At 46.2% G+C, this 71,755-nt stretch overlaps 3 protein-coding genes across 4 annotated transcripts; 1 reads left to right on the top strand and 2 right to left on the bottom strand.

Annotated features, from left to right (window-relative positions):
• Positions 1-23,395: 23,395 nt before the first annotated feature.
• LOC125521500 (CBL-interacting protein kinase 28-like) lies at positions 23,396-27,341 on the top strand. Of its 2 annotated transcripts, XM_048686561.1 has the most exons (3): positions 23,738-23,967; positions 24,142-24,166; positions 24,415-27,341. In XM_048686561.1, the coding sequence occupies exons 1-3, from the start codon at positions 23,917-23,919 to the stop codon at positions 25,830-25,832; spliced, it is 1,494 nt and encodes a 497-aa protein (XP_048542518.1). In that variant the 5' UTR covers positions 23,738-23,916; the 3' UTR covers positions 25,833-27,341. The 2 variants fall into 2 exon arrangements, with proteins under 2 accessions (XP_048542512.1, XP_048542518.1); XM_048686555.1 differs by lacking the exon at positions 23,738-23,967 and adding an exon at positions 23,396-23,705 and having other exon boundaries at positions 24,142-27,341.
• A 292-nt stretch (positions 27,342-27,633) lies between these two features.
• Positions 27,634-33,201, bottom strand: LOC125521491 (DNA replication licensing factor MCM3). Its single transcript, XM_048686546.1, has 16 exons — positions 33,015-33,201; positions 32,807-32,919; positions 32,507-32,715; positions 31,804-31,934; positions 31,476-31,714; positions 31,151-31,387; positions 30,914-31,068; positions 30,633-30,841; positions 30,380-30,542; positions 30,080-30,285; positions 29,499-29,558; positions 29,334-29,426; positions 28,936-29,129; positions 28,260-28,331; positions 28,018-28,159; positions 27,634-27,922 (listed from the first exon to the last, which is right to left on the bottom strand). Exons 1-16 carry the CDS (start codon positions 33,078-33,080, stop codon positions 27,866-27,868), a joined length of 2,346 nt encoding a protein of 781 aa, XP_048542503.1. The 5' UTR covers positions 33,081-33,201; the 3' UTR covers positions 27,634-27,865.
• Positions 33,202-34,985: 1,784 nt separating this feature from the next.
• Positions 34,986-38,269, bottom strand: LOC125521484 (WEB family protein At2g38370-like). Its single transcript, XM_048686536.1, has 2 exons — positions 37,942-38,269; positions 34,986-36,635 (listed from the first exon to the last, which is right to left on the bottom strand). Exons 1-2 carry the CDS (start codon positions 38,110-38,112, stop codon positions 35,154-35,156), a joined length of 1,653 nt encoding a protein of 550 aa, XP_048542493.1. The 5' UTR covers positions 38,113-38,269; the 3' UTR covers positions 34,986-35,153.
• Between the last annotated feature and the right edge of the window lie 33,486 nt (positions 38,270-71,755).

The following is a 71,755-nucleotide window of genomic DNA, read 5'->3' as shown; positions in this document are numbered from 1 at the left end:
CAGGTGTTCTTAAAGAGCAAACAAGATCAGCTAGCTTATCTGATTCAGGCAACTCTGAGGATTGAGAAGGGCTTGACCACCCTGACTCAGAATCAGGAGAGCTTGGAGAGGATTATTGAGACCAAGTTTTATGATCTTGATCTGAAAGTAACTGAGATACAGACAGTTGTTGAGCAGCTCCAGGAGGAAGCAGAGGAGGAGAAAGGAAAGGCTACCATAGATGCTTTTCAGTGAGTGCCAAGAGGTCAGAGGTCAGCTGTAGTGCCAGTGCCAGATACAAGAGCGACTACTTCTGCACCAGTAGCAACAGCTTCAGTGCCAGCTCCAGCACCTACTCCACCAGCTCCAACAACATTTACCGATGCCTTCGTCCTTGGAGTTCTCACTACACCACCTCCCGAAGACCAAGCCTGAGAGACGCATAGCACTATGCATTTTTGAACTTCTTGGTAACTTGTTGCCAAAGGGGGATAAATGTATAGATCATAGCTAGGCTTCGAGCGAGAGTGTTGCTGTTTTTGTCTCTCTTGCTATTTTGGTCGAACTTTTGTGTGTGCTCGTTTGATACTTTATGTCTATGTGTGATACTTGTATGATCATGTGTTTTATCATATCATACTTTAATGTTTGCTTGGGTAATATTATCTCTTATATCCCTATATGATCATTCACTTTGCTTGGTGATGAGTGCATGTTTTAATTTCTATCATTTTGAGCGCTCCACCAAGATGTATGTGACATGGAAGAGTAACCCATGATCCTAATCGATTGTGCATTTGCATTCAAAAGCAAATTTTAAATAATGCACAAATTTAGGGGGAGCTCCTGCTCATCACATACTTCTCAAAGCGGCGATGTACTTTAGATCTTATTATCATTTGTCGAAGCTTTGATCTATATGTTGTCATCAATTACCAAAAAGGGGGGAGATTGAAAGTGCAACTATCCCTGGGTGGTTTTGGTAATTACTAACAACATATAGCTCATTGAACTAGTGCTATTTCAAGATGATCGTTTTAGAAAGTTCAATGATTGGCATGGCATGGATTATGAATGTGGACCCCTCAAAATGCTAAGGACACATATTGGCTCAAGCTCAAGACTCTACATTTTCATTTTAGTGATCCAAGATCACATTGAGTCCATAGGAAAAGCCAATACTATTAAAAGAGGATGAGGTGTTGCTTAATGGCTTGCTTGCTCAAAATGCTTAGTGATATGCTCCAAAAACCCTCAACCACTTTCTCATATCCACATATGTCCCAAACCAAAAGTCAAACTCGGCCCCACCGAAATGTTCTATCCGGCGCCACCGAGTTCACTTGACATAGCCACTGCCAGAAACCCTAGTCACTTTGGTCTCACCGATAGGGATCTCGGTCTCACCGAGATGGGATTGCAAACCCTCTGTTTCCCTTCGTAACGTTTTGGTCCAACCGAGATGAGCGATCGGTCCCACCGAGTTCGCAATGCAAACTCTCTGTTTCCCTTTCGTAACAATTCGGTCTCACCGAAATGAGCAAATCGGTCCCACCGAGTTTGCCTGACCAACTCTCTGATTAGCTTATTGCCAAAGTCGGTCCTACCGAGTTTGTGTAATCAGTCTCACCGAGATTACGTTATGCCCTAACCCTAATGAAATTGGTTTCACCGAGTTGACATGTCAGTCCCACCGAAAAGCCTAACGATCACATTTTGAACTGAATTGGTCTAACCGAGTTTGGTAAATTGTGTGTAACAGTTAGATTTTGTGTGGAGGCTATATATACCCCTCCACCCACTCTTCATTCGTGAAGGGATCCATCAGAACGTGCCTACACTTCCAGTATACATTTTCTGAGAGATAACCACCTACTTATGTGTTGAGACCAAGATATTCCATTCCAACCATATGAATCTTGATCTCTAGCCTTCCCCAAGTTGCTTTCCACTCAAATCATCTTTCCACCAAATCCAAATCCATGAGAGAGAGTTGAGTGTTGGGGAGACTATCATTTAAAGCACAAGAGCAAGGAGTTCATCATCATCACACCATCTATTACCTTTTGGAGAGTGGTGTCTCCTAGATTGGTTAGGTGTCACTTGGGAGCCTCCGTCAAGATTGTGGAGTTGAACCAAGGAGTTTGTACGGGCAAGGAGATCGCCTACTTCATGAAGATCTACCCTAGTGAGGCAAGTCCTTCGTGGGCGATGGCCATGGTGGGATAGACAAGGTTGCTTCTTTGTGGACCCTTCGTGGGTGGAGCCCTCCGTGGACTCCCACAACCGTTACCCTTCGTGGGTTGAAGTCTCCATTAACGTGGTTGTACGATAGCACCACCTATCGGAACCATGCCAAAAATCTCCATGTCTACATTGTGTTTGCTCCCTCCAAAGTCCTCCCTTTACCTTCATGTGCAATGTTTTACATTTCGCTACTATACTCTTAAACTTGCATGTGTAGGTTGATTGCTTGACTTGTGCTAAGTTGCTAAAATCTGCCAAGACTTAAAATTGGGAAAAGGCTAGATTTTTATTTGGTCAACTAGTCTAATCACCCCTCCCCCTCTATACATACTTTCGATCCTACAAGTCATGATGCACCCAACATTAGCTACACGCAATGCATCAACATGACAACAGTGCTCTCAGGTTCTAGCGCTTATTTTAGAAGGTGATGACACAACATAAAAGTAAATAGATAGTCCCTTCGCAGAGGGAAGCGGTGATTTGCAGAGGTGCCGGAGATCAAGTTTTAAAACAGAGGTAAATGATATTTTGAGAAATGCACCCTTCTTGTTTACTTCACGACTATCATTTATCAATATCTTCCATGCTAAACACGCTAGTGGCGATTCCCAAGCGATAAAGTAAAGGTTTTGACTCCGTAGGAGTTTTTGTTTGATTATTTGAAAGATCAATTCTTTTTGCAGTTTGGGACTAGGCATCCCTATTACCGCCCTTTTCTCGTGCAATGGTGAGTGAATAAACACTCATCCTGAGAATAACCCACTTAGCATGGAAGATACCGACTACCTCTTATCGTTCCATGAACAATCCAGGCACACAAAAAGGATATTTATTTGAAGTTTTTTTAGAGATGGCACATGCGAATTTATTCAGGACGGCAGGGTAATACCGCATATAGGTAGGTATGGTGGACTCATCTGGAATAACTTGGGTTTCAGGTTTTGGATGTACAAGCGGAGTTCCCACTTAGTACATGCGAAGGCTAGCAAATAGATTGAGAAGCGGCCATCTAGAGAGCAACAACGGTCATGAACATGCATTATGCATAAGTAACATTGGACACTAGCATGAGTAGGATATGAACACCATGAACATAAATATCATAGAGGCTATGTTGGTTTTGATTTAACTACATGCATGAACATGTGCCAAGTCAAGCCACTCGAACATTCGGAGGAGGATACCATATCATCATACTACATCACAATCATTTTAATGCAATGTTGACATCCAAGATAAATCATTATCCACTCCTAGCTACTTATGCATGGCATGAGAAACTATAATCTCTAATTGTCATTGCAAACATGTTTAATCATAATGAGCTGAATCATGGATACTGGGTTAAACATATTTACAAAAACAGAACAAGTCGAGTTCATACCCGTTTCTCTCTGCCACAGCCAGTTCATCAAATGTCGTCATTATTTCCTTTCACTTGCACGACCGAACGATGTGAAAATAATAATATTGCAAGAGTGTCGTGGACTAAGCTGGAATCTGCAAACATTTTATTCAGCAGGAGAAGACAAGGTAATATGGGCTCTTTGTTAGATCAACAATTATGCATATGAGAGCCACTCAACATTTTCAGCGTGGCCTTCTCCTCGATATGACTCAATAAAAAAAGAAATTCAGAGAAACACACTGAAATATTTTTTTGAGTTTTTGGTTTTCTTGAACAAGCAAATAAAACGGGAAAAGCAAAAAAATGAGAAAAACTATTTACACAAGAAAGCTCCCAACAAGCAAAAGAAGAACAAGGAAATCTTTTTGGGGTTTTCTTTTTAGTGCTACAGCTAACTATTCTAGAAAGAAAAAACAAAAAGAAGCAGGAAATATTTTTGTATTTTCTCAAAGTTTTTCAAACACATAAGAAGAAAACAAGAAAATAATTTAAGCATGGATAATACAATGAAAAAGTGTGAACACCGACAAATGGAATGAAATGTGTGAAAATGAATGTAATGTCGGTGAGAAACAAGTACTCCCCCAAGCTTAGGCTTCTGGCCTAACTTGGTAATCAGTCAGTAGTCGGAGAAACCATGGGGTCCCATGTCGAACTGTTGAGGAGCGGGCACCTGTGGATACCACTGTTGAGGCTCCTCCTCTACTGCAGCATGGTTGTTCCGGTAGGCGATGATATCCGCAGGCATAATCCTGTACCCACACCTGGCAATAGGATCAAACAAAGCAGGTGCATACAATAGAATAATATCATGAGTTCTCACACTAAAACCCAGGTTATACGGAATAGGAATGTTAGGATAACCGACAGTAGTAAACTGGTGGTAATCCATGGCCGTGCATTCTAGGTAAACCTTGGGCAAAGGATAATCATGCAGGCGTATTTGAACATTAAAGCGGGCCGCCAAACGAGTGGCGTAAATACCTCCATGTATTTTACCCTTGGACTTATTAATGTGGAGGCCATGTGCCACAGTAGCTCCCAAGCTATAAGTGTTTTCGCCCTCTAGTGCACGACGTAAAACAGCAAGGTTTGGGGAACTGAGTGCACCCACCTTCTCTCTAGCAAGCAAGCATTTTGCAATGAAAAGAGTAAAATAATGAACAGCGGGAAAATGCAAGCCAGCAGCGGTGATACTCGACACCCCCCTCTCATCACCTACTATTAGAGATGATAAAAGCTTTCAAACTCTGCGGGCCTAGGCTCTACCAAACTACCATCAGAAGGAAGCAAGCATATTTCACCAAATCCAGTAAGCGGTATCTGATGGGGTTCAGCATATAGATTAAAATGCACCTCAGGGGGATTATTCCTAGGAAGAAAATTAAAAATTTGCACAAAGGAATTTTTGAGGAGATGATACTGTTCGCATTCAGCTGTGATGAAGTCGGTGAGGCCGGCATTAGCAGCATATTGTGCAAACTCTTGAAGGATTCCGACCCCTTCCATGAACGGGGTATGCGGCCATTCGCACGGTCGTAGTTCCACCAATCTCCGGGTGTGGAGATCACTATCAGATGACTCCCCAATCACTCCCTTGGAGTTCTTCTTGGAAGCAAACTCCCTAAAGATACTCATGTTTTTCCTATGAACAAAAATTCTGAAATTTTTAGTCCACAAAATTTTCTCAACAAAACTTTACAATATTGGTAGCAACTACTCATAGGGATACATAGAGGCCATAGCAAGCATTCAAACTACTTAGAACTCTAAGAATTCAACATGCAAGCTCATCTATAGCAGCACCAAGAGTAGCTAATTATTTAAAATATAAACCACTAAAACAAAAACTAATTAGACAAATGGAGGAGTAACATACCAAGCAACAATCCCCCAAAATAGTTTCGAAAATGGAGCTTCGAGCAAAGAGATCGAAATCCGCGGGTTTGAGAGCAAGAACACGAGAGAAAGAGAGAGAGGGAGAGAGAGAGAGAGAGCAATGGTGATTTTTTCTGGAGGTAGGTGATGAAGTGGTATGAAGAGATAAGTGAGGGGGGCCACATGGGGACCACAACCCACCAGGGCGCGCCTGGGGGTCCTGGCGCGCCCAGGTGGGTTGTGCCCACCTGGTGCACCTCTCTCTGATGTTATTTGCACCAAAAATTCTTAAATAATCAGGAAAAAACGTATTAAATATTCAGAGCATTCTGAGAACTTTTATTTTTAGGTCATTTTTTATTCCACAGGAAATTCAGAAAACAGGCAACACATGGCATTTATTTTATTTAATAATAAAACAAAAAACGAAAGGTAGGGACAAAAGGTAGTGCTCACTAAATTCATCAACTTCATACCTCTCAGAAATGATCCATTAATAAGGTTGATCAAGTCTTATTAACAACCACTTTTGATTAGCATGAAACCGAAGAACTTTCATAAATCACTAAGTTACCTCAATGGGGATATGCATTTCATATTTCTTTTTGACAATAGGTAGAGGTATTTGAAAACTTCCAATAGTGATTGTCGGAGATTTTTCAATAACATTAATACCATTCACTTGGAATTGTTTCTTTGGAAAGTGCACCATATGCTCATTACCGTTGATATAAAAAGTGAGCTTGCTTTTATTGCAATCAATAACAGCCCATGTAGTATTCAAGAAGGGTCTACCAAGGATAATTGACATGTTGTCGTCCTCGGGCATCTCAAGTATAACAAAGTCAGACAAAATAGTAACATTAGCAACAACAACGGGCGCATCCTCACAAATACCGATATGTATGGCAGTTGATTTATCAGCCATTTGCAAACATATTTTAGTAGGTGTGAGTTTATTCAAATCAAGTCTTTTATATAAAGAGAAAGGCATAACACTAACACCAGCTCCCAAATCACACAAAGCAGTTTTCACATAATTTCTTTTTATGGAGCAAGGTATAGTTGGTATTCCTAGATCTCCAAGTTTTTAGGTACTCCATCTTTAAAAGTATAATTAGCAAGCATGGTGGAGATTTCAGCTTCGGGTATTTTCCTCTTATTGGTGATGATGTCTTTCATATACTTTGCATAAGGAGGCATTTTAAAGATACCAGTCAAGCGAGTACGCAAAAAAGACTGGCCTCGGCATTTCAGCAAAGCGTTCAAATTCTTCATCATCTTTCTTTTTAGTTGACTTAGGAGGAAAGGGCATTGGTTTTTGAACCCACGGTTCTCTTTCTTTACCATGTTTTCTAGCAATAAAGTCTCTTTTATCATATCGTGTATTATTGGGTTGTGGGTTATCAAGATCAACTGATGGTTCTATCTCAACACCATTCTTTGGTTCTTTATTATTCGGTTTAGTGTCTTCATGAACCTCATCATTATCTTTTTCATTATTAGAAGGTGAGTGCTCACTACCAGGTTGTGTTTCAACATCAGAGATAGAGACTTCATTATCATTACGAGGAGGTTTTTCTACTTCAGGTTCACTAGAGGCAAGCATAGTCCTATCATTTTTCTTCTTCTTTTTCTTTTTAGAAGGACTACGTGCTTCAGTGTTAGCTCTTTAAGAGTCTTGTTCAATTATTTTTGGGTGTCCCTCAGGATAAAGTGGTTCCTGAGTCATTTTACCTCCTTTGGTTGCTACTCTAACAACAAAGTCATGTATGTTATTGTTCATTTCATCTAGCAACTCTCTTTGAGATTTAGCAACTTGTTCTAACTGAGTTTGAACAATAGAAGCATGCTTTCCCACACCTCTAACATCATTTGAGATTCTAAATAACAAGTCACTCAAGCGAGCAATCATATCCGAATTGTATTTTAATTGTTTCATAACATTTGCATTGAAATGATCTTTTTTTCTAATGTAATTCTCAAACTCATAAAGGCATTGGCTAGGGTGCATGTTATGATTATCATTATCATTGAATTTCATTAGAGAATTTACCTCTGCCACCTTAGGTGGTGGTGTATTAAGCCCATGTATTTCTTCAATAGGAGGTAAATTTTTGACATCCTCAGCTTTAATACATTTTTCCTTCATAGATTTATTTGCCTATTGCATATCTTCATGACTGAGATATAAGATACCCCTCTTCTTTGGAGTGGGTTTAGTAGGTGGTTCAGGAAGAGTCCAATCATCATAATTTTTCAATATGTTACTCAATAATTCTTCAGCTTTCCCAATAGTCCGTTCCCTAAAAACACAACCAGCACAACTATCTAGGAATTCCCTAGAAGCATCGCTTAGTCCGTTATAGAAGATATCAAGTATTTTATTTTTCTTAAGAGGATGATCAGGCAAAGCATTAAGCAATTGGCAAAGCCTCCCCCAAGCTTGTGGGAGACTCTATTCTTTAATTTGCACAAAGTTAAATATTTCCTGTAAGGCAGCTTGTTTCTTATGAGCGGGGAAATATTTTTCAGAGAAGTAATAAATCATATCCTGGGGACTATGCACACAACCAGGAGTAAGAGCATTGTACCAAGCTTTAGCATCACCCTTTAATGAGAACGGAAATAATTGGAGGATATAGTAATAGCGAGTTTTATCATCATGAGCAAAGAGGGTGGCTATGTCATTTAACTTAGTAAGATGTGCCACAACAGTTTCAGTTTCATAACCATGGAAGGGATCAGATTCAACCAAAGTAATTAACTATGGGTCGATAGAGAATTCATAATCCTTATCATCAATAAAGATAGGTGAAGTAGCAAGCTTAGGATCATATTCCATTCTACCATTCAGAGATTTTTCTTTATACTTGCATAATAATTTCTCTAGATCGTCTCTATCCTTACAAGCAAGAATATCTCTGGTTGTCTCCTCATTCATAACATAACCTTCCGGTACTTTTGGCAATTCATATCTAGGAGAGCTAGTTCTAGTAGGTGTTTCGAGATTTTCAGTTTCAAGCTCATTATCAGTTTCAACAATATCATGTTGTCTTACTCTAGCAATTTGTTCATCAAAAAAATTACCTAGTGGCACATCATCATCATGCAAGGTACTAGTATCATCATAAGCATCATTCATAGCTAAAGTAGCATCATCAATAACTTGCGGCATATCAGGATTAATAGCATGTGGTGGTGTTGCGAGTTTACTTATAACAGAAGGTGAATCTAAAGCAGAGCTAGATGGCAGTTCCTTACCTCCCCTCATCTTAGAGGGAAAAATCTTAGTCTTAGCATCCTTCAGGTTCTTCATAGTGATAAATTGGTAATAATCCCAAGTGACTCAACAAATATAGCTATGCTCCCCGGCAACGATGCCAGAAAAAGGTCTTGATAACCCACAAGTATATGGGATCGTAACAGTTTTCGAGGGTAGAGTATTCAACCCAAATTTATGGATTCCGCACAAGGGGAGCCAAAGAATATTTGCAAGTATTAGCAGCTGAGTTGTCAATTCAACCACACCTAGACATTAATTATCTGCAGCAAAGTGATTAGTAGCAAAGTACTATGATAGTGTTGATAATAGTGACAACAGTAATAGTAACGGTAACAGTGATAGAAGTAGATTGGTAGCAAGTGCAGCAGTAACGATAGAAGTAGTAACTTAGCAGAAACAATATAAGAGAAATTCGTAGGCACTAGATCGGTAATCCGTTGGATGATATTCATCATGAGACAGTCATAACCTAGGGCGATACGACACTAGCTCCAGTTTATTAAATATAATGTAGGCATGTATTCCGTAAATAGTCATACGTGCTTATGGAAAGAACTTGCATGACATCTTTTGTCCTACCCTCCTGTGGCAGCGGGGTCCAATTGGAAACTAAGGGATATTAAGGCCTCCTTTTAATAGAGAACTGGAACAAAGCATTAACACACGGTCAATACATGAACTCCTCAAACTACGATCATCACCGGGAGTGGTCCCGAATATTGTCACTCCGGGGTTGCCGGGTCATAACACGTAGTAGGTGACTATAACTTGCAAGATCTGATCTAGAACATGGATATAATGGTGATAACATAAACGGTTCAGATATGAAATCATGGCACCCGGGCCCAAAGTGACAAGCATTAAGCATGGCAAAGTCATAGCAACATCAATCTCAGAACATAGTGGATACTAGGGACCAGGCCCTAACAAAGCTAACTCGATTACATGATGAATCTCATCCAACTCCTCACTGACCAGCGAGCCTATGAAGGAATTATTCACTCCTGGTGGGGAGCATCATGGAATTGGCGATGGAGAAGGGTTGGTGATGATGAAGAACGAAGATCCCCCTCTCCGGAGCCCCAAACAGACTCCAGATCTAGCCTCCCGATGAAGAACAGGGGGTGACGGCGGCTCTGTCTCGTGGATCGCGATAATTATTTCTCTCTGATTTTTTCTAGAAAAATAGGATTTTATAGCGTCGGAATCAGGGTCTATGGGGCCACCAAGTGGGGACAACCCACCTGGGCGTGCCAGGAGAGGGGGCGCGCCCTGGTGGGTTGTGCCCACCCAGGTGCCCCTCTCCGGTAGGTCTTGGCTTAGAAATTCCTCGCAAAGTTTTGTTCCATTCCGAGAACTTTTATTTCTGCACAAAAACAACACCATGGTAGTTCTGCTGAAAGCAGTGTCAGTCTGGGGTTAGTTTCATTCAATCATGCAAATTAGAGTCCAAAACAAGACGAAAAGCGTTAGGAAAAGTAGATACGTTGGAGACGTATCAATGGCCACATCCATGGCATAGTTCATAATAACATGTCCAAATTTGGCACACCCATCGGTGCTACCATGGCAGACAATGTTTGCAAAGAAATTGTATATTTTTTGGAATAAAAAATTATTTTTCCTTTTTTCAAGTGCTAGAAATGTCTTTTTCTGTGAAGTAAGTGCAGAAATAAGTTATAAAATTGGATCTTGGCATTTTTCATCCAAATTAGACCACATTGGATGCACACTGCCCAAGTTTCATGAATTATCTAGTTTTATTTCTAAATTTCATACATTTACTGAATTTCTAGAGATTTATCAAAACTTGGTCAAATTTAAACTATAGGTGTCATGTATTTTAGTCTTGAAAATTGAAAGAAAAAACATGTTTAGCTTGTGAATTTGTGGTGTAGGCACTAGGCACAACCAAAGTTGAAATTCCCAACCATCTGCTAGGATTCGTCAACCCTGCAAGTTTGACCATATTTAAAAAAACAAAGACAATGAAAAAAGCCTCAAAAAATGAAATCCTTCTGCATGGAGCCCTTTTGTGTGAACTAGTTACTAGGAAAGTTCATAGACTTGCAATAAAACAAGTTTGAAAAAATCACAAAATGGCATATCTACCATGAACTTGTATGGATTTCAAGGCGCCCATGGTCATGGCCACTTCCATGGCATAGTTCATAATAACATGTCCAAATTTGGCACACCCGTGGGTGTTACCACGATGGAAAATCAACTTTTGCATAGCAATTATATATTTTTGGAATAAAAACCTATTTTTTCCATTTTTCAGATGTTAGAGATGTCTTTTTTGTGAAGTTAGTGTCTGAAATAAGTTATAAAATTGGGTCTTGACATTTTTCATCCAAAGTAGACCACATTGGATGCACATGTTGGGGATCATAGCAGAAATTTAAAAATTTTCTATGCATCACCAAGATCAATCTATGGAGTAATCTAGCAATGAGGGGAAGGAGAGTGCATCTACATACCCTTGTAGATCGCTTAGCAGAAGCGTTCAAGTGAACGGGGTTGATGGAGTCGTACTCGTCGTGATCCAAATCACCGATGATCCTAGCGCCGAACGGACGGCACCTCCGCGTTCAACACATGTACGGAATGGAGACGTCTCCCACTCCTTGATCCAGCAAGGACGAGGGAGAGGTTGAGGAAGAGAATCCAACAGCAGCACGACGGCGTGGTGGTGATGGAGTGGCAGTTCTCTGGCAGGGCTTCGCCAAGCTCACGCGGAGGAGTAGAGGTATTGGAGGGGAGGGGCTGCGCCAGGTTCAAGCGTGTGGCCGCCCTCCCACCCCTCCACTATTTATAGGTGGGGAGAGAGGGGGCCGGCCCCCCTAGATCCCACCTAGGGTTGGGGGCGGCGGCCAAGGGGGGAGGAGTGCCTCCCAAGTCAAGTGGAGGCCCTCCCCCTTAGGGTTTCCCCTCTCCCATGCGCATGGGCCTTGGGGGGGGGGCTGGTGCCCTTGGCCCATTAAGGTTAGGGAGCCCCCCCCCTACAGCCCATGCTGCTGTATTGGACGTGGTGGAACATTTTCCGGACCTCCGGACCCCTCCGGAATCCTCCGGAACCTTCCGGAAGCTTCCCGGTACAATACCGGAAAAAATCGAACTTTTCCCGGAACCCGAACAACAACTTTCCATATATAAATCTTTACCTCCGGACCATTCCGGAACTCCTCGTGACGTCCTGGATCTCATCTGGGACTCCGAACAACATTCGGTAATCACATACAAGTCTTCCTAATAACCCTAGCGTCATCGAACCTTAAGTGTGTAGACCCTACGGGTTCGGGAACCATGCAGACATGACCGAGACAACTCTCTGGCCAATAACCAACAGCGGGATATGGATACCCATGTTGGCTCCCACATGTTCCACGATGATCTCATCGGATGAACCACGATGTCGAGGATTCAATCAATCCCGTATTCAATTCCCTTTGTCCAGCAGTATTGTACTTGCCCGAGATTCGATCGTCGGTATCCCGATACCTTGTTCAATCTCGTTACCGGCAAGTCTCTTTACTCGTTCCATAACACATCATCCCATGATCAACTCCTTGGTAACATTGTGCACATTATGATGATGTCCTACCGAGTGGGCCCAGAGATACCTCTCCGTTACACGGAGTGACAAATCCCAGTCTCGATTCGTGCCAACCCAACAGACACTTTCGGAGATACCTGTAGTGAACCTTTATAGCCACCCAGTTACGTTGTGACGTTTGGCACACCCAAAGCACTCCTACGGTATCCGGGAGTTGCACAATCTCATGGTCTAAGGAAATGATACTTGACATTAGAAAAGCTTTAGCATACGAACTACACGATCTTTGTGCTAGGCCTTAGGATTGGGTCTTGTCCATCACATCATTCTCCTAATGATGTGATCCCGTTATCAACGACATCCAATGTCCATGGTCAGGAAACCGTAACCATCTTATTGATCAATGAGCTAGTCAACTAGAGGCTTACTAGGGACATGGTGTTGTCTATGTATCCACACATGTATCTGAGTTTCCTATCAATACAATTCTAGCATGGATAATAAAGGTTATCATGAACAATGAAATATAATAATAACCAATTTATTATTGCCTCTAGGGCATATTTCCAACAGTCTCCCACTTGCACTAGAGTCAATAATCTAGTTCACATCACCATGTGATTAACACTCACATGTCACATCGCCATGTGACCAACATCCAAGAGTCTACTAGACTCAATGATCTAGTTCACATCACTATGTGATAAACACTCAAAGAGTTCTGGGTTTGATCATGTTATGCTTGTGAGAGAGGTTGTAGTCAACGGGTCTTGCCATATTCAGATCCCTATGTATTTCGCAAAACTTTATGTCATATCGTCGATGCTGCTACCATGTTCCACTTGGAGCTATTCCAAATTATTGCTCCATTATATGTATCCGGTATCTCTACTCAGAGCTATCCGGATAGGTGTTAAGCTTGCATCGACGTAACTCTTTATGTCGAACTCTTTATCACCTCCATAACCGAGAAACATTTCCTTATTCCTCTAAGGATAATTTTGACTGCTATCTGGTGATCCACTCCTAAATCACCTTTGTACCCTCTTGCCAGACATGTGGCAAGGCACACATCTGGTGCGGTACTCAGCATGGCATACCGTATAGAGCCTATGACAAAAGCATAGGGGACGACCTTCGTCCTTCCTCTTTCTTCTGCCGTGGTCAATCTTCGAGTCTTACTCAACTTCACACCTTACAACTCAGGTAAGAACCCCTTCTTTGACTGATCTATTTTGAACTCCCTCAAAAACATGTCAAGGTGTGCGTTCTTTGAAAGTATCATCAGGCGTTTTTGATCTATCTTTATAGATCTTGATGCCCAATTTGTAAGCAGCTTTATCCAGGTCTTCCTTTGAAAAACACCCTTCAAACGACCGTTTATGCTTTCCAGAAATTCTACATTATTCCGGATCAACAATATGTCATCCACATATACTTATCAGAAATGTTGTAGTGCTCCCACTCACTTTCTTGTAAATACAAGTTTCTAACAAACATCGTATAAACCTAAAATCTTTGATCACTCCATCAAAGCACATATTATGACTCCGAGATGCTTGCTCTAGTCCATAGAAGGATCGCTGGAGCCAGCATACCTTTTATCATCCTTAGGATCGACAAAACCTTTGATTGTATCACATACAACTTTTTCTTACGAAAACTGGTAAGAAAACTTGTTTTGACATCCATCTGTCAGATGTCATAATCGAAAAATACAGCTAATGCTAACATGATTCCAACAGACTTAAGCATCGCTACGGGTGAGAAATTCTCATCGTAGTCAACTCCTTGAACTTGTGAAAAGACTCTTTCCCACAAGTCGAGCTTCATAGACGGTAACATTACCGCCCACGTTCGTCTTCTTCTTAAAGATCCATTTATCTCAATGGCTTGCCGATCATCGGGCAAGTCCACCAAAGTCCATACTTTGTTCTGATATATGGATCCTATCTCGGATTTCATGGCTTCTAACCATTTGTCAAAATACGGGCCCACCATCGCTTCTCCATAGCTCGTAGGTTCATTGTTGTCTAACAACATGATATCTAAGACAGGATTACCGTATCACTCAGGAGTACTACATATCCTTGTCGACCTACGAGGTTCGATAGCAACTTGATCCGAAGCTTCATGATCACTATCATTAACTTCCTCTTCAACAGACATAGGCGCCACAGAAAACATATTTCTGTGTTGCATCACTCTCTGGTTGAAGTAAAGGTTCGACAACCTCATCAAGTTCTATCTTCCTCCCACTCAATTCTTTCGAGAGAAACTCCTTCTCGAGAAAGGACCCGTTCTTAGTGACAAAAAATTTGCCCTCGGATCTGAGATAGAAGGTATACCCAACTGTCACCTTTGGGTATTCTATGAAGATGTGTTTGTCCGCTTTTGGGTTCGAGCTTCTCCGGCTGAAGCCTTAAGCATCGCAACCCAAACATTAAGAAACGAAAACTTTGGTTTCTTGCCAAACCAATGTTTACACAACGTAATCTCAACGGACTTAGATGGTGTCCTATCTAAAGTGAATGCAGCTGTCTCTAACGCATAACCTCAAAATGAAAACGGTAGATCGGTAAGAGACATCATAGATCGCACCATATCTCATAAGGTTCGATTACGACGTCCGGACACACCATTACCCTATGGTGTTCCAGGTGGCTTCAACTGTGAAACAATTCCACAATGTCTTAAGTGATTGCCAAACTCATAACTCATAAATTCTCATCGATCAGATCGTAGGAATTTGATCTTCTTGTTATGATGGTTCTTAACTTCACTCTGAAATCGCTTGAACTTTTCAAACGTTTCAGACTTGTGCTTCATTAAGCAAATATACCTATATCTACTCAAATCGTCAGTGAAGATGAGAAAATAGCTATATCCACCGCACGCTTCAATTCTCATTGGATCACACGCATCGGTATGCATGATTTCCAACAAGTCACTTGCCCGTTTCATTGTACCTGAAAACGGGGTCTTAGTCATCCTGCCCATGAGGCATGGCTCGCATGTGTCAAGTGATTCAAAATCAAGTGACTCCAAACATCCATCGACATGGAGTTTCTTCATGCATCTTACGCCAATATGACCTAAGCGGCAGTGCCACGAGAAAGTGGTACTATCATTATTAACTCTACATCTTTTGACGTGAACATGTGTATTACCACGACCGAGATTCAATGAACCATTCACATAGGGTGCATGACCATGAAAGGTATTATTCATGTAAATAGAATAACTAGTATTCTCTAACTTAAATGAATAACCATATTGCAATGAACATGATCTAATCATATTCATGCTCAACGTAGACACCTGATAACATTTATCTAGGTTCAATACTAATCCCGAAGGCAGATGGAGCGTGCGATGGTGATCTCATCAACTTTGGAAAAACTTCCAACACACATCGTCACCTCGCCCTTAGCCAGTCTCCGTTTAGTCCATAGCTTTTGCTTCAAGTCACCAATAATAGCAACTGAACCGGTATCCAATACCCAGATGCTACCAGGAGTACTAGTGAGGTACACATTAATAACACGTATATACTTTGTTGAAGTTGCCAGCCTTCTTATCTACCATGTATTTTGGGTAATTCCGCTACCAGTGACCGTTCCCCTTACAATAGAAGCATTTAGTCTCGGGTTTGGGTTCAACCTTGGGTTCCTTCACTGGAGCGGCAACTGGTTTGCCATCCATGAAGTTTCCCTTCTAGCCCTTGCCCTTCTTGAAACCAGTGGTCTTTGTCAAACCATCAACACTTGATGCTCCTTCTTGATTTCTACCTTTTGCGGTCTTAAGCACCGCGAACAGCTCCGGGATCAACTCCATCCCTTGCATGTCATAGTTCATCACGAAGATCTAGTAGCTTAGTGATAGTGGCTAGAGAACTCTATCAATCACTATCTTATCTGGAAGTTTAACTCCCACTTGATTTAAGTGATTGTAGCACCCAGACATTCTGAGCACATGCTCACTAGCTGAGCTATTCTCCTCCATCTTGTTGGCAAAAGAACTTGTCAGAGGTCTCACACCTCTCAACACGGGCATGAGCCTGAAATCCCAATTTCAGCTCTTGGAACATCTCATATGTTCTATGTCGTTCAAAACGTCATTGGAATCCCGATTCTAAGCCGTAAAGTATGGTGCACTAAACTATCAAGTAGTCATCAGGATGTGTCTGTCAGGTGTTCACAACATCCACAAACGACGTTGTAGGGGTTTGCACATCGAGCGGTGCATCAAAGACGTAAGCCTTTTGTGTAGCAGTGAGGACACTCCTCGGACTACGGACTTAGTCCGCATCATTGCTTACAATATCTTTCAACTTAATATTTCTCTAGGAACGTATTGAAACAGGGAGCTACAACGTGACCTATTTATCTACAACATACTTGCGAAGACAATTTAGACTATGTTCATGATAATTGAGTTCATCTAATCAAATTAATATAATGAACTCCCACTTAGATAGATATCCCTCTAGTCATCTAAGTGAAACATGATCCGAATCGACTAGGCCATGTCCGATCATCACGTGAGACGGACTAGTCATCAACGGTGAACATCTCATGTTGATCGTATCTTCTATACGACTCATGTTCGACCTTTCGGTCTTCCGTGTTCCGAGGCCATGTCTGTACATGCTAGGCTCGTCAAGTCAACCTAAGTGTTTCGCATGTGTCCCAAGGCCATGTCTGTACATGCTAGGCTCGTCAACACCCGTTGTATTCGAACGTTAGAATCTATCACACCCGATCGTCACGTGGTGCTTCGAAACAACGAACCTTCGCAACGGTGCACAGTTAGGGGGAACACTTTTCTTGAAATTTTAGAGAGGGATCATCTTATTTAAGCTACCGTCGTTCTAAGCAAATAAGATGTAAAACATGATAAGCATCACATGCAATCAAATAGTGACATGATATGGCCAATATCATTTTGCTCCTTTTGATCTCCATCTTCGGGGCTCCATGATCATCATTGTCACCGGCATGACACCATGATCTCCATCATCATGATCTCCATCATCGTGTCTTCTTGAAGTTGTCTCGTCATCTATTACTTCTACTACTATGGCTAATGCTTTAGCAATAAAGTAAAGTAATTACATGACATTTATGTTGACACGCAGGTCATAAATAAATTAAGACAACTCCTATGGCTCCTGCCGGTTGTCATACTCATCGACATGCAAGTCGTGATTCCTATTACAAGAACATGATCAATCTCATACATCACATATATCATTCATCACATCCTTTTGGCCATATCACATCACAAGGCATATGCTGCAAAAACAAGTTAGACGTCCTCTAATTGTTGTTGCAAGTTTTTTACGTGGCTGCTATAGGTTTCTAGCAAGAACGTTTCTTACCTACGCCAAAACCACAACGTGATATGCCAATTTCTATTTACCCTTCATAAGGACCCTTTTCATCGAATCCGATCCGACTAAAGTGGGAGAGACAGACACCCGCTAGCCACCTTATGCAACTAGTGCATGTCAGTCGGTGGAACCAGTCTCACGTAAGAGTATGTGTAAGGTCGGTCCGAGCCGCTTCATCCCACGATGCCGCCGAATCAAGATAAGACTAGTAACGGCAAGTAAATTGACAATATCGACGCCCACAACTGCTTTGTGTTCTACTCGTGCATAGAAACTACGCATAGACCTAGCTCATGATGCCACTGTTGGGGATCGTAGCAGAAATTTAAGATTTTCTACGCATCACCAAGATCAATCTATGGAGTAATCTAGCAACAAGGGGAAGGAGAGTGCATCTACATACCCTTGTAGATCGCTTAGCGGAAGCGTTCAAGTGAACGGGGTTGATGGAGTCGTACTCGTCGTGATCCAAATCACCGATGATCCTAGCGCCGAACGGACGGCACCTCCGCGTTCAACACACGTACGGAACGGAGACGTCTCCCACTCCTTGATCCAGCAAGGAGGAGGGAGAGGTTGAGGAAGAGAGTCCAACAGCAGCACGACGGCGTGGTGGTGATGGAGTGGCAGTTCTCCGGCAGGGCTTCGCCAAGCTCACGCGGAGGAGGAGAGGTATTGGAGGGGAGGGGCTGCGCCAGGTTCAAGCGTGTGGCCGCCCTCCCACCCCTACACTATTTATAGGTGGGGAGAGAGGGGGCCGGCCCCCCTAGATCCCATCTAGGGTTGGGGGCGGCGGCCAAGGGGGGGAGGAGTGCCTCCCAAGTCAAGTGTACGCCCTCCCCCTTAGGGTTTCCCCTCTCCCATGCGCATGGGCCTTGGGGGGGCTGGTGCCCTTGGCCCATTAAGGTTAGGGCGCCCCCCTACAGCCCATGCTGCTGTATTGGACGTGGTGGAACATTTTCCGGACCTCCGGACCCCTCCGGAATCCTCCAGAACCTTCCAGAAGCTTCCCGGTACAATACCGAAAAAAACCGAACTTTTCCCGGAACCCGAACAACGACTTTCCATATATAAATATTTACCTCTGGACCATTCCGGAACTCCTCGTGACGTCCGGGATCTCATCCGGGACTCCTAACAACATTCGGTAATCACATACAGGTCTTCCTAATAACCCTAGCGTCATCGAACCTTAAGTGTGTAGACCCTACGGGTTCGGGAACCATGCAGACATGACCGAGACAACTCTCTGGCCAATAACCAACAGCGGGATATGGATACCCATGTTGGCTCCCACACGTTCCACGATGATCTCATCGGATGAACCACGATGTCGAGGATTCAATCAATCCCGTATTCAATTCCCTTTGTCCAGCAGTATTGTACTTGCCCGAGATTCGATCGTCGGTATCCCGATACCTTGTTCAATCTCGTTACCGGCAAGTCTCTTTACTCGTTCCGTAACACATCATCCCGTGATCAACTCCTTGGTCACATTGTGCACATTATGATGATGTCCTACCGAGTGGGCCCAGAGATACCTCTCCGTTACACGGAGTGACAAATCCCAGTCTCGATTCGTGCCAACCCAACAGACACTTTCGGAGATACCTGTAGTGAACCTTTATAGCCACCCAGTTACGTTGTGACGTTTGGCACACCCAAAGCACTCCTACGATATCCGGGAGTTGCACAATCTCATGGTCTAAGGAAATGATACTTGACATTTAGAAAAGCTTTAGCATACGAACTACACGATCTTTGTGCTAGGCTTAGGATTGGGTCTTGTCCATCACATCATTCTCCTAATGATGTGATCCCGTTATCAACGACATCCAATGTCCATGGTCAGGAAACCGTAACCATCTTATTGATCAATGAGCTAGTCAACTAGAGGCTTACTAGGGACATGGTGTTGTCTGTGTATCCACACATGTATCTGAGTTTCCTATCAATACAATTCTAGCATGGATAATAAACGGTTATCATGAACAATGAAATATAATAATAACCAATTTATTATTGCCTCTAGGGCATATTTCCAACAGCACACTGGCCAGGTTTCATGAATTATCTAGTTTTATTTCTACATTTCATCCATTTCCTGAATTTCTAGAGATTTATCAGAACTTGGTCAGATTTGAACTACAGGTATCATGTATCTTGGTCCTGAAAATTGGAAAACAATGATGTTTAGCTTTTGAATTTTGGTGTAAGCACAGGGCACAACAAAATTTGAAATTCCCAACCTTCTTCTAGGATTGGTCAACCTTGTAAGTTTGACCACATTTTGAAAAAAAACAAAGAAAATGAAAAAACTCAAAAAATGAAATCCATGTGCATGGAGCCCCTTTGTGTGAACTAGTTACTAGGAAAAATCGTAGGCTTGCAGTAAAACAAGTTTGAAAGAAAAACTTTCAAAAAATAGCCTATCTACCATGAATTTGTATGGATTTCAAGGCATATGCCCGTGGTCATGGCCACATTCATGGCATAGTTCATAATGGCATGGCCAAACTTGGCCCACCCATGGGTGTTATCATGGTGGACAATGTTTGCATAGCAAATATATTTTTTGGAATAAAAACTTACTTTTCCATTTTTCTAGTGCTCGAAATGACTTTTTTGTGAAGTAAGTGCCTGAAATAAGTTATAAAATTGGGTCTTGCCATTTTTCATTCTAATTAGACCACATTGGATGCACACTGCCCAATTTCATGAATTATCTTGTTTTATTTCTATATGTCATCCATTTACTGAATTTCTAGAGATTTATGGGAACTTGGTCAAATTTGAACTCACGGTGTCATGTATCTTGGTCCTGAAAATTGGAAAAAAAATCATTTTTACCTTTTGAATTGGTGGTGTAGGCACTAGGCACAACCAAAGTTGAAATTCCCAACCATCTGCCATGATTGGTCAACATTGCACGTTTGACCATAATATAAAAAATCAAAGAAAAATGAAAAAGCCTCAAAAAATGAAATCTTTGTGCATGGAGCCCTTTGGTGTGAACTAGTTACTGGTAAAAAAATCATATACTTGCAGTGAAAAAGTTTGAAAAAAACTTCACAAAATGGCCTATCTACTATGAACTTGTATGGATTTTAAGGCATATGCCCATGGTCATGGCCACATCCATGGCATAGTTCATAATTACATGTCCAAATTTGGCACACCCATGGTTGTTACCATGGCGGACAATGTTTGCATGGCAATTATATTTTTTTGGAAGAGAAACTTATTTTTCCATTTTCAAGTGTTTTTTCTGTGAAGTAAGTGCCAGAAATAAGTTATGAAATTGGGTCTAGCCATTTTTCATCCAAACTAGACCACATTGGATGCACACTGCCCAAGTTTCATGAATTATCTAATTTTATTTCTATCTTTCATCCATTTACTGAATTTCTAGAGATTTATCAGAAATTGGTCAGATTTGAATTACAAGTGTCATGTATCTTAGTCCTGAAAAATGAAAAAAAATCATGTTTAGCTTGTGAATTGGTGGTGTAGGCACTGGGCACTACCAAAATTGAAATTCCCAACCATCTGCTAGGATTCGTCAACCTTGCAAGTTTGACCACATTTTGAAAAAATCAAAGAAAATGAAAAAGCCTCAAAAAATGAAATCCTTGTGCATGGAGCCCTTTTGTGTGAACTAGTTACTGGGAAAAATCATATACTTGTAGTAAAACAAGTTTGAAAAAAACCTTCACAAAATGGCCTATCTACCATGAAGGTATGGTTTTTCTGTAAAAACCAAAAATAAGCAGAAAGCAACAATCGGTACTGAGCACTGGATTAATATGTTAGCCCATAAAAATAATATAAAGGTGCAACAAAACTATTTGAACTTATTTAAATATAGCATGAATACTTCATAAATTATTGATCTGTTGGAGACGTGTTTCAGACGTGTTTATAGGAATTGAGATGCATGTTATCTCACTTCCTATGAAGTTTCTATTCCTACAATATTCATATCCTATGAACCAAAGGAGACCTTAGTTTCCCACAATAAGCAAATAACACTTCCGTTTACATATCATGAGAATAATTCTAGACTAGCTGGCCGAATGAGCTCTACTAAAATGGTTTCTTTGATTCGCGGGATTCTAAAAACATATGAATAGAAAAACATAGGATTTTTTGGCGGATGGAAAAACATAGGATTATAATGTAATGCCGTTTGAATCCTGCAAGATTCTCATATATTTTATTGTATCATAGAAAAAAATGAAGAATTATTTCCAAAAGGTTGGAGTGGATTCTAAATTTACTATGAAATGTAGTGCAAAAGAATCCTTAATTAGGAAAAATGCCCACATGATTCAATCATATGAATCAAACAAACAATTTAGGGGAAAATCCTACAGATTATATTCCTCCAAAATTCCTTTGAATTAAAGGGCCCATTAGATTTTTTGCGGGAAACAAGCCATTAGTTTTGAGTTATAAAGCTATTCTAAAACGAATATTGTCGATGTTTTTGTTGATTTTACGCAACCTCTTCACGAGTGATCCTAGGCGGCAACTTGATACTACTCGATTAAGAGGCTGAGGGTCTTTCCCACTTTTCTAAAAAAGGTGGCAATGCATGATATATATGAAATCTGATATGCTTGCTTGAATACTACTCCTTTGTTTTAATAAGTAAGGTTTCAATGGCTTTTTGCCAGCTCATCAGCGTCGTAGAGGAGGTCGGGAAATCTCTTCTGGAGTGCTGGATCTAGTTATTTCTATTGTTATGCAGGTGATCGTCGAAGGTGTCTTTAGACGGAGTAGATACCGTCGCTTCGTATCTCGTACTCTAGTTCCTGTCGTGACTTACGACTTTAGACCAGCTTCGGCATCCACGGGAAGGCTTGTGAGGTTATGTCACCCTAGGTTTATCTGGTTGTATCTAGGTTGCTCATCCCACCCCCTTCGTTGTCGCCTTCTTCAGGGTGACAATCTATTTTCCAGACCGTTGTCGTCGGTATCTTCTAACTATAACTGGACTTCTCGGCCGCTGCATAAACAAAGTTTCCTTGGCTCTGACAGTGTTTCAATGGTTCGGAGGTGGCATCGAGCTTCCCTCATGATGCGCCGATAGCGAGTTGAGAGGAGTTTCCCCAATGGCCGGTGTGTAATTTGTTAATTTTGTACAAATGGAGTTGTAAGGGCTGGTCAACTTTAATATATGATCTTCGGAAATACTAAAAATCTTGACGTCAAATTTTTAGGCATGGCAAATCTAACATTTTTTATGGCAATGTATATTTGGGTGATTATGACAAATTTAGTTTGAAAGCACGGCAATTTTCAGACAAAAATGAACTGTGACGGGCTTGCTATGCTCGCCAACTAAATTTTCCATCCTCGGAGAACATAATTTGCCATAAAAAATATTCTATTTGTCATGGTTAAAAATTTGGCGTCAGATTTGCTGTGGAATCCTTGATCTTTGTTATTCTTGCATAAAAATATAATCCAGGTATCAGTGTACAAAAGTAGGAGTAGTATATATATTTTAAAAAACACTGTATTATTAGATGTTCTTTATAACGGTATAATAGGTAATGTTATGCCCGCAAGAAAAAAAAGTAATGTTATTCCCTAAAAAAATAGATAATGTTATCGCCGTTTGGCCAGTGCAGGTGAGCCCGCTGACCGTCCGTCCCACAGAAACTCGCAAGAACCAAGGGCAAAAACAGGAAAAAAATAACTTCGGTCCCCACATCGCCGCCCACCGCCTGCCTAACGCACCGTGTCGACCGCTCCACCACACGTAGGAGGAAGGGAGCCGGAGAAGCCCAGCCAGCCTCCTCGCCGCCAGCGAGCTGCCGTGCAATGCCGCAATAGGAATCACGAATGTCCCGAAGGTGCCAACCTCCGTCTGCGTCGCGGTATAATCCAATCGAATCCATCCGTTTGTGGGACTTGGGAATTCCATTCGTCTTCAGATCAGGTGAGGTTAATAGCCTGGCCCCTGAATTGGGGTGCGGTTCTTGGTTTCGCTCGATCTGATTGGAATCTGCGAGCAATTTTGCTTTCTTTAGTTTGTCGCCTCAATTCTAGGAGTTTAACGCTCCTGTTCGGTAATCCGATTGCACAATGTTGGAATTATTACACTTGTAGTAAATCTTGCAGAGGACACCCAGTTTTGTGGAATATTGGTCATGCTGTTTAATGTCCCAATTTTACCATTTCAGATCTCAGAATTTGCCCTGGTAGACATATGGGATCCCTAGATAATATATTTCTGCGTTGTTCTTATGGAAATGTGGGTTGGATGTTCGATTCATCACAAATAAATAGATGCTGTAAAAATGCCACCTTCATTCCCTGATGTATGTGTCATACACTTGCACGTGTATTCTAATCTAGTTTATTATTTTTCGCAGGTAGAATTTGTCAGGCTGGTGAGTGATTCACTTGAGCTCGTGTTGGAAGAGGCAATTGTCTAGTGACAAAGTCACCACTGCGTCGTCCCAGGTTCATTTGCTCGGTTCTGATGAGAGTGGTGGGTTGCAGACTGGTTTCATTCCACTCCTCTGTGTTCCGATTTCCGAAGCCTGATGGAGAGAAGGACTCTGTCTTCTCTAACATTCCTCTCTGAAGTCTGAACCAGTCTGTAGATAGACCATCATAAAGATTCAGGCTTTGTGCTTATATAATGGAAGAGAGGAGTGTTTTGACCCAGCGTTATGAAATCGGGAGGCAATTAGGACAAGGCACCTTTGCAAAGGTATACTATGCTCGCAATCTAGCAAATGGTCAGTCTGTTGCCATAAAAATACTCGATAAGGACAAGATCTTGAAGGTTGGTCTGGTGGATCAGATAAAGAGGGAGATCTCGATAATGAGAATTGTAAGGCATCCGAATGTTCTGCAGCTTTTTGAGGTAATGGCTACCAGGAGCAAGATTTACTTCGTTCTGGAGTACGCTAAAGGCGGTGAGCTTTTCAACAAATTAGCCAAGGGGAAGCTTAGTGAGGAGGGGGCAAGGACATATTTTCACCAGTTGATCTCTGCTATAGATTATTGCCACAGTAGAGGTGTTTACCATCGTGACTTGAAGCCTGAAAATCTACTAGTGGATGAGTATGGGACCCTTAGGGTCTCTGATTTTGGTTTAAGTGCGCTAACCAAGTCAAAGTGGCGAGATGGTCTGCTCCACACCGCATGTGGAACTCCGGCTTATGTTGCTCCGGAAGTGCTCAGCAGGAAAGGCTACAACGGTGCAAAGGCAGATGTATGGTCTTGTGGAGTGATTCTGTTTGTTCTTGTTGCCGGTTATCTTCCTTTCCATGAAAGAAACCTTATGGAGTTGTATAGAAAGATTGCTAAGGCTGAGTACAGATGCCCTCGTTATTTTTCCACTGAGCTGAAGGAGCTCCTTAGTGGGATCCTTGATCCAGATCCTAATACTAGAATGTCCATCGCAAGGATAAAGAGAAGTCCTTGGTATAGGAAGCCGGTTGAGAGAACACCACTGAGAAAAGACAAGACTTATGCGAGCGAAGCTGCTGCGTCTGGCCTTCCATGTCGCAAGAGTTCCGATGGACCGGCGAGCATGAATGCATTTAATATCATTTCCCTCACTCCTGGGTTCGATCTATCTGGTTTGTTCGATGAAAGATATAGCCAAAGGGAGGCACGATTTGCTTCCAATGAGCCGCCAGCAGCTGTATTTGTGAAGCTGGAGGAACTTGCCCAACGCATGAAGCTTAAAGTTACAAAGAAAGACAATGGAGCGATGAAATTGGCCGCGCCGAGGGAAGGAAAGAAGGGTACTCTTGAGTTTGAAGCAGAGATCTATGAGCTCGCGTCGTCTTTTCTCTTAGTCGAGTTGAAGAAGACCAATGGTGACACTATGGAGTACCAGAAACTGTTGAAAGAAGACATTAGGCCGTCACTCAAGGACATTGTTTGGTCATGGCATGGCGATGTTCAGCAGCAGGCACAGCTACCTCAGGATCCACAGTGGCCACCACCGCAGCAGGCACAGCAACCTCAGGATCGACAGTGGCCGCCGCCGCTCCCACCACAGCGGTTAGAACATTTAGCTGCAAATGCCCCACCGCCACAATAATCTAACTGAAATCACTATCGAACACACACATATTTCATGGTGAGACCCAGAACCATATTTGCCTATTAGATTAGTAAATGTGCTTGCAGTTCTCACGTAGATGTCTACCATTGTTGGAAATGAAGGCTCGGCTTTTCCCCATTTCTGTAAAATTGTTTTTGAATATACAGAAATGGTGCCTCTTCAGATTGTTATCGCTGCAGAAAACAGTGATTTGTAATTTTGGCGTATAATGATGGTTGCATTTAAGTTCTGTAGGATTCTCCTATTGGGTTGTTTTATTATTTGAGAAATACATCTCCTTCTGATAATATATGACTGTTGCGATTTGTGAACTGATACTTAAGAAACTATCAGCGTTTGTTAGCATGCTCTGTGGCAACCAGGAGGAAACAGTAAGATGTTGGCCTTTGACTCATGCCCTACCATTTTTCATGAACCATTAACCAGCCAAACAAAATTGGCTAGAGGAAATAAAATGGCAAGAAAACGCTTCCCCCTCCCTTCCCGAGGCGCTCCCGAGGGCATCCCCAGGAGGAAACCCTAGCGTTGCCTCTCCGCCCCCCTCCCTCGCCGCGCCGGGGGCGTCGCCGGCCTAAGGCCGCGTGGCGTTGGCGGCGGCAGGGCGGCTCCCTCCCGTGCGTAGCTGGTGGCATCGCCCCCTTTTCTTGGTGGCGTCGGGTCGGCCCTGCTCCGGCCCTCTCCCTCCTACCGGCATCCTGTGGCTGCCGGCGCCGCCTCCTCCCCTCCCTCCAGCGCGTCTAGGGGCTCCAGTACCTAGGGGTCGGCTGGCGGCGGATCTGGCCTCCTGCTCTGTCCTGGATGGTGGTGGTTGGCGGGGGCAACGGATCTGGGCATCCCTGCCCAAATCCGGTGGATGGTGATGGTAGGCGATGGCAGGGGTGGCCGGCGGCCCTGATGTGGTGGTGGTGATGCTGCTGGTGTTCTCGCTGCTCCGGTGCAGAGTGGCGTTGCTCCGGACGGATCTAGCCAGGGCGTGGAGGCATTGGTGCTGTGGCGGCGGTTGGCTTCTTCCAGCATCGGCTCGTTTGTAGGCGCGGCGGTTCATGTCGGCCTTCGACCCTTTTCCTCGTCGCCTGTGCGCTACTTTCGTCGAAGGGTCGGCCATCTCCCGGCTGCGGTCCATCGCTCGTCTCGCATCTAGCAGGACTGACCTTGCCTCGTGTCTGATGGCAGGACCGAGCTCGTCTCGCAGACAGCAAGACCATGCTCGTCTCACGCCCGATGTCACAGGACGGGTCGATGGAGGCCAGTTTCAGCCGGCCTATTGGGTCTCAACACTAGGGGGCGCCTAGGGGTGCGAAAAAGGCAGGTCCTTTTCCCGCTCTTGCAGTGCTAGGGATGGTGTTGCCGCGCTCAACACCTATGTGTGTTGTGGGTGCATGCGTTTGTACCCGGACAAGAATTGTAAAGTTTCATATGATGCTACTATTCATGTATTTCATTCAAAGAAATGGAGAAGAGAAAACTGTAGAATTTTTTCCTTTAGTGTCACTTTCAAAAAAAATCATAGAAATTTTAATATCCACTTGGCCCTCCTTTTCAAATTCAAGGAAAGCCTTTTTCAGTAATAAAATGGCAAGATCTGTGCAAGGATTGTGAGACGCTGGCAAGATTACACAGGCAACAAGATTTTGGCAAACAAGCAAGCGAAAGCCAAAGTATTATAGCACTATTGGTAGGGCAAATTTGGGCACCAACAGATCAAGCCATTTCTTGTGACAATGGCTGTCATATATGCCCGGTGCAAATAGTTTAAATGCATTTAACCATGCAGACCAGACATAATCAGAGACTAAATAGCACTAGGTCAGACAGTACATTACATGAATAAATAGTACCATCAATTTAAACCTCACTGATAAAAATCAAGATACAAAGTACATCAACAGACAGCTCGGCCACAAATGCAGAGTTTCAGCAAAGCCTCTCCAGGAATTCAGAGAAAGCGGAGAACAGATCAGGACAACGCATGCCACAATCAGCTTGTCCAACGCCAATCCATGTTGTGATTAGATGATGCGAACAACGCCATCCCTTATCATTATCCTGTTTGCATCTTGCATCCTCTGAAAAACGCAGAGAAATGAATTTTAATACACCAGATCTAAAGAAGCAAAGTGTATAGGTATCTCACTGAAGAAAACCCTGAATGAAACCATACCTCCAGGATGAACTCTACTTGGCCCCTAGTGTAAGCAACAGCTGCATCTCTGTTGACTGTTTGCTCAACTTCATCAATGGACATTTGATCAACATGGTTTGCCAGCACATGCTGTCCAAGAATCGCCTCAAATGCTTCCATTCTGCACATTACAAATTCACAACGGAAACAAAACAATTCAGCCACAAAGAAGAATCAAACAAGAAGGTTCAAATTTTGTAAATTTCAGGCAAAGCAGTGACCTCTGTGAAGAAACATCCTGATCATTTGATGCATTGCCTGAGCCTCCATCCACATCCATTGGGTCGTCAGAGCTGGGAAGAGGAAGAGTACAGAAAAAACACATGAGGATATAGTATCTAAAATTGCAAACAATTATTTGTGGTCATTTCAATTTGCAGCAAAACAGTAAATTGTTTTCATGAGCTTGCACGCCTAGCTAAATGTGTTATATGTGGGAAGTGCAGTGTTTTGGCATACCAATTTGTGTGAAGACAATGGTTAGCCATGATTGTTTACTGCTTCTGAGTATTCAATAAAGCTCTCTTTATCAAAAAGTAGAGTACTTCAGTGAAAACTATAGCTCTGTAAAGTGGAGTTCATGTTCTATCTTCTATGTTCTGATTGGATTGCATGTCAACGAAAAAAAATCCTAATAGGCAGCATTTCTTATCTCCATTTAACATAAAGGGGCTGGATGGAGTTAGATTCTGTAACAAAATAACTCATTCTCAGGACAACAGTTAAATAGAGACAGGCTATTTTCTGGGAAAGACCAACCAAGAGGGGCCATTTCAATGTTAAAAAGGATGACTTAGTTCTTAATTAATAAGTCTCAACTTTTGTACTAAAGTTGAGAACCTTATTTTGGGATGGAGGGAGTAGAACACTTGACACTGCATAAAGCTGTAAACTCACCTTCCATGCACGTCTGCATTGCCACCGCTTGCACCTCCAGGCCCATCTACATTATCACCACCTGCACCTGCATCTTGTTCAGCTTGTTGTTTTTCAGTCTCCCTCTGCTCACGGTCTTCCATGTCAGTCAATTCCTTATGGAATATTGCAAAATTCAGAACTTGCAGTGCAGCCTCGACATCAGTTTTAAGAACCTGCAACAAGATACATGTGATGTCATTATACTTTTTCAAGGAAAAATATCCTGTGCCTGCTATCCTTCAAAATAATGAATGAAGCTATTTCCAAAAATAGAATGGTAGCATAATTTTATAAACAAGCATCACAAGCACTTGCTTGTCTAGATAGTTGTTGCAGGTAACTTGCTTTGGTAATTGGATCTGTATGGAGCAAAATACCTCATGTCTCAGTTTCATCTTTGCATGGGCAGTAGATAGACGAATTATTGTTTCCAGTGTCCTTGCAGTAATGGGAAGGGTACCTCCACCAGCCTATAAAAACATAAGTATGAGGCACTGACAACTATAAACACATACCATAAACAAGAAAGGACCCATGCTCACCTTTGCATTTGCACTACCATCTCTGAGCTCAGCATATGTAGTTGCAATGTGGTCAGATGCCTGGAAGAGCACAAAACGTTCAGATTCTATAGCTAATGAATCATTTTTCTACACACATTATTGTTTTCCTTATATCCTATGGCAGGCGACTCTCCAGATTTCAAAATATAAGGCACAGTTGACTTAACAGTTTCCAATGCAGGACATTGACTAAAATTTAACTTATAAAATGCTTAAGAAATAAGTGAAAAACCGACACTCAAAGTGTTTTGCAGGATAAATAGAACAATACCCATTCTTACATGCTAAATCCTTACGCTTTCATAAATACCATAAACTTACATTCCTTATCTTATGGAATGATGGGTGTATTATGTTAACACATGAAAAAATTGTTCACATGCAATGTTAAAGGCTACCGACAATGCCAAAAACAGAAAGTAGTATTCTACACAGCATAATTGTAATCAGAGATTGTACTCAATGATGGAGGCAGTGGGTACTACTACTAGTTATACACATTAGTAAAACAAATGGAGCTGATAGACTAGAAGAATATCTCATCTCATATGCAAAGTTACCTCATCAGTGAGTCTAGGCTGAATAAGGTTCTTCGCATAATGTATATATTTCTTCAGGAATTTGATAGTCAGCCTGTCCTGTTTGGCCTTCTTGCCCCGCCTTCTATCCTGCCCATGGAGCATTCTATCATATTTAACAAATATGGCTGCATTGGCATCACCATCTTCTTCTTCAGCATATCCTGCTTTATCAAAAGACCTTGCTCCTGCAGTTAACAGTTTATTTTATTCAATTAAGCACTTGGAAAGAAATGGAATCCCCTGAAATAAATCTCATTGCCGTGTAAACCACAAAATTACCTCCATCATCAGCACAGTATCTATGCATCCGTGCAACATGTTCTGAAATCTGGCGATCGATCTCAGCATCCATTTGATCCAGAACAATAAAAAGCAAATCAAAACGAGAGAGCAGTGAATCTGGAAGCCCAATGTTCTTTGTTGGTGTTATTGAACGATCATACTGTTATGCCACCAGAAATTATCATCAGAAACATAAATTTTACCAGTAGAATGCCATTAACAGCACAGAAAAGAAACTGCAAGAACTTACAGATCCATATATTGGATTTGCTGCAGCAATTACACTACATCTTGCATTTAGCGATGCATGTATTCCTGCCTTGGCAATGGTCACAGTTTGCTGTTCCATAACTTCATGTATAGCAACTCGGTCTTGATCATTCATCTTATCAAATTCATCAATGCAGACGACGCCACGATCAGCAAGAACCATGGCACCAGCCTCAAGCCTTCTTTCCCCTGGACACAGGCATTTGGTTAGCACTTGTACAAAAACCAAACACAAGTGTATGGACAACTGCAGCAACTTACCAGTCTCTTGGTCAGAAGTGACAGCAGCAGTCAAACCAACACCAGATGAACCCCTTCCAGTTGTTGATATAGCCAATGGGGCTATGTTCATAACAGCTCTCAGAAGCTGGGACTTGGCAACAGAAGGATCTCCCACCATCATCATGTTAATATCTCTGCATATGAAAGATACATGATGAGCATTACAACCAATGAAAACATATAGCAGCAGCAATTATCTGGTGTATAAACACTAACCCTCTCAAGTGAGTTCCATTTTTCAAATTCTTCTCAACACCACCAAGCATTAAGAGTACAACTGCCTTCTTTATCCAGATATGGCCATAAATTGATGGAGCAAGTGAATTCCCCAGCAAGTCAAATGTATCATTTCTCCTTGATATTTCTTTCATTCGCTTCAGATCTTCCCGAGTATAGACAGGCGCATTTGCCTCTTTGTTCAGAAGTGAAACATTATTAGCAATAAGGACAGTCCTGTAGGTATAGAAATACAAAACCACATCAGATCACACCAACTAGATATTTTAAATTTGACTTCTGTGAAGGCAGTAGATAGACTAACCTGAAGACACCACTAACACTGCCCTTGCTTTTCCCTGGAAGAGCCTTGTATAGACCAACAATTGAGACACGGTCACCTGGCTTGCAACAATCTACAAGATCATCTTCTACAATAACATCCACGGTTCTTGGGAGCTGTCCAGGGGCAGCATTTTCAGGAACCTCTTGCATGGACAATGTCTGGTGATCCTTGTATTGACACATCCCATACTCGGTGACCAACAAATTGCCATTTTCATCCTAAGCAATTCAGATTTTAGCATTGCAAGCATAACATGGAAGAGGCTTCCTTGAATCATAATAAATGGAAATAGAACATAAAAGCATACCCTTGTTGGATAAACTGAACCAGTAGGTAAGCCTACAAAAGATGTAATGTCCCTGTATTCACGAGACATAAAAGCCGCAGTGGCAGGGCAGTAGTGCACACTCTTAACAACCTTCGGCCTCACCAGTGAGCCTGAAATTTTTTTAGACATTAAAAGAACATTAGCCTCAGGGAGTAAAAGGCACTAAAAAAATTATGGCATCTTCATAAAAATAAAATGCTCATGAATTATGCAGATGCTGGCCCAGGACAAGGACATACCTAGTTAGCTACACACAGTATCAAGAGCTAAATTGGCTGCACTAACACCACAAGTGCAAAACTATTCCCTCTGTATCAAAATATAAGACATTTTTTGACACTATGATAGTGCCAAAAGGTGTCTTATACTTTGATAAAAAGGGAGTAGATGTTTAATGTGCTAATCAAGTGTCTTAAAAGGATTAATATTCTCGTTTTGGTGGTATATCCGTACTGCCTTAAACCAAATACTGGCGACAGTTTATCTCTTTTTGATTTATTTGGCTGTTCCACGATTTCAACACTAGATCTATTCTCCGCGAGAAAGAGAAATACTAGTATACGACGGGAACTTTTCAGATAACTTCTGGCCAGTGTAATACTAATACAAGATTAACATCATGAATCACATAAACCGAACGGCATAAAACAAGATTATGGTGGGGAGAAAGGGATTCAATTACATTTGGTGACGATGCCCTCGACGCAGACCATGGTGCCGATGAAGGAGGACATGAGGTCCCTGGGCGTGACCCTGTGGAAGCCGAACGGGCCGGTGAAGCCCACGAGCACGCGCTCCCCTTCCTTGAGGAACTTGGGATCCAGGTTCCTGGCCACCTCCGTCACGGCGTCCGACGCCGGCTGCATGAACTCCCCGGGGCTCCGTATCACCCTACAGATGCAACAAAAGGGGGTAACCACCGAATCGACCAGGCAAATCGGCGGTGCGTGATAGGGGAGAAAGGGAGGCGGAGGGGACTGACCTGCGGGCGAGGTCGAGGTTGTGGTTGCGGAGGTCGTCCATGCCGATGGTGAGCCGGTGGCGCTTGCTCTGCACCATGTCGCGCACGGCCTGCATGTACACTCCCTTCCCGACCTGCGGAGGCGACGGAGAGACAAAACGTCATACAGGAGCCGGGCGAGCGGCCGGGGGAGGAGGGGGCAAGGGGCGGAGGGGAGATGCGCGCTTACGTCTTGGTCGAGGAAGTCGAGGAAGGCGCGCTTGTTGGCCGCCATGGCCTCCTCGTTGACGTCCATGGCTGCCGCCGCCGCCGCCGCCGCCGGTGCTTCCGGGGTGGGAGGGGGGAGCGGGAGGGAGAGGGGGAGAGATGCGAGTGGGGAATGTGGCGGCGGGGTCTGGGGGTGGGTTTGGATTTGGGGACGAAAGGGGGGCGCGTTTTAGGCGGGAGGAGGCGGGAGATGTTGGCGGGAAGGGTGCGTTTTCGCGCGCTCTGCAGCGGCCACCGACTGGACCACGTGTGGGCCCCACGGATCGATTCATGGGCCGGAAATGTAACTGCCCTACTGGGCGGATCCTCTCTCGCTCGCCAGGACTTGGGCCACGTGGATCTGGGCCGCTGCTATTTTGCTGCGGGTGCGACCCATCGACAGCCGTTTGCCACATTCGGCCCAGAACACCACGGCCTGGAAGAGTGGCGATCCCCCCCAACTCTGCCAAGCTCCAACCGGCCAGATTTGTCAACGCCGGCGCCGGGATTGAGCGAGTTGTATTGCGAGACTCCCAGGATTGAGCGACGTACCGGAGAGGCGAGGCCAGGGCGTCGACTCGGAACGAGGCCGCCACGGCCATTACCGGCGAGGGATCCAGGGCTCTCCACCGACGCAGGGAAGAGGACGCAACACGGCGGCGCATCCACGCTTCAAACCACAAATAAACCTGGGTAAGTACTGGGCATTTCTAACTGATCCTACCGAGGATCCGGCCGAGGAAACTCTTAACAGTAAGATTTAGCCGGACCTAACCGATCCTCTATATAACAGAGTAAAAATCAAATATGCATAGTTCAACCTAGTTTTGACCGAAATTTGAATAAATTTAAACATAAGTTTAACCTAGTCGAACACATTGTCTTGACAACCGAACTTCAAACATAAATTCAAACTTAAACTACACTAAACCCTAATCTAGACTATTCATCATCATCATCCTTGCCATTGTAGAGGCCAGTCTTGCCTCGACATGCCACCGCCCATTGGGTTCAGGCCAATGTTGTCGTCACCGAAGTCGGGGAAGATGCGCCGCCACTCCTAGGCGTCGAACTCCTTCTCCGTGCCATCGTCGTCGCCGCTGCCTTGCTCCTCGTCGTCAGATATGACGATGACCTCGCCGTTGACAGCCTGCTCCGCGAAGATGGCCCACTCCGCCTCCACGAGCTCGGGGGACTAGCAGCGAAGGTCTGCCATGTATTCCTCATCGGCGGCCTCTGACGCGACGTTCTTTCTCGCCTCCTGGTCCTCCCGAGCCATCGCCGAGGTCACCACACCCGACGCCGACGAGACGAGGTGGACCGGCGCCGTCCCAAACGGGAAGTCGAGCCGCGCCGCCGCGCCATGGAGCTGAACTTGCCACCGGTCGTATCGAGCGCAACGAGCTCCGCCGTGTAGAATGACCCGGTCCACTTTTTGGTGTGGGTCTCGCAGTCGGTGATCTCCGCAACCCAAGTCCCCCACGCTCGCTGGCAGACACCAAGGTATTTCCTCTACGGTTCCCGCGGCGGAAGGAGCTCGGGGAAGTCGGCGATGCGGCGGGCGGTGGCCGCATCAGAGGGGCGACGGCTGCTTGAGGACGCGCCGCTTGAAGACGAACCACGAGCGTGGCGGCACGGATCCACGCTGTGGATCGACGGTGAGGAGCGCTGGCGATGGAGAAAGACCCGGGGGTTGGGAGGAGTCGCCAGCGGCGGGGGATGGGGAGGAGAAGAGGAAGAGGAGGCGAAGTGGATTTTTTTTTTACTCGGCCATCGACGGTGGAGTAAATATAGGGGCGGCGGCGGTGTGGCTGAGGATAATTTATTCTGTACTAACCGGGTTTTACTCCTCTAACCGGTTATTGGGATCGGTTAGAAATGCCAAATGCCCTCAGTGAGTCCCGGTAGAGAAAATTTACAGGTTATCACACCAAAATTTTGGGAACCAGGAACAGCTGCTAAACATCCACCTTGATATAGCATATACCAACTAATTACACATGTACTACTACTAGTACTCCGGTTGTAAATTGTGGGCTGAACCAGGAGCACCATTTATTCCGGTTGTAAAAACACAGCTTAGTAAAGTACTACGGTCTGGAAAGATACTAACTACACTATGCTACACGACCTTGGTGCAGGAGGATGCCCGGGCTTGCTGCCTCTTCCTGTGCTTCTGCCTGGCCAGGAGCAGCGCGTACACCACGAACCCCAGCCTGCGCCGCCTGGGCTGGAACTGCTTGCGGGACGCGCCATCATGATCTATCCTCATCGGCGAGTACATCTCGTACTTCTGGCTGAGCATCTGCCCCAGAGACACCTTCTTCTTCTTCGCTGAACTCGCCGTCTTACCAGTAGTCTTCCCAGTGGCAGTCTCAAACTCACAGTCGAGCTTCATGCTCAGGATCTGCCCGATGGACATGGCCTTGGTGCTCTTCGGCGTGGTGGCCACCAGGCTCAGGCCGTTCACGTCATAGATCCCCGTGCCCACCTTTCGGGGTGTTGCTGGCGTTGCCGAGGTCTTGAACTTCACAGAATTATTTCTGCTGTTACTGTTACCGGTCGGTCGCCAGTTCAGAATTATTTGGTCGGACCGCAGCCTCCGGAGAGCATCTTCGGCTGCGAGCTTAGCTTTGTTTGCGGACTCCTCCCTCTTCAGGGCCTCCTCCAGAACCTTCCTGCTGGACTCGACGGCGGCCATTGCCTCGTCCACTCTTTCCAGAAGTTCTACCTTGCCCTGGTTTGCCTGATCCAACTCCTGCATTGCCGCGTCTATTCTGTTCCTAGAGGCAACCTCTGATTCTTCCGCCTCGCGCAGGAGCTTGGAGTGTTCTTCAACAGAAAGTGTGACGTCGGATGTAGCGCTCTCCGGGTCCTCCACGTTGCTTCTTTTTCCCATCGCCGCGAGGGCGAAAGCTTCTCCCCGCCTTGAGGCTTCCTTCAATTTATCGGCCATGACGATCCTGAACTGAAGAGTCTTCGCCTTAGATCTTGTGTGCTCAATTGTGGAAGTCAATTCACCAATCTCGAGCTTCGAGTCCTCGACCATCTTCCTGTGCTTGTCTTTTTCGGCATTCAACTGCTTCATCTGCAGCCATATGTCATAAGGTTCCAGCACAGGTTTCGGGTCTTTTGCTGCTTGTAGCTGCGCGGCAGTTTTGCTCAACTCTGCTTCCAATGCTGAAGCTTTCTCTATATTCAACTGCACCCTCTCACGGGTTCTCTCGAGGGATGCTTTCTCCTCCTCTATCTGGCACTTGAACATCTTGACAGTGTCCATGTTCAGGAATGCTTTTGCCTGATTCAGCTTCATCAGTGTGGCTAGTGGAGACTGTATGGCATTTATGCTCTGGATCAGTGGCTCGGCATGGTCGTCCACTTTCCGTTCTATATCAGGAGGTGGATGTATCTTCATGGTATCAGCATGATCTGTTGCTGCATTTCCACACTTTGATGTTGCCTTCTCTATCTGCAACTTCAAGTCATCAATAACCTGCTTTGTTGACTCCAACTCTTTCAGCACCTTGAATGTTTCGCTTTCCTTAACAAAGAGCCCCATCTCGACCTTCACGGTTTGTTCCTCAACTTTCATGAGTTCTACCTCCTGGAAGAAATGGCACCATAGAAAACAAAATCAATTTATTTATTCGACAATAAAGATTTATAGCAGGAACATGACTTCAACTCCTAAGCTGAAATCGACAATGGAATAAGGAACATGAACAATATCTTCAACAAAATATGACCTGGTTATCAAATAAAAGAACATGTGATGTGTATATGCAGTTCAAGAGCCTTCTTTCTAAAATGGTGAGGAAGTCAATAACCAATCAAGCAGCAAAAAGGCAGGATGAGCCGCTGCAAAGCTAGTATTTGTGACTAGTTTACTCCATTCACAAATACTACCTCTGTACCAAAGAACGTCTTATATTTTGATACGGAGGGAGTATAAGATGTTTTGAACATTTCAATATGGACTACATACAGACTGAAATGAGTGAACATACACACTAAAACATGTCTATATACATCCCATTCACAAAAAAAGTTAGAACATCTTATATTTGTGAACGGAGGGAGCATTTACTAGCTGTGAGAACAGTGTTCGAGACTTCGAGCCAAAAACAATGTCGCCAAATTTCATACCAAAGCGTCCTCACTATACTATCCACCATACATGGTATTTTTGGGGAAATATCAGTGCCCAACACGTACAAATGTACATAGAAGGACTGTCAAGGACACACACTAGCAGAGTAATGTAGTACTTCACTTGCTCTGTTAATGTATACTTACAGTGCACAACGCATCCTCCTCGTGATGCCCAAGCAATTACACCACTAGGCTAGCATCACTGGCATGATCTTGCAGTTCCTCCGCAGCATACCAACCATGAAATGCTACTCACCGCTCAGCTATCCCTCAATTTCTTCCAGGATTAATGTAATTTTACTTCGCAACAGGGAAAGTGACAACCTATTCCACCGGATGCCCGTAACCAACCAGCCTCAAGATCCAATAGTCGAGCTTTAGTACTAGATGCAAAATTTGCAGTGTCGGGCCGGCCAGGCTACCTGCTGGTGCTAAACGCCATTATGAAATGGATCCCCGGAGCCCCCACGGCGTCATGTCACGGTCTCCCGCAACAACCGCCGCTCGCTCGAATCACTCAACCGAAGAGGAGACCGGGTATGTTTGAGATTGCGATTTGCGGCGGCGAGATTTCGAAGCAGATGGCCCGGGGAACGCGAGGAAAGCGAGGGTTATAAAACACAGAAATGAGAAAGCGCTTTGAGAGGGAAAGCAGATGTGACGGCCACCAGCAGAGCGTCGCCACCACCTGCGCGAAAGAGAAAGGCGGGATAATAGATGCGGGCGGGGAGGTGGGAGGGTGGGTGGGCGAGACTGACCTCCGGCCGGAGCTGGAGCGGCGGCGGCGGCGACGGCGGCTGGCGCCACGGGGAGACGGCGCCGCCGCCGAAGCGGTCGACGGCCTGGCGCACGGACTCGAACTGGGACGACGTGTCCACCTCGCCGCGCCCCCGCATTGCCGCCAGCGCGTGCGCCGCTACTTCCGCCATGGCCCCGGCGGTAGGCGGCCGTGGGTGAGAGTGAGACGGTAGCCCAGCGGGAGTGGAGTGGAGCGGAGACTCTGGTGTGAATGAGGGCGTGGGGGTGCCCGCCCGTGAACCCCGCGGCCGCGGGTTTTGTGGCAGTGTTTCCTTTGGCTCGCTGTGTCCGGTAGCGCCTATGGGATAAAGCCTTTTTAGCGCGGCACGGGGAGGCGTGATTAGCAGATGCCGGTGGTAGTGCGCGAGTAATTGCGCCGGTGAGCCGGGGATGAAAAGATCGTTGGATGGGGCCGGTGGGGGCACCGGGCCGGCCGGCCACTGCTACGGTTGTGTACGCCGGAGTACGACATGCAGGTAGGGCCCACGCCCACGGGAGGAAGATCCCTGTGTATCGCTCACTTTAGGCCTCTTTTGGTTCAATGGATAGGATTATCATAGGAATAGAAATCTTGTAGGAAATGAGATGGCATGTATCTCAAATTCTATGAGTAGGAATAGGAAACAAGATATCATTTGGTTGACATCAAAGGAATTTTTTCATTGAGTCTAGGCTCTTTTTTATTTTCCTATGAAATGTGGAGGATAGAAACCAATCCTATGTAAGAATAGGAATCCATTCCTATGAACCAAAGAGCTCTAAAGAAAAAAATTCTATAAAAATTTTATTTTTTAGAATTCGTATGAAATTTCTCTAAACCAAAGGAGGCCTAAGCATTTCACAGTGATCTGTCAATCTGAACTCACTCCTCCGTGAGATTCCTGCCTTGCCCGGCGTAGTAAAACAGTGGTTCTACTTCTGGCTGTGATGTGAACGCGACGTGTTACGGGCCGGTTAACACTGACGGCTGCAGGTCGATGGATTATTTTTAGACCGATTCCGTGATAATATAAAGCTGCATGCCGGCCGCCGCTAATGTAAATGATGAGATCCACCGTTTGAACAGCGCGCTCTCGTGAGAGGGACGTGTCATGCACGCCGTTCATCTCCTACGCCCGCGTGCTTACGCCCAACTTATAATCGGAAAGTCGGGTGCTGCTATGAGGCCCAGACCCTGACGGTGGGGCCCAGCGCACCTCTGAAAGCCGAGGCCCCACCCGACAGACAACGCCACATGATTGAGAGAAGGGGCCAGAGGCCGGGTTCTTGGAATCTAGTGCCATGCATATGTTTACGTACAATGTCGGTGGCAGGCTCGGGCTCTGTGGGTTTGGCAGTTTCCACTATGGCTTTGCAGGTTCATCATGTGATTTGAGCGCTAACCTCTTCCTCCTCTCTCCTATCCTTGGTATAGTGTAGTATAAGAGCGAAACAACGGTATACTGTACTGTACTAGTAAAAAGTAAGAACCACATAGACGTTGTGACCTAGTTTATACAGTGTACTAGTATTGCTAGTATATCCTGCCTGATTCGGAGCCCGGTTTGTATTCGTCCCTAACCAAACACCCACTTACACTAAGTATATAGGCATATTTTAGAGTATAAGACATATTTTAGAGTATAACGAAACACCCACTTACACCCTTGATATTAACTACATACGGATGTACATAGGCATATTTTAAAGTATAAGTTCACTTATTTTGCTCCGTATATGATCCGTATTGAAATATCTAAAAACACTTATATTTAAGCCAGTTAGCCGCTCACTCGGACCAATGCCTAAACTCCGACCTTGTGCTTCCCGTGTAGATTTCGAGACGGTCGGAATAGAGAAACTACGTTGTGCAGTACAGAGAGGCGTGCCGTGGAATCATGGCAAATGAAAAGCAGATCTACTCACCGTTCGATGTACGGGCGGTGTAGTATATGCTTCTTCTTGTTGTTATTGTTTTGAGCAAAGCACGCTGCTATACGCGTTCCTGTAATTTTTCTGTCGCTCGGGGGCACCGTGTTTACCGGGGGTCTGTCTTGTCTTCTGGCTTGGATGATGGGGGCCCATGGATCGTGCCGAATGCAGCAGCATCCAAAGCGGAAATTTTTCAAGGCCAGAAATGGGCTGCCAGGAAACGGGTCGGGCCTAGATAGTATACTACTATTTTTAGTCGTATGCACTTAGTTGGGCCCAATCAAGCCTAGCAAAAACCAAATGACAGTTGGGCCTAATCAAGTCTAGCAAAACACGTGCGCGCCCACGTTTTGACCGCACCGTGTATTTCGGGAAAACGAGGAAATTGCACAAACCATCAAAGTTGGTGTCAATTTTGCACATAATACTTACTTTACCGTTTTGTTGCACAAAACACCACATGTTGATGCCATTCGTTGCAAATAGGTCAAATCCGGTGTTTAGATAGATTGATGTGATTTTTGACGGGTGGGTCCCACCCATAAGTGCATGTGTGGCGAAGAAATCTGGGCACATGGGTCAAAACCGAGGACTTCAGATTGCAGTTTTAATTGGCCTATTCAAAAAACTAACACAAAATTCAACATTTTCTTACAAAATAAAATTCTAGTAACACAAACATATACCCAGTATTATCTTGAAAAAAATCTAGCTCATTCGGACCAAAGGTTTGGAAGATATTGAAAGTTTTAGTTGTTTAATTAAAATTTTGGTTCAAAATTCAACATTTTGAAAAGAAACTATAACTAGTAAACCATAAATGTATCCAACGTTGATCTGGGAAATCTCAACTCATTGGGAGTAGAAGTTTGGAAGATATTGAGAGTTTTAGTTGTTTAATTCAAATTTTGGTTCAAATTCATCTTTTCCAGAAAAAAAACCCTATAGGTATAGTAAACCATAAATGTATGTGACATTGATCGGGAAAAATCTGAACTCATTGGAGTAAAAGTTTAGAAGATATTGACAATTTTAGTTCGTTCATTCAATTTTTTGTTTGAAATTTTATGATTTTCTAAAACATTTTAAAAAAGTAAACCGTACACGTACTCGATACTAATCCAGGAAAATTCATCTCAGTTGGACCAAAGGTTTTGGAGATATTGGCATATTAGTTGACCGACTACTGTGGTTTTCTGCACCACGCGTGCACTTACCGGTGGAACCCACATGTCAGAAATCACATCAATGTATCTACACACTAGATTAGACCTATCTGCAGTGAATAGGCACCAATATATGATGTTCTATGCAACAAAGTCGTATGGTAGGTGTTATGTGCAAAATCAACACCATTGGTGGTTTGTGCAATTTTCTCTTCGGGAAATCATTTTCGGTAGATCAATCGTAGGTGCACACCAGTACGGGTATATAGCATATATTCTTGCAGTGGCTATTGTATGGCTATACACGGCAATCTATGCGCCCATTATTTAGCAAAATGCGTGGTCATCTATGAACTGTGGCAACCTAGTCTGAGTTCCTCCCACAACCCTCCTCCTCCCGCGACCCTAACCGACCGTTGTCACCGTCCTGATCTCCTTTTGCTCCCGCAACCCTCCTCTTCCCGCGACCCTAACCGACTGTTGTCACCGTCCTGATCTCCTTCTGCTCCCGCAACCCTCCTCCTCCCTATCTCTCGCTCTCTCCTCACCTCTCCCGGAGGCCACTGTCGAACAAGGGCGAGCGGTGCCCGCGATGGGGGCGGCGGGGATCTGATCCCCAACGGTCTCTTGGGCCATCAACGGGGAATCCTCTCTGGGGAGGCGGGTGGCGGTCGTTGAACCACCGAGCGCGGCGCCCAGGGCGGAGTTCCCTGGTCAGGCGGTGGCGGTGATCGCCTCCATGGCCAAAGGGTCAGTGGAGGTCGGCCTCTGGCGTGCTCTCAGGCGATGAATGGTGGCGGCGGTCGTGCATCTGATCCCTGCTCAGATCGGTTGTGGTGTGGCCCTTGGCCGGCTGGCGGCAAGTGGAGGGGTCAATGAGGGGTGGCTGGAGGTCACAGGCGGTTGCGTGCATCTTCACAACGCAGTCTCGCGAATCTAGTCAGTTGCGGAGTCGGGGTGGCGCGAGTTCTGGTGAAAGTCGTGTTGACTTCGGTCATGGCAGACGATGGTGGCATCTTTGACGACATTTTCTTGTCGAGGCATCGTCGTTGTAGTCTGTGTCACAACGCTGGGGTTGCTCCGATGGAAACCCTACATTTGGGTCTTCTGGATTTGATGATGTCGGCGCCTTTGGTGTCGTTCGCCCTCCTAAGGACACTATTTTGGAGCCGGTGCCAGCTGGAAGGGCCAAGAGGTGGAGCGGCGTTGCATCTACCACAACAATGACGGCAGGTCTCGGTGGCGTGGCACAATGGTGTCTCGTTGATGGACGTGTGTGGATGGACGCACGCGGGGTGGTGGCGCTATTTGACGTCGACGACAGTTGGGCCTGATAAGGTCAATGCGTTGAGCCCTCCAAAAGATGGGAGGACGAAAGATGGTGATGGCGGATTCTAGAGCGTGCACATGCAGTGTGTGTGCGAGTGTTTGCTAGATCGGTTGGTGTTATCCACTCGCTCTGGGGCGACTTGACGAGACCACCGATTTAGATGGTGTATATTGGTGTGAGGTCATGCCACATCATCAAGTTTATAGTTGTAGCGATAGAGGTCGCCAGCAAAGAGGCTTTGGATTGATCAATGTATTTGTTTTGTTAGGCTCTACTAGATGTCTATTTTACCACGTGACACATGTGGTAAGCAATACAAACAACTCAAAAAGATGTCTATTTTATTTTACTTCAAAAGAGCATATGGTTCTCGTTTCACCCTTTCCTTCGTCCAACCTCTCTATATATGCCCCTTTCTTTTTATGACTTTTTTTTCTCCCACACTTTCCACTAAAAGCAACTTAATTGTCCTACGTCTTATTGAGTTACCAAAATATGTTTCTTGCAAGTCAATCATGATGATTGCATAAAAAAACTTGATAAGATTTTAGCGCATCAAAGTAATAATAGATCTGCAGTCACATGTCAATCTATTAGAATGTTTATGCTCCTGTTGTAACACAGATAATTATATAGTAATATAATAAATATGATTATGTGCATCCTTGAATGTAGAGGTCCGGGGTTCAATCTCCTTTTCCAAAAAAAATATGTGAACTGCAATAATAAATGGATGCAACTAACCACCAGTCGACTGGTGGTTAGCGACAAATCCGCACGATCAAAAACCTGCGTCCCTCCCCGCGCGTGACCCACTTCGGCAGCGCCACCCACGACCCAGCATTCTCTCGCGAGGCCCACCGCGCGCAACGCATTAAGGCCCAAGACTGTTAACACAGCCCCTTTGGCCCACCTCCCCCCTCCTGCACGTGACTTACCCCCCCAAAACCTAGTTTCTTACCTCCATCGCAAGAAACATCCACCTGCCCCGATCAGTTCTCTCCTCTCTCCCCGACGCGCCTCCATCGCTGGCGACCTCCGCCCCAGATCTAATCCACCAAAAAAAGGAAACCGCGAAAAACATCACCAAAACACAAGGATTTGAGGGAGGGCCCCGGTTTACCACAACAACATCACAGGGGTTACATCAGTTCGTCTCAATCTCGTCATAATCAGGCAAAAAAGAAAGGAGGTAAGTGATTCAACCTCTATACACCTGCTGCATTTGCATTTCATACCAATAAAATCAAATTCCTCGGTTGTAATTTGAGTTACCACTCAAATTCAGTCAGGTTACCAAACAAAAAGATTGACTAAATTTTCCTCTTTTACAACCAAAAAGTTGGTAAAATTGGTCCATGTTCCTACCTACAGATTACATCATTGATTTACCTCATCATTAAGTTACCAACATAAACACATATAGGTTATCATCATCAATCTGTCAAGCTATCTTTTTTGGAGCATGTTAGAAATACATGTATGAATTTTCTCATTAAAACTGACATACCATCTCGAATGAATATAGATTACCATAATGTGTGCATTGAGTAATCAGCATCCTTTAAGATTTATTCAACATAAAAAAAGATCCTTTTCTTCCTTTTTATATTGAACAAACCCATGTCAGAACAAGTTACCATGCTAATTCATTACAAATTACCAGGAAAACTCAGAACCAAAGGTGCTAAAAACACTACAAGAATACCATGTGTTGATTTACATTGTTGCCACCAGACTTTTTTGATAAGAAATGATGTTCATGAAATGAGGTTGGTAGAAACTATTGCTGTCATACTCCCATATGCTGGTTACTGCCAAAACGATACTTGTTATAAAAAAGAAGTAATGAGTGCAGTAAAAGGAAAAAAAATATAGTTGTTGTGAAAAAATAATCAAAATTGCTTGTAAGTGTGGAAAATTAAAGGATGCAATCATATGTGCTAGCAGGTGCTGCAACACAAGAAAATGGCGCATGATAACAGAGATAATGTGGATATCATTATGAGTGGTGTGGGGACAAACCAACAGTGTGAATATGCACACACGGCAAGCTTTGGTTCTGCCAAAACAGATGAAGGTAAAATATTTACCATGCCACCACATTTTTGTACACAAACTTGTTACCATCGTACTTGAATTGCAACTACCACCCTATGTTATTTACAACTATCACATTCACCATGAAACAGTTCATCAATCACGTAGCTTGATGCGCACAGGTTACCATGAATTTAGGTACAATTACCACACTTACTGCATACGAATTATCATGCAATCTGTATTGCAATCGGAATTACATGCTTTCACTTTACAGCTACAAAAAACATCTTAATGCATGCAAACTTTACCAAGCAACCAGAGTACAAGATAACACTAGTTTTGGCGTGCAGAAAATATAACACAAATTAACAACTTTCAATCACATTACAGGTGCTACATCTAGAAGCAACCCGGTGGTTCAAGAGACAAGCAAAGAACCGACTACTAGCAGCATAGGGGGGAGAGAAAGCTTCTTTGATCATTCAGTCAGCGAGCCGGCGAGTCCAAAAATAGGAGGAGAGAATGCTGAACAGGGAGACAAAAATACCAAGGCATACTCCACACCAAAACCTCCTGATGAAATGATGAAGTTTGATACTTTTGAGGAAGCTTATGAACACTACATGCAATATGCACTGAGACATGGGTTTGGAATGAGACTGGAATACAGAAAAACAATTAAAGACAATACTGCAAGCAGAGTCCTCTTGGTTTGTGGGAAATACGGCAAGCCAAAAGCAAACAAGGAGGAGACAGAGGATGTGCAGGACCCAAAAGGCATCGTGAAGAAGAGGAAAAGAGGGAAGGTTGTGAGGTCGGGATGTCCGGCCCACCTTTACATCACCCACACGGATGCGTGGTGGAGAGTCAAACGCTTCAACGACGACCACAACCACCCTCTAATAAGAAAGCCGTCCTTGACAAAGTTCCTATCAACACATAGGAACATTCCAAAAGATGAGCAGGACTTCTTGAAGATATTGCACGGATGCAACATAGAGACAGCAAGACAGATGCAACTAATGCAATGGTTCTACGGAATCCTAAAGATGTACCATACACAACAAAGGACATCGCAAACCAGCGAGCTAAATTCCGGATGGAGTACCGCAATGCTGATGTGGGGAGCACAATCTCGTACTTCCAAGATATGAAGGCACAAGATCCAGATTTCTATTGGAGAATAAAGCTTGATGATGAGGACATAGTGGAAAATTTATTCTGGATAGATGGTGCGTCGCGCAGGGCATATGCTAGATACAATGATGTCATCTCATTTGACACAACATACATGACAAACATGTACAAAATGCCCTGTGCGCCCTTCATTGGCATTAATAACCATGGGCAGTCAATCCAATTTGGTTGTGGGTTTGTTCAAAACGAACTATCTGGTAACTTTGTGTGGCTGTTTAATGCATTCTTGCATGCAATGGGTGGAATTGCGCCAAAGAACATAATAACAGATCAAGATTTTGCAATGAGGAGTGCTATTGATGAGGTGTTCATCGGGATAGTACACAGGAATTGCCGCTGGCATATAATGAAAAAAGCACAAGAGAAGCTTGGAAAGCTGATGGCTGACAATGAGCCGCTAAACAATGCATTCAAGGATTGTGTTGACAACAGCCTGGCTGGTATTTTACTTCCCACCCCTCACTAACTTAAAACACAGAAAAATGGGCACATAGAAAATGGGTTTAGATGCATGATAACAACAGTTACCATCTAACAAGGTGACAAGTTACCAGAGGATTATAGCAAAATTACCTACATTAATTGCTTTCTGTACTACCCCTATCATGTTCATGTTTGATGTACACATTTCAGTTGTTCACCCCACTACTTACAACAAAAACTTTTCAATCACCAGCTAGTGCTGATTGATATGAGTATCTTTTTGTTGCTAGTTAAAAATGATGCTTCTACTACACACACAGAGTGGTAATCGCTTTGGAAAAAAAACGTATCCTGTGTGCAAAGTACTTACCATGATGCTTGAACTAAAGTAACCAGGTGTGTGTGACAGAATTATCAACAACAGTGGTGTTCCCTAGTTACCAAATATGTTTGAACCAATGTTACCATCCTTCAAATACTTGATGTTACCATGTTTATGTTATGAATGCAGTTGAGGAGTTTGAACACAAGTGGTGGGTGATGATGGAAGCGTATGGCCAGACCGACAACGAGCATTTCCAATGGTTGTGGGAGAACAAGAAGTGTTGGGTCCCGGTATACTATATGCACGATTTTTCCCATTCTTGCAGACCACGGCAAGAAGCGAGGGTTTTAACTCTGTGCTCAAGAAGTATGTCAACCCAAACAACTCACTGGTCGAATTCGCACAACAGTACACTGCGATACAGGATAAGGTGATGGCTAGCGTGTCAAAAGAGCAATTGGAAACAGTGTACAAAGAAACCAAAATGTACTCAATGAACCCGCTGGAGATGCAGGTGCGAGGGATGTACACACATAACTTGTTTTGCAAGTTCCAGGTGGAGATGAAGGTGAAATTAGCATACAGATGCGATGCATTGGATGATGGTACTTTCAAGGTCAGCTCAGACAGGGACTACCATGTGCAAGCAAACATGGTTGAAGAGACATACTCGTGTAGTTGCTGCAAGTTTGATCGTGACGGTCTACTGTGCGCGCACGTACTACGAGTTATGGACCAAATTGGGGTATACGAGATACCTGAAAAGTACATCCTAAATAGGTGGACCTGGGATCCAGAGGAGGATCTTATTCAACCTGATTTCGAACAGCCAACAGTTAAGAAGTCGATGCCAGAGGAGGGGAAAAGCGTCATGCGATACACGTCAATTCTTAAAGAATTTAAGGCATCGGCCAAAGACGCTTGCCTAACAGATGACGGGACCAGATTGGCAAGAAAACACCTGTATAATTTCAAGGAGGAGCTTGAAACCCTGAAGAACAATCAACTTTAAAAAGCAAGAAAGGAAAAGGAAGAAGCAAAAGGATCGTTTCAAGGACAGCCAGATCCCTGCTCGATACCTGTGGGGTGGATGAATGAAGACAACCCCGTCACACAGCATCAAAACGCCCCCATGCAAGACATCCAGAGAAACCAGCCACACAACAAACAAGTGCCACTAATGTGCAGCGACAGGAGAACCCCGCCACACAACAAGAAAGTGCTACTAATGTGCAGCGAGAGGGTAACCCTGCCACACAGCAAGAAAGTGTGCGTGTGACGATACATGCTAGCAAAAACAATCATGCTTTTGTCATCCAGCCCCCACATCCTGATGCAGCTCCGTCCTCAAACACAAAGTTGATACTAGACCCTCCCAAGACTACAACAAAGGGGCGGCCAAAGTCAAAAAGAAAGCAGACAGGTTTTGAGATTGCAAAACCCAAGCCAAAAAGGAAATGTGGTGTGTGCGGGAGTCTGGAACATGACAAACACACATGCAAATCTCCCCTAGCAAGATAAAAATGAAGAAGGTGCTATTAAAAGGAAAGATGGTGGCTACAATTTTTTCATGAACCATAATGTGAAAGCTACAAGCCCTAATAACATTCCAGTTATCAGCATTCTATCATGGATTTATAATTGCTTTGTAATGCAAAAAGTGTATATCTATAATTTAAGCAAGCTATCAGTACCCTATTATGCCAGTTACCAGCAATGTATGATGAAATTGACATGGATTTGTAAATCCAATATTTTTATATCTACGTTTTTTGAAGGCTACCAGCACTGCATTGTATTACTTATGAACAAAAAATTAGGCCTGCTTGCACTTCTAAAAATTGCTTATTAACAAAATATAATCACAGTAGTGAATTTATCATATAGTCAGTGACTTCGGACTGTGTATACTATAGTAAAACAGCATGTCAACACTTTGCTCCATGGCATTGTCGATGACAGATTCATATAAAAAAGTTATCAACACATTTTGGTAGAAGTTATCACACAGTAGTAAAAAAATATCACCTCATCACCCTTTGCTCCATGGCATTGTCGATGACAGATTCATATAAAAAAGTTATCAACACATTTTGGTAGAAGTTATCACACAGTAGTAAAAAAATATCACCTCATCACCCGCTGCCGAACAGATGATAATGCCACTGTTTGCATTTGTTTTGATAATGATCTAACCACCTGAATGTCATAATTTTTCGGAGAGCTGGAATTTGTTCCTGAGTTAAGGCTGGAACATTTTTGCCATCCCATACCTCAAGGTACGTGCAGGCAAAAAATCCGCAATCAATGTTGAAACATTTGTGATAAAAAACAACACAAAATCAGTTTAATTGGAGTTTGCGACCAGGTCAATAAACAGGGATGAGAAACATATAGTGGGGTGTTAAAAAGAGAGTGAATAATACACAACTAACCCATTATCCTATTTGAACACATCAATGTACACAAGTTCATAGTCCTGAATCTGCTTATGCGAGTCCTTGTAATTTATCAACCAAGCCTTCTTTATAGCGTTCATGTATTTTGTCGCATGCTCGAGAAGAGAAGGACTATCTTGTTCACGCAATGAATCTAGAACTTCAAACCGCCTCGCCCTAAGATTTAGTGACAACACATACCAATGCCCGTCATCTGGACCGAGGCCCAACTTTTGCAAAGCAGGGAATAGCAGTTGCAAAAAATTAAAAGGCAGTAAGCATAGAAGGAGTTGGAAAAGAAACAAAATTACCAAGATAACAAATGGTCATGAAATTCACATGGGAGGCAACTAGAAAAAGAAATTATCAGGGTAGAAAGGTCAAAGTTGCCAGTGTGCATGAAAGAGGTTATCATGACATGAAGAACAAAACAATATCCCCAGATAACAATAAGTTACATGATATTAACAAGAAGTTACAAAGACACTAACTGTAAAGTTACCAGATCCAGCAAACATAATATTCCTGATCCTGGTGACTAATAATGTAAGACTTGTTCCATCGAAAATACTTCAATACACACTTAGATTTGAAGTCTCCTATCGACAGATACACAGATAGCAGCCAAGGGAAGATGAGCCCGTTTGGCGTTTCCTTATACTGGAGAATGCGAACATGTAACTCGGCAGTGCTGGTTGATAGTTGCCCAACTCCCTTCACACAATTGGCAAGCTCACCGAGGGTGACCCACCTACCATCAATGTCGATAACCCTAACACTACAAAAAACAAAAAAAAGATTAAAAAAAATACATTTCAAAAAATGGCACACAAGTAATGATTTATGTTAAAAAAATGAGAAAAAGGATGGAAACATACTCTTTAATCTTAGAGTTGGAATCATTAGTATGCTTGATAACTTGATTGTAAACATACTCTTCCTCCTCGCTCGGTGTGAGGGTGGCAAAAGGCGGGAGCAGGTATTTGGACGGGTGGGTGACCCTAACTTTCCGAATAAAGGATTTGGGGGTTGAATTGCGTACTAAATGCTCTGTGTGAGGTGGTAACTCTGGTGTAACAAATGTTGGACTTTGAGGGTTGTCTGGTAAAAACAGAAAAAACATAACTAAGCTGTATAATGTAACAAGCACATGACTAAAACAAAAAGTAAAAAAAACAATGAAAAACATGAGTTATCAGCAGATGGGGCAAGGAATTATCAAGTGATGGGTCAAAGCTTATCAACTGCCACATGTTTTGATTATCAAGTGGTGGTCCATAGTTGAAAAACAAAGAAAGGGGTTTGTGCAAGGGTTGCAATGTTCATGGAGCAGAAAAAAACACCTATTTGAACATTAGATTTCCCTTTTAATGCTGGATTGTCATGCTCAAATTCTTCCCACCATATGAGAACCTCATCATCGTCAATCTCAACATCATACACTTGCACACGACCAGCTTCCGGTGTTACTTAAATAAAAAAAAGAGCGATGAGGACATGAACAGTAGTGATAAACAAGATAAATTGTTGCAAAAAAACAAGTATTGAAAATTGAGACAAGATACACAAAGTTATCAGGAACACAATATAGAAGGTACCAGGTAATTTCAATGTGGATTACCAGCACACATGTATGGGCCTTTTAAGGAACAAATTAGATATCATTGATGCACAACGAGGAACAACTGTGATATCAACATGTCGGTGTACTAGAGTAGGGGTACCCTAGTATCACGAACTTGTGCACGGGCAGTCGCAGCATCCCGCGGCAAGGCTTGCCGGGTGACCGCCAAGATCCTCCGTGGTTCCTCTGGAGCCATTCAAGAACAAAGTGTCCAGGCCAAGAAGACAAGACCCCGGCAAGAGGAGCTTGCCCGGAAGGCTAACAAAAGCATCCCAAGACCCCGGCAAGAGGAGCTTGCCGGGAAGGCCACCCAAGGCATTTCAAGGAACTTGCCGCGGCGCACCACGCGTCCCGGCAAGGCCCGGTGAGCGACAAGCTCCCGGACGCGACAAGACAACGACAACAGCAAGACGCTTGCCGCGGCAAACCACCTCTCTGGGCCCGCGCTCCAGCACATCCACCAACGTGTCGCTCTGGGGCCCTTCCAGGCGCACGTGGCGGAAGGCTGTGCAGCCAGGGGCGTGCGGTGGCAAGCGGCGCTGACAAGTTTGCCATCGTGGCGAGCGGTGGCGTCCCTGACGGTCCCTTTTACACTGTTTAGGCGACACAAACGGGCATTTAAAGCCCTTGTCCCCTGCCGTCAGGGTTAGGTACGATACACTGTAGCAGGTAGCTGTACCTACCACAGCACCTTTCCATTTTTACCCTTTGCCTCCGTTGCCACCTGTCGGTGACCCCTTGAGCATATAAAAGAAGGCCCGTGTGCAACGTAGAGGGGGGTTCGAAACACACTCACGCTCGGCCTCGCTAGCTGCTGGTGTGTACTGTAGCACTCCACGCTCCCGAGCAAGAAATCAATACAAACCACAAAACAGGAGTAGGGTTTTACGCATCCGTGCGGCCCGAACCTGGGTAAATCGCTCGCGTGCATCGCCTCGATTTGCTCTTTGCGCGACCTCCACCCCCGCCGAACCGAAAGGGACCCGGTCCGCCGGTCCCATAGGTGCCCGTGGATCAGTACCCGGCATCTTTGGCGCGCTAGGTAGGGGGCGTAGAGGTTGTGTGAACTAGATCCGGCGTTCTCGCGAGCTAGATCTTCATCATCTGCATCAACATGCCGCCGAAGAAGAAGGTTTCGGAAGCAGCTGCTCCGTCCGTGCCGAGCCAACCACCGCCGGAGCAAATGGTTGGTGGGGCGGGCGACGGCGGAAGAACGGGCGTCGACGAGGGAGCTCACGGTGCTGCCAGGTCCAAGGACAAGGCTGCGCTGCCCATCGGCGGCGTAGCCGGCTCCCACAACGACCGGGCGCACTCCAAGGCCTCGGCGTCCGTACATGCACCGCGCCCGTCTCAGGAGGCGCGGGACCGGCAGCGTCATGGTACTCACAGTACCATGCGTTTGCTAGACCAAGATCGAGCTGGTGGATCTCGGAGCGCTCAAGACCACCATGCACGTCAACATGCCGGCACGAGCGAGACACGGTCGCCTGGACGGGATACTGCTCCTTCTAACGTGGTTAGAAGTCCGAGCATATCCCGCTCCTCGCACCGTTCGCCACCGCCACCCGCCACTGAAGCAGAAGCTTTGGCGCGAGCTCAGCTGCTCCTAGACTACCCTCCAACGGCGGACAAGATCGACGATTGGAGGGCCACCATCCAGAGTCTCATCGGCTTCGCCAACGGCGACACGCCACGGCAGCCGAGCACGTCGCAGCCGCGGCAAGCCAGCCAGGCACGAGCCGGAGACAACAATACTAGTGGGGGTGCAACTACTGTGCACTCTCCGCTCCGAAGGCCAAGATCGCCGACTCGCCGGATCCACCTCGACAGCGACTCCACCACGTCGTCAGATCCACGAGCTCGTCGCGATCAGCGCCAAGTTCTCCAAGAACGACAACAAGAAGACGCTCGTACTCGCATCGAGCGCCGAAGAGAAGCGCGACGTCAATCAGACCAGCGCGCTGGGCCCTCTGTTGACATGCATGCGCCAGGGGAACCAGGCGACTTGCCTTACGCGGTAGGTTGCCCTGCGTTCACTCGTGAGCTACGGCAAGTCCAGTGGCCCAGTACGAAGAATTTCAAACCAGATGTACCAGAGAAGTACGACGGCAAGACGCATCCGTCGGAGTTCCTCAGCATCTACACCATCGCGGTGCAGGCTGCCGGGGGGCGAGACGACAAGATCCTTGCCAACTACTTCCCGTTGGTGCTCAAGCCCAACGTCAGGTCCTGGCTCATGCACTTGCCGGACAACTCCATATCCTCCAGGGCTGATCTATGCCATCAGTTTGTCGGTGCCTTTACAGGCGGCCACAAACCCCATGGCCAAGAGAGCGACCTTCATCTGCTCGCCCAGAAGGAAGGAGAGCCCCTGCGCAAGTACATTCAGAGGTTCAGCCGTGTACAGTATAACATCCCAGACGTCCACCCCGCCGCGGTCATCAGCGCCTTCCATCAGAACGTGCGTAACCGCAGGATGCGGGAGGAGATGGCGATGTGCAGGATCAGAGACGTCAGTGAGCTGTACGCCCTAGCCGACAAATGTGCACGCGCTGAGGAAGGGAGGAGACTCCCCGGAGAGAATGCAGGAGCAGAAGGATCTGACAGTGAGGATGCCGCCCCGGCAAAAAAAAACCGGCGGCGCAACAGGAAGAAGAAAGGCAAAGAGGTGCTAGTCGTTGAGCAGTCCGGCAATGAAGGTGGCGTCAAGAAGGCCAAAGTTGGTAGCTCCGGCAAGGAGGTTGCCGCGTGCACCAACTATCAGGCTGTGGCGGTCGCCGACAAGCAGGATGGCTCCGACAAACAATATTGCAAGATTCACCGCACCAAGGGCCATGACCTCCAGAGCTGCAAGAAGGTCGAGCAGCTCGTCCAGCAGCAAAAGGCTGAGTACGAGCGGCGAGACAAGGAGAGAGCCCAAGGTGGCGCTGCAGAATCTGGCAAGAAACGCGCCGGCCGGGGAGGACGCCGCGGCAAGGCCAAGCAGCGGCAAGGAGATAGACCTCCCCGCGGCCGCGACAATGATGAAGACGACGATGGCGACGAAGACATGGATGATGTTGAGACCAGTGAGCAGGAGTTTCAGAAAGCCACAGAGGTCTTGTGCGTTGACGGTGGTGCTTCTCTGCATGCTTCGCACCGCCAACTCAAACAGTGGGTGCGGGAAGTCAATGCAGCAGAACCACCCATCGAATCGGGCAAACTTCTGAAGTGGTCCAGCACGCCTATTATCTTTGACATTGAGGACCATCCTGATCGCACAACTGCGGTCGGGTGTTTGCCGATGTTGGTTTCACCAACTATCCGCAACCTCAAGGTCACCAAGATGCTAGTTGACGGCGGGGCCGGCTTGAACCTGATCTCCTCCGCTGTACTCCAGAAATTCCAAATCCCTGACAGCGAGCTCGAAGAGACCGGCACATTCCAAGGAATCAACACGGGAAGGAGCAAGCCGAAGGGGAAAGTCACGCTGCCAGTAACATTTGGCAGCAAGCTGAACTTCAGGACTGAGAGGGTCACATTTGACGTTGCCGATATTCCATTGTCTTACAATGGGATACTTGGCCGTCCAGCGCTCGCCAAGTTCATGGCAGCCTCTCATTACGCATATAATATGCTGAAGATGCCAGGCCCGATAAGCGTCATCTCTGTCCCTGGCGACAAGAAGGATGCTCTTATCTGCGCCGACAAGATCTACCGGGAAGCAGTAGCCGCAGCAGATCACAAGTTACTTGCCACTGAAGCTCCCGGGGGGAAGAAGACCAAGTCCGGCAAGAGCTTTGATGCCCACTCCGGCAAGCGCACCTCTTCGGAGTGCTGCGCTGCCATCGAGGACGCACCATCGAGCTCCACCGGCAAGTGCAAGAAGACGATGGCAGCTCCGCCAGAGACGAAAAAGGTGTCCGCCAAGGAGGACGACACTGGTGGTACCTTCACCATTAGTGCCACTCTCGACCCTAAATAGGAAAGCGCGCTCGTTGCTTTCCTGCGAGCGAATGTCGACGTGTTCGCATGGCAACCGTCTGACATCCCCGGTGTTCCCAGGAAAGTAATTAAGCACCACCTTGCCGTTTGTCCTCATGCGCGGCCCGTCAAGCAGAAGGTCAGGAAGCAGGCAGTGGAGCGCCAAGAGTTCATGGCAGAAGAGATCAAGAAGCTGGAAGCAGCAGGCCTTGTCAGAGGAGTGCTCCATCCCACGTGGCTGGCCAATCCTGTAGTCATGCGCAAGGCAAACGGGAAATGGAGACTTTGTATCGATTTTACCGATGTTAACAAAGCTTGTCCCAAAGACCCATTTCCTTTGCCGCGCATTGACCAGATTGTTGACTCCACAGCCGGATGTGATTTGCTTTCATTTCTTGACGCATATTCAGGATATCATCAGATCTTCATGGCAGAAGAAGATGAGGAGAAGACCGCATTTATTACTCCATGTGGCATGTATTGCTTTATACGGATGCCTTTCGGATTAAAAAATGCTGGTTCAACATTTGCAAGAGTAGTCCATGTCGCTCTTGAGCCGCAAATACACAGAAATGTGGAAGCATACATGGATGATATAGTGGTCAAGAGCAAGGACAGAGCAACCCTGATACAAGATTTAGACGAGACCTTTACAAATCTGCGCAAGATCAGCCTCAAGCTCAACCCAGAGAAGTGTGCGTTTGGAGTTCCCTCCGGCAAGCTTCTCGGATTCTTCGTGTCTCAGCGGGGAATTGAAGCCAATCCCGACAAGATCAAGGCCATTGAGCAGATTGAAGCACCCAAGCGCGTCAAGGATGTACAAAGACTTGCCGGTTGCGTGGCTGCTCTCAGCAGGTTTATCTCTAGGTCTGCTGAGCGCGCCCTGCCATTTTTCAAATTATTGAAAAAGGCAGGTCCAATGAAATGGACTCCGGAAGCGGAGGCTGCGCTGCAAGACTTGAAGAGATACCTGTCCTCCCCTCCAATACTTGTCGCACCTAAGCCACAAGAGAAGTTGCTGCTGTACATAGCGGCAACCAATCAAGTGGTTAGTGCTGCGTTAGTAGCAGAGAGGGAGGCAGATGATGAGCCAGCAACCACGGCAAGCGCATCCAGCGACAAGCAGGAGGCTTCCCCGACAAGCTCTGGTCCCGACAAAGATGGATCTGCGCAGATGCATGACGAGATACAGAAGAAGATGGTGCAGCGCCCAGTTTACTTTGTCAGTTCCCTTCTGCAGGGGGCTAGGTCAAGGTACTCTGGCATGCAGAAATTGCTTTTCGGCCTTCTCATGGCCTCAAGAAAGCTGCGCCATTACTTCCAAGCACATGAGATCACAGTTGTCACTCGCTTTCCGCTGAAGAGGATACTGCAGAATCCAGAAGCGACAGGCAGGATTGTTGAGTGGGCACTGGAACTGTCAAGCTTTGGCCTCAAGTTTGAGAGCACTTCAACTATCTAGAGCAGAGCATTGGCAGAATTCATAGCAGAATGGACGCCAACGCCAGATGAAGAAATTCCAGAAACGAGCATCCCCGACAAGGAAGCAAGCAAAGAGTGGCTGATGTACTTTGATGGTGCCTTTTCGCTGCAAGGCGCCGGCGCTGGTGTGCTGCTTGTCGCACCCACCGGAGAGCACCTCAAGTACGTAGTCCAGATGCACTTTCCTAAGGAGCAAGCGACAAACAATACTGCAGAGTATGAAGGCTTGCTTGCCGGTCTCCGGATCACGGCAGACCTTGGGATTAAGAAGCTCGTTGTCAGGGGTGACTCACAGCTTGTCGTTCGCCAAGTAAACAAGAATTATCAGAGTCCGTTGATGGAAGCTTACGTCGACGAAGTGAGAAAGCTAGAAGAGAACTTTGACGGCCTGCAGATGGAGCATGTTCCAAGAGCTCAAAACGCCATTGCAGATGGCCTGTCAAAGTGCGCCGCACTTAAGTTACCTGTGGAACCAGGGATCTTTGTGCTCAAGCTGACTCAACCGTCCGTGACGCCATCAACAGGACAGAGCAAGAAGAGGAAGTTGGTTTCTGGTGACTATTTGCCGGCAGACCTTCCCGAAGCCGCCGCCAAGAAGGTCCCCAAGATCAGCACCAAGAGCACTGCGGAGCAGTCTGCTCTGGCAAGCCCTAGGGTTTGTTCTGTTGAAGCAGAAGCTCCCGGCAAGTTTTGCTCCGGCAAGTTTGCTGGGGAACGTCACGCTCCGGCAGAGCCGCAGGTTCTTGCCGTAGAAGCGGATGTTCCCGCAGCAGTCCCCAAGATCAACACCAAGAGCGCTGAGGAGCAGTCTGCTCTGGCAAACCGTAGAGTTTGTTCCGTTGAAGCAGAAGCTCTCGGCAAGTTTTGCTCCGGCAAGTTTGCCGGGGAACGTCAAGCTCCGGCAGACCCACGGGTTCTTGCCGTAGAAGCGGATGTTCCCGCAGCCGTAGATTTGCCTTTAGTCCTTGTTGTCGAGCCACAAGCTCCAGGATGGGTGCAGCAGATTGTCCGTTTCCTTCAGACAGGAGAGCTTCCCGAAGAGCAAGAAGAAGCGGAAAGAGTAGCCCGGCAGTCAAGTATGTACCAGTTTGTCGACAAGACACTGTACAGAAGAAGACTCAACGGCGTGAAATTGAAGTGTATTCACCGGGAAGATGGACAAAAGCTGTTGGCAGAGATACATGGAGGCATATGTGGTCACCACATTAGCGCAAGAGCACTTGTCGGCAAAGCATTCCGGCAAGGTTTCTTCTGGCCAACAGCCCTCCAGGATGCAACTGCACAAGTAACCAAGTGTGAAGCGTGCCAGTTCCATTCCAAGCAGATACACCAGCCAGATCAAGCTCTCCAGACGATCCCTTTATCCTGGCCATTTTCGGTCTGGGGGCTCGACATCCTCGGCCCCTTCCCCCGAGCTGCCGGAGGCTTTGAGTACTTGTACGTTGCAATCGACAAGTTCACAAAGTGGCCGGAAGTGGAACCAGTGAGGAAGGTGACAGCACAGTCAGTAGTCAAGTTCTTCAGGTCGATTGTTTGCCGCTTCGGGATCCCTAACAGGATAATCACCGACAACGGTACACAATTTACGAGCCGCACCTTCATGCAATACGTCCAAGATCTTGGCGCCAAGGTCTACTTCGCTTCTGTTGCTCACCCGAGAAGCAACGGTCAAGCGGAGAGGGAAAATGCTGAAGTGCTGCGCGGACTCAAGACCAGAACTTTCGACAGGCTGCACAAGTGCGGAAGAAACTGGATCGAGGAGTTGCCGGTGGTTCTTTGGTCGATCAGAAAGACGCCAAATCGAGCCACTGGACAGACACCTTTCGCTCTAGTCTATGGAGCAGAGGCAGTTACCCCCACGGAACTCGTATACGGGTCACCTCGAGTGCTCGCTTATGATGAGCTTGAGTAAGAGCAGCTGTGACAAGATGACGCGCTGCTCCTTGAGGAAGATCGTCTTCAGGCTGCTGTGCGAGCTGCTCGCTACCAGCAAGCTTTGCGCCGCTACCATAGCCGCAAAGTTAACGCCAGAAGTCTCGAGGAAGGCGACCTTATTCTTCGGCGAGTTCAGTCCGCCAAGAATTCCAACAAGTTGACGCCGAAGTGGGAAGGCCCTTACCGGGTGAAACGAGTCACTAGGCCTGGCGCTGTCCGCCTTGAGACCGAAGATGGCATTCCGGTGAGCAACTCCTGGAACATTGAGCATCTTCGTAAGTTTTACCCGTAAGGCGCGGTTGTCGGAACCTGTTCCGGCAACCACCTTTTGTACGAGTCTTGCCGCTGTTGCATGTAATCCTTTGTACAAAGCCGGGCGCAGACCCCGTGCATAAGTAAAGCTCATGTGCTCCGCACATTTTGTCGATTTTATGCTTTCTATTTTCTGGCATATATGATCTGACACTTTGTGCATCACCTAAACCCCGGTAAGCAATAACGAGCCGTAAAGGCGCATATCTGTATTGTCTCTTCTTTCTTTTGAAAGCAAGGTTCCCCTCGCCCACAAGTTTGCCGGGGAGGAAAGGAGAAGACGATGGTATGGACCAGGCGCCGTTCAAGAGTTTCGCCTTGTCGGGAAGCAAACAACAGAAAAAGCTAAGTTGCCAAAGTTTGAGCAATCAAATTTTTTAGAATTTTTAAGTTATCTCCCTTGAACGACCGCACTTTGTATGGAAAACCTGTGCGCGGAGGAACCAACTCGTAGCTAGTTGCGCCCTTACTTTGTTTCGAGTCCGCTCAACAACTTAAGTGAGCCGCTAGCGCCCTTACTTTGTTTCGAGTCCGCTCAGCAACTTAAGTGAGCTGCAACTAGTTGCGACAAGGTTTCTTGCCGGTAGCGGCACCGCCAGTAGGCTGCCGACGTTCCGCACTCAGTGCTCGCGGCTCAGGTGCCTGCACCAGGAAGTTCCCTAAAAGCGTAGGGCAAAAACATACAAAGGAAGGAATCAAGTAAAGAGAATAACATTGCAATCATTCCATAGAACCAAGCTATATTACAAAGATAGCTTGTCGCAGCTCTAACTGATTGTTTTCATGACATGATAAACAGCGACAAGGGAAGAAGAAATGGGTGGCCTAATCTACGCGATCGCCTTCGACCCGCTTGATCCCGCTCACCTTGTCCACAATGGGTGCGACAAGGGCCTTGAGCTCCTCTAGATCAGCCTCCGGCGGCAAGGTCCTGAGGATGTTGGTGAGGCGGAGGCCCGGATTGCGGAAGGCCACCTTCATCAACACCTTCTGGAGGGCTCCTGCGCAGATCTTGCGTGATTCGTCGGCCAGCTGCTTGGGGATCCTCTCCCGGAGTTGCTGGAGGGCCGTCGCCACGCCCTTGAAGAACAAGACGAGCTTGGCGCTGGGTTGGAGGTTGTCGTCGGAGGGATACCCAAGATCCTCCATCCCTAGCTGCGCCAGCTCCTTGTCGATATCTGTGGCGGCGTTCACCAGACTCTCCGTCCAGTGCGTCACGGTCTCCCTGAAGGTGTTCTGGGCGGCGGCAGCACTCTCCAGCAGCGCCTTGTCGGCCTTTATTTCCTCCTTCAAGGCCGCCTCTCGCTTCTTGGCGCTGTCCAGAGTCTTGGTCAAAGTGGTTAGCTTTAACTCAAGATCCACGTTGGAGACCTTGGCGACGCTAAGCTCTCTGCCCTTCTTGACAAGATCGGCTTCTAGCTGCGCCACCCTCGTCTTGAACTCCTCCTTGGCGGCCTCGGCGGCGGCGACGTCCTCTGCTTGTTTGAGGGCTTCACCGAACTTTCCCTCACGCGCGGCAAGCTCCTCCTCGTGGGAGTCGAGATTGACCTTCCGCTGCGCCAGCTCGCCCTCCTCCGCGGCTAGCTTCGCAGCGGCAAGTCGCTGCTGCTCTTCGACTTCGGCCTTCTCAAGGAGGAAGGCCTTCTGCGCTTCAGCGAGCTGCTCCCGCTCCTCCGCTAGGGATCGGACTGCTTCCCGGTGGAAACCCCCGAGCTCTTCCGCACGTTTTTCAATGTCTGCTCCCGCCTTCGCGACAAGCGCCTCGCGGGATTCCAGCTTGGCTTGCCGCGCGCGGTAGAGCGACATCAACTTCCCCAGCAGCCGCTCTTCTTCGGGCTCGTTGCTGCTGCTTGGCGCGTCGACCAGCTTCAACCCCGCGGAGGCAAGCACTTCTCCGTCGAAGATCTCCCCCTCGACCGGCGCCCTGGAGCTTGACGCCCAGGGGAGGTTGATGAAGACGCCTTCGCCGGCCTTCAAGTAAACGCCCGGCAGGGGCTCCTCGGTGCTTGGCGCTGCGGCTTCGGCGGACGGGTTGGCGGTCGGTGTAGCGTCTGGCGCTCCTACGGCCTCTGGGCCGTCAGTACGATCGCCAGATCCCTCGCCAGTCGCCGCGGCGCCAGCCTTGGCGGCCTCGGCGCCGGCGGGATCACCCGCGCCAGCTACGTCCTCGGCGGCGACCTCTGTCTCCATCCGCTCCGCAGCAGATGGGTCTGACAGCCGGCAAGGGGAGAAGAGTTAAGCAAAATCTAGCAAAAACTCAAGAAGATCAAAAGAAGAAGAACCCAAGGGAAGTTTTGAAGCAAGAGGAGTACCTGCACCAGGCTCTGCAGTAGTGGTCTCCGCCGTCGGGGGGCCGCTGGTGCTGTCCCTTGCCGGAGAACCCTCCCTTGCCGAAGACTTCTCCCTTACCGGGAAGCCCTCCCTTGCCGGAGAGTTCTCCCTTGTCGGGGAATTCTCCCTTGGCTCCTGGTGGGGCTGCTAGGCTCCTACACAAGTCAACAAGCAGATATCAGCAAAGACAAGTACCCATGCGCGCCTCGCAGCGGAAAGCAAATCAAACACTTACGCTGGGGGCTGCCCTGGAGAAAAGTCGCCGGGTCCGGCAAGGTTGTCTCGGGCGCGCCACCTGCTGTCGCAGTAGGCTCGTCCTCGATGATGATCACCGGGACCTTGGCTCTCTTTGCCGCTCTCTGGGCCAGAGTCCTAAAGAGGAACAAGTTCAGAACAAAAGCAAGTGAGAAACAAGACCAACAGCAAGAATTGAAGAACTACAAGTACAGCAAGAGAAGCTTACTCTTCTTCCTCTTCCTCGTCAGAGCTTAACGCGGAGAAGTCGAAGCCCGGCGCGCGCCCGGCGCGAGGAGGCGGAGAAGAAGCTTCCCTTGGCCGCTTGGCGGGAGTAGTGGCGGCGGTCTGAGACGACCCCGCTCCGGCTATCGGCGCGGCGTGAGCAGCGGCAGGAACTGAAGCGGTGGTCCGGCTAGACTCCGCTCCAGTTGCCGTCGCAGCATGAAGCGTGTCACGCGGCGTGGCGACTATTGACCCGCTTGCCGCTCCGCCACGTCACCGACCTTGCGGAGACGCCTTCTTGGTGGGGATGGAGGCTCTGCTTGCGGTGGGCTGTCTGAAGATGAGGTGGAAGAGGAGTTGATTTCCAACGAGCCGCTCGTGTCCTTGGCGGGCTCGCTCAGCTCGGCGCCACGCCCGGCAAGCTCCTTCTTGCCGGCGGGCTCCCCTCGCTCGGCACGGCTTGCCGCCTCCGCTGCATCTGCTTCCTCCATAGTGAACCCAAATTCACCCGCAGCTGCGGCTGCCGCTGCCTCCTCCAGCCTAGTGGCGATGAGCGCCATCTCCGCATCCGTGGTATCGCGGGTGAGGCCGTCCTTCTCGTCGGCGCGGATCGGCACTTCCATCAAGTCGTCGAAGAACTGCTGCACGACCTCGTCCGCAGGCTCCTGCCAAGTTGGCACAATCCCGTGCGAGTCGCACTCCGGCATCATTGCACGGATGCGGTCGAGCACGGAATTGTTGCACAACGGCACGACGCCCCCCGGCAACCTGAACACCTCGGGATGTTGGGGGTCATACTTGAACAGTTCCTGCAGCATCGCGTTGAGCTCCAGGACTGTGAAGTTGTAGTTGAGGCCCGGCCGCAGTCTCATGATATCTGCCGCGTTCTTGAACTCCCAAGTGGGCCTCCCCTGTTCCTGCAGGGGGGCGATGCGGCGGCGAAGGAAGTCTGCGCCAACAGCGCCAACAGTAAGCCCGGCAAGCCTGAGGCGCAAGATCCTGGTGACAGCAATCTTCAGCTTGTTGTCCTCCGGGGCCACGTCACTCCAATCGCTGCCGCAGGTTACTGGGGTTCGGCGCCGGGTGGTGAATGGCTGCGGGCTCTCCTCGTCAATCCAGCACCAATCAGCTCTCCACTCCTCCCACTTGCTGCGGAATTCTCCCTCCAGATAGGTTTCCTTCTTGCTGGCCCTTGAGATCCAGGCGATTCCACCGGATAGAGCCTCTCCTCTCTCTACTCGGGGGATGAAGAAGTGGCGGAAGAGGGCTACGTTGGGAAGGACTCCAACAAAGTTTTCGCAGAGATGTGCGAAAACTGCCATTGTCAGGACAGCATTGGGGGTGAAGTCAAGGAGGTGGAATCCGTAGGTGTTCATGATGTCGCAGAAGAAATCAGAGAAAGGCGGGCAGAGCCCGCAGTAGAAGAACAAAGCAAAAAAGGGGTATCCATTCAGAGCCTTCTTCCAAGCGGCGGCGGGGAGTACCTTTGTGCGCGGATGCGCGCGCGTCTCCGCCGACCAGAACAGGTAATAGTTCTCCCTCAGCTCCTTTGCGCCAAGCTTGGGGGGGAAGACGGACCGCTCCTTCCGCAGCGCCGCGAGCCGCTGCGCCTCGGTCGACTTCACGGCCTTCCCCTTGTCGGCTTTCGGAGCCATGGCGGAAGCAGTGGAGGAGGTTGACGGCGCTGGTGGTGCTGGTGGCGATGGGGGGTGGAGCGCTGCTCTCTCTCTCTCAGCTTTGGGAAGGCGAGGGAGCGGCGGAGATTTCTGAGATTGAAACGGCAACGGGCAAGTGGGCGAACTGCCCCTATTTCCCCTGCTTATAAAGAGGGAGGGAGCGGACGTTCCGCATTTCTGAATAAAGAAACCACCCACGATCTCTCCCACGACGCCGCATTCAACGCGTGCCGTTCAGGGAGGGCGCGGTAGATACGGAGTGAGATACGGCGTAACCTAGGCCGCGCGTGCCCGTACCCTGTTTTGGGCCTGGCCCAACAGCGCTCGGCACCGTGTATGGCCCAGGCCCGGGGGCTCCTGTCGGTGTACTAGAGTAGGGGTACCCTAGTATCACGAACTTGTGCACGGGCAGTCGCAGCATCCCGCGGCAAGGCTTGCTGGGTGACCGCCAAGATCCTCCGTGGTTCCTCTGGAGCCATTCAAGAACAAAGTGTCCAGGCCAAGAAGACAAGACCCCGGCAAGAGGAGCTTGCCGGGAAGGCTAACAAAAGCATCCCAAGACCCCGGCAAGAGGAGCTTGCCGGGAAGGCCACCCAAGGCATTTCAAGGAACTTGCCGCGGCGCACCACGCGTCCCGGCAAGGCCCGGTGAGCGACAAGCTCCCGGACGCGACAAGACAACGACAACGGCAAGACGCTTGCCGCGGCAAACCACCTCTCTGGGCCCGCGCTCCAGCACATCCACCAACGTGTCGCTCTGGGGCCCTTCCAGGCGCACGTGGCGGAAGGCTGTGCAGCCAGGGGCGTGCGGTGGCAAGCGGCGCTGACAAGTTTGCCATCGTGGCGAGCGGTGGCGTCCCTGACGGTCCCTTTTACACTGTTTAGGCGACACAAACGGGCATTTAAAGCCCTTGTCCCCTGCCGTTAGGGTTAGGTACGATACACTGTAGCAGGTAGCTGTACCTACCACAGCACCTTTCCATTTTTACCCTTTGCCTCCGTTGCCACCTGTCGGTGACCCCTTGAGCATATAAAAGGAGGCCCGTGTGCAACGTAGACGGGGGTTCGAAACACACTCACGCTCGGCCTCGCTAGCTGCTGGTGTGTACTGTAGCACTCCACGCTCCCGAACAAGAAGTCAATACAAACCACAAAGCAGGAGTAGGGTTTTACGCATCTGTGCGGCCCGAACCTGGGTAAATCGCTCGCATGCATCGCCTCGATTTGCTCTTTGCGCGACCTCCACCCCCGCCGAACCGAAAGGGACCCGGTCCGCCGGTCCTATAGGTGCCCGTGGATCAGTACCCCGGCACAACAAATCATCATAACATGTAAAAAGAAGACCAAAAAGAATTGTATAGCCCATAATTGGTAAAGAATGCATATGTGGCTGGAGTTATGGTGTCAATGGTTCGTAAATTGTCAGGATTTGAACATTTGAGTTATCAAGATAGTGTCATATAGACTTATCAGAATAAGAGTACACACCTGCTACTAAAAGTGCAGTATTGTTTTGTAAGCATGACAATCGATTAAGGAAAATAAATAGGCAATGATAGGAGATGTACGTATCACGCGCCTACTAAAAGTCAGTAACGGATAACATCGGCTTTCGGAACTGACAAAGTTACCAGGGGGAAAGAGGATGAGGTTATCGTCTATGCTAGCATCGTACAAAAAATTGTAGCGGGCACAACAGAATTATACATTCCGGGTACTGAAAGCACAGGTGTTAAATTACATCACACAAAAGCATAGAAGTGGTATTACATTCATCCATACACACGGAATGATAGCAAGTTCCAAACACATAAATAAAAAGAGCACACCAAGGCACAAACAATACGATGTACGCTGACATATCTCAATCCATCACTCTCTCTGCATAAAAGCAAAGACACAAGGTCTTCACTTACCAGAGTTGGGTGGCGGAGCCCAAGCAACCGGTTGCGCCTTGGTAACTTTCACCACTGCCTTGCCCTTCGAGCCAGCATCAACAGGAGATGCGAGCCCTAGAACGGCGACAGGGCCAGTAGCTGGTGCTGCAGGTGGTACTTGAGCTGATGGCGCCGCCGGAGGTGCTTCTGATGCTGCAGATGGTACTTGAGCCGATGGCACCGCCGCAGGTGCTTCTGGTGCTGCAGGTGGTACTTGAGCAAATGGCGCCGCCGCAGGTGCTTCTGGTGCTGCAGATGGTACTTGAACAGATGGCACCGCCGCCGATGCTTGTGGTGCTGCAGGTGGTACTTGAGCCAATGCTGGTGCAGCTTGAGCCGTTGGAGTTGCTTCAGTAGATGGTGGCACTTGTGGACTCGCACCAAAGATGGCATCAAGCCCAATAGAGCAGCTGGATGGCGTAAAATTACCATCGTATTCTCCAGCTCCAGGGGTGCTCGACTCCAACGTAGGGTCAGCTACTGCTTCAAACACCACAAGTAACACACAAATAAGGAAAAAATGCATCAGGACAACATGTAGAGGACATTGTATTTGTTAGTGCCAGAACATTAACTTGAGTTATCAAGGATTAAATAGACAAGTTATCAACATAAGAAAGTTAAGTTACCAACCTGTGCCAACAGGATTATGGGCATCATTCTCTTGACCTCCAGCTGTAGCCGTATCAATAGGCATATTGACTGGGGTACCTCCCACAACTTTCTCAGTGTCACAAACGGCTACAGCGGAAAAAGATTCAACACATCGTCAACATAAAACATCATAAAATACAAGAAACAAAAAAACAAAGGCGATGGCTAACAGAAATAGCTTCACCTCCATCATGCACTATATTTGGGACGACTTCATTTTGACATTCAACAGCCACAGCCACGCTGGCGATATCTTCAACAACAGTAGTAACAGTTGCCGCTGCAGCAAGCTGAAAAACAGCATTATCAGAAACACCAGCCGATGTCGCCGCAACAGCATCAGATGCGCCCTTGCTAGATCCTGCTACTTTTTCAGACGGAGATGTCGCCATGGGTGATTCATCAAGATGGATAACTTCTGTTGTCTCTGATGACGTTGTCTGCGACAATGTTGCCCTTAGTCGTGGAGAGGATCTGGTCTTGGCAAATTTCACTTTTGTCACAGCAGTTTTATCTTTTGAACGACTGAAAAATGGGTACACAAGGGTAGTAGTGAGATTACACATGTTGTCAAACCTAAGTTACCACATGTTTCAAACAAAAAAAGATGTCACATACTTCATGTATAAGTAGCATCCAGGGAAAAAATTACAGAGTTATCAAGGACTATAAATATAAAGTTATCAAATGATATGAACAAAAAAACCAGCAATTAGTTTTGAATAACTGCAAACTAGAAAGGTATGTGAACACCTTTTTCCTGATACACTTGGTGAACCCTTTGCAGCAGCAACTTGTTTCATAGGTGCATTGAATGAAAAAATAACCAAATGTTACAAGCACATACACCTATAAAGATTGGTAACTCTAAATTATCAGGGGGGTAAAGTTGAGTTATCAATGTTCATCAAAATAAGTTATCAGACAACAATAACAAAATAACCATCTTGCTGGTATGTGTAAAACAAAAATAAAGTTTCAATGCACATGAGAACAGTATAGAAAATCAGAAAAGAACTACTGGACATAAACGAAAGTAAGAATGTGAATACCTTTTCACTGGTTCAATCCCTGAATCCTTAGCAGCAACAGATTGTTTGCAGGGTGCCCTGCAAAGGAAAAAAAAAGCAAGTTAATTACCAGCATGAAATTACCCAAACTACCTTACTCAAACAACTGTATTTACCATGTTGTTTCAAGCACATAATTGATAAAAAGACCATCAAAATAATCATTCACCTGCGTGGGGCCTCCTTCCGCACGGTGGATAGTGGGACGGATACACCAGTTCCCTTTTCAGCCACAGGTATACCAAGCTCCTGGACCACAACTTTCTTCACATCTAAATGAATCTCAGATGCTGACAGTGCAATTGGTGAAGACGGCCTTTGCGATGGGCTGGGAGGCACAACTGGTGAAGTTGGACGGGGGGGGGGGGGGGGGGGGGGGGGGGGGGGGGGGGGGGGGGGGGGGGGGGGGGGGGTGATGGCACAGTTGGTGAAGCTGAACGGGAGGGTGATGTCAGCCTCAGTTTCTTGCGCCTCTGATAAGCCAAATTTTTCACAAGCTGAGTACCACACCGCTTGACAGAAGATTCAGTGGCCGCCTCAGCTTGCGTATCTGTCAGACCTTGCTGGCTAAGCCCTCCATCACCTGATTCGATGGATGCTGCATGAGATGTGCTAGTGAGTATGATCTGAGACTCATTGAGGTTATCATCGACAGGGCGGACAGGCGTGTCTTCAACATCTGGTCCTGTGCCATCATGAGCTTTGACAGTTACACCATCTAGATGTGTGGTGTCATCATCAGCTGGACCGCTGCCCGTATCTACATCCACGGTACCACTTCCCGAAGCAACAAAAGGATCTTTACTGCGACGACGAACAACCAGATAGTCCAGATCATCATCATCATCGGAGTCAGTGTCAGAATCAGAATCATTGCCTCCGTGATACTCGTCATCATTGTCAGAATCTTTAGCAACATTCTTTCCAGGGCTTTCTGGCCGCTTGCCTTGCGATGAGCGCGTAGTCCTTGACGTCGTACGAGCGGCAGAAGAGAGAACGTTCAATCCAGCGTCTAGCTGACGGGATGCATCTGAATGGCCCTCATCATCTAAAGCGGTGAATGATTGCACAAGATTGCCTATGATGCCAGCCATGGCGGATGTGAACCGAGCAACTATTTGAGTTGATTTGGCAAATTTCTGTTCAGCATAAAAATACAAAAAAATAGAAATAACTAGTAAGTTATCACCAAAATGCAACAAAAGTTATCGTGAGTTAATAAAAAAGCACACACAAAAGAACAATACCAAAAACAAATGTGTGGTGTCATTGTAGTAAACAAATGAATGTATTCATGATTTAGCAAAAATTCAGTCACCATGAAAATGAAGATCAATATACGAGAAAGCTAAAACATCACAGTTAGATATCAGCAAAAAAACTTAAGTTATCTAAGAATCATCACAAAGAAATGCAACCAAAGTTATTATGATATCAAGTTATCACAGGAATGCAACAAAGTTATCAAGGCATTACACTAAGAATTATCACATGGTTGCATCATAATTATTATCCTTTATAGAGGATATGCCACATTGGAAACAAACAAATTAGTAAAGAGTGTCAAGTTGGCATCAAAAGAGGGTCACCACATTTAGTGCAACAAATAAGTTATCAGCCAATGAAAGAACATAAAATAGCAGAAAAAATCAAGAAACTAGGTTACATGCTCACCTCATGACTGCAGCTTGGGGCAGTATGAACACGCATAAACTTGTGAAGACCTTCCAGACCACCAAACAGACAGAAATTCATGCCAAACTCAGGCTTCAACTGGAAAAAATGTAGCGACATGTCAGATAAGTAACAACAAAAAACAATGAAAAGAAAATGCAGTTGCAAAGCAGTGTGTGAACTGAAAAACATAGATATAGATTACCGGTAGTTTCCCGAAAGAAACTTTGTCAGCCTGAGCATCCTTGTTGAGGACAAGTGTTATCAGCTTCTTTGTCCAGACATTGATGGGAAAAGGACCATCAGGCAATACGATGCCAAGTCCAGAAAGATCAATCACATGAATGTACAGTAGCTGACAAGAAAAATACAAGCGTCATGGTAAACACAAACAAAAATCAGACACAATATGACAAAGAAATGACAAATGACAAAAGAGAAAGTAAGAGGAAAGCATCTTCACTTACATTGTAGAAGAGAAGGCAACCCCTGGTAGGCTTGCGTTTCAGCAGCGCCTTGTGTAGTTCATCAGCAATAAATTTGGACCAATTGAGGTTTTTAATACCATCGATGTCTCGCTGCAAGTTAAAAAAACAAAAAGAAACTGAAGTTCACCGAATGCACCACAAAAAAATATGAAAGTTACCACACTGACATATAGTAAAGTTATCAGGCACACAAGAAAGAAAATGACATGATTACAAAAAAACTTACCAGCACAGCATACCATCGGGGGCTAATTTTGTTGGAGGTGGTAGGGGCAATGACTGTATTCCCCGCAAGTAGAAGCCACATACGCTTGAAAGTATCATCAGAATTTTCAGAACCCTTTATGAGATCAACGAGATCAGTCATTTCAGGGGCATATCCAAGCTCACCAAACAACTCAAGCCCTAACTCAATATCAGCTTCAGTAGGGAGGTTGTAAGGGACATCCTTCCCTCCACGCGGCACGCCCATAACACGATGCACATATTCCTCATTGACCGGAAGCCTGCCTCGGCCTGGTACGACCACCTCATGCGAATTGGGTTCGTAGAGATCAGCAAGCCACACAATGAGATTGTTGAATAGATGGTCACACTGGATATTTCGAAGGCTAGTTAAATCCATATCATCAATGGCAGCCTTCCTGTCATCATTCATGTCCTTGCATGCTAGAAGAAGCGAACTGGGTGAGGCTCTGTTCCGCGGAGGAGGGCGTTTCGCCTTTTTCGAAGGAACCTCATCGATTCCGTCACCATCTCCTTTGCGCTTCCTCAGCATTGTCTCCCTGACACATAGGAAAAAAAGAAAGCGAATGAAACCATTAGATGATTTTGAAACACTGATAACACATTTAACTGCAACATTTATAAAACTGGTGTTTGACAAAGCAATAATACTGCTGATAAAAGAAAACAAGCAAACTGCAATTGATTCATCACACCTGCTAAAAAAAATTAAAACAGATGACACAGGTATACAAAAGCATGTGTGACTGATAATTGAGGCACAATGCAATTGGCAAGTTACAACCAAATTACCACTGATAAAAAATAGCATTCGCACATGTTCATTAATAAAACAACCAGACAAATGAATGAGAAATGAGAATTGTGCTGCATGTAGTTAAACTAGAAAACTACTGGTAACAACAGTAACATGACAGTGGTAAGTGTAATACAATCATCATGATAATTTAACCATAACAAAGACACCACCGATAAATAGCAGTGTTTCAGCATCTGGTAATTTGAGTGCAATGTCATTGGCAAGTTCAATATAAACATCATGATATTTGAACATAACAAGAGATCACAAGAAAATCAAGCATTGTAAACTACTGATAACTACAGTAACATGACAGTGGTAAGTGTAATACAATCATCATGATAATTTAACAATAACAAGACACCACCGATAAATAGCAGTGATTCAGCATCTGGTAATTTAAGTGCAAATGTCATTGGCAAGTTCAATATAAACATCATGATATTTGAACATAACAAGACATCACAAGAAAATCAAGCATTGTAAACATGCTAATTGGAGCACCATAAAGCCTAATCAATAGACACACCGCATCAAACAAAAACCAACATAAAACAACATTATGTGAAAAAACTTAGGGTTACTTTTCAAATACTTAGCCACCGATGCACAACTTGAAATCCATAAACACCAAACACTATTGGATCTCCTAAACATCCACATCCACAACACTAACACCAGACCAAAATCCTTACTAGAACCGACCACGCTTGCCACCACTAACACGTATCCACACCCACGCTTACCACAAATTAAACGAGATGTCCGGGCCATATTGAACTGGAAATAGAAGGCGACCTAATCTAACCTAATAGCAACAACAACGGCCAGAATCGAAGGATCCGAGCACCAAAAATCAACGGTGAAGCATGAAGGCGGAGCAACAGGAAATACAGAGCGGGGCGGGTGTGGGTGGGGGGAGGGGGATGCGCTGCTCAACGCCGACTCAGAAACTAGAAGCCGACCTTAATCTAACCCAATGGGAACAACAAACCACCGGATTCGAAGGCTCCGTGCACCCTAAATCAATGGCGGACCGGCGGCAGAGCAAAACAGGAAGGAAACAGAGGTGGGGAATGCGTTCCTCACCGCAGATTCAGACGCCGTCCGCCGCGAACCGGAACGCGCCACCACCAGAAACCGTCGCGGACAAGGGGGAGGGGGAGCGAGAGGGGACTGGAATGGAAACCGCAGCAGCAGAGGAGGAAGAAATAAATGCGGGCGAAGAGGGAGAGGGGGCGAGTGGGGATCATGCGCATTGGGCGAGACGGGCGGTTTCGGAGGGGCCCACCTGTCATCGACTCAGCACAAGCGTAACGGCGCGCTAGCGCGCAACAGGGACGACGCGGGGCGTTGGATGCAGATCGAACGGCTATCGCTTCGTACGCGCCTGATACAAATCACCAGTCGACTGGTGGATAGATTTATCGATAATAAATTATGCACACACAAAAAAGTCACCTTTTAGCACAAGTTCTTGTGCGCCCATTATTATGTAGCATGTCAGTTTTTTGCAGAAAAATAAATCGAATGTGCTCCCAAACGAGGTGCAAGTTGCATACCGTGATGGCAATTCACTTGCGCCGTGAGGCCCGTCATTACCCCGCGTGTGCTGTGAAGCATGTGTTTGTCAACGACTATGCGGTACGCACGTGCATGCGAAAGACGGAGGCACAGCGAGATCCGAAATGTGATGGTCAAAGCTCAAGATCGTCGAGAGGCAGAAATTCTGTACCTGTATCTCTATTTTTTAACACGTGAAACTCTGTCCGCGGCTAATAATGAAGTGGTTCTACAAGCACGTAGTATATATACTCAGGATGATTGGCGTGACACATGCTTGATTACTTTTATTAGACGAAAATATAGCAAAGATGGTGGTAGGAACGGAGTAAGATTCGTTCTCGCGGCCGCCGGCGTGGATGTCCTCCGGTTCAACGGTTTGTCAGCAGATTGATCACGTAGTTGAATTTGTGGGGGCGAGTGAGTTCGCAGGACCGTGCAAATGGGGCGTGGCCTCGGGCTTTCGCTTGATCGCTGTCCGCTGAGGTGCTCTTCCAGTTCTAGTGGTGCAGAGATGGAGGGATAATTTGCTGATGTTTTCCGGATGATGCCGAGGGTTTCGTGCCCGCCTAGCTCTATCGAGCGTGCATGCATGTTTCAGCACGTTCCTGCAGGCTGCAGTACAGTATTTGCCAGGAGGACTAGTTCATGCATGCGCGTGGCGCGACTATGTCAAAGGAAAAACAGGAAGGCCATTTTTTTCCTTTCGAAGGAAAAACGGGATGGCCG

Source organism: Triticum urartu, chromosome 1 (assembly GCF_003073215.2).
Source record: "Triticum urartu cultivar G1812 chromosome 1, Tu2.1, whole genome shotgun sequence".
Lineage (NCBI taxonomy): Eukaryota > Viridiplantae > Streptophyta > Magnoliopsida > Poales > Poaceae > Triticum > Triticum urartu.
The sequence above is the reverse complement of the archived record's forward strand: the minus strand, read 5'-3'. Positions and strand labels throughout refer to the sequence as shown.

Excerpts from the sequence above, each read along its gene's own strand:
- LOC125521500 (XM_048686561.1), top strand. The coding sequence starts at position 23,917 with ATGCTGTTTAATGTCCCAATTTTACCATTTCAGATCTCAGAATTTGCC. Across the intron at positions 23,968-24,141 it reads AGATCTCAGAATTTGCCCTG|GTAGAATTTGTCAGGCTGGT; the intron begins GTAGACATATGG and ends TATTTTTCGCAG. Across the intron at positions 24,167-24,414 it reads ATTTGTCAGGCTGGTGAGTG|TGGAAGAGAGGAGTGTTTTG; the intron begins ATTCACTTGAGC and ends GTGCTTATATAA.
- LOC125521484 (XM_048686536.1), bottom strand. The coding sequence starts at position 38,112 with ATGGCGGAAGTAGCGGCGCACGCGCTGGCGGCAATGCGGGGGCGCGGC. Across the intron at positions 36,636-37,941 it reads CGCTCCAGCTCCGGCCGGAG|GAGGTAGAACTCATGAAAGT; the intron begins GTCAGTCTCGCC and ends CATTTCTTCCAG.
- LOC125521491 (XM_048686546.1), bottom strand. The coding sequence starts at position 33,080 with ATGGACGTCAACGAGGAGGCCATGGCGGCCAACAAGCGCGCCTTCCTC. Across the intron at positions 31,935-32,506 it reads CGAGGGCATCGTCACCAAAT|GCTCACTGGTGAGGCCGAAG; the intron begins GTAATTGAATCC and ends AAAAAATTTCAG. Across the intron at positions 29,130-29,333 it reads AGATGAAACTGAGACATGAG|GTTCTTAAAACTGATGTCGA; the intron begins GTATTTTGCTCC and ends ATCTTGTTGCAG.